The 72,089-nt window shown below is 39.0% G+C and overlaps 1 protein-coding gene and 1 long non-coding RNA gene across 3 annotated transcripts; one reads left to right on the top strand and one right to left on the bottom strand.

Annotated features, from left to right (window-relative positions):
• Positions 1–30,206: 30,206 nt before the first annotated feature.
• On the top strand, positions 30,207–47,875 carry LOC135365442 (uncharacterized). 2 transcript variants are annotated; one of them, XR_010413301.1, is made up of 4 exons: positions 30,207–30,502; positions 41,079–41,303; positions 41,470–41,609; positions 47,581–47,720. It is a non-coding gene; the product is annotated as an uncharacterized LOC135365442 (long non-coding RNA). The 2 variants fall into 2 exon arrangements; XR_010413302.1 differs by lacking the exon at positions 41,079–41,303 and having other exon boundaries at positions 47,581–47,875.
• LOC123835645 (small ribosomal subunit protein eS4, X isoform-like) lies at positions 47,647–56,746 on the bottom strand. Its single transcript, XM_045864822.3, is given in 2 exon segments — positions 47,647–47,730; positions 55,672–56,746. Coding segments are annotated over 2 exon segments (516 nt in total). The 5' UTR covers positions 56,140–56,746; the 3' UTR covers positions 47,647–47,682.
• Between the last annotated feature and the right edge of the window lie 15,343 nt (positions 56,747–72,089).

Here is a 72,089-nt window from a genome sequence, read left to right as displayed (position 1 = left end):
ACAAGAAATTAGCTTCATAGGTATTATTTGCAAGGCAATCTTTAATGTTGTGACATTATTTTTACAACAGAAAAAATAAAGGAATATTGCCACTCATTGGCATTTATTTATTGAGGCATCACTTCAAAGTATTCTGTGTCCTACACTACAGAAAAAAATTAAAAGATTAGTTAATTACTGAAGGAGCACTGCTCCTACACTCAACTATGTGACTGTATATATGTTAGGATGGTCTGATGTCACTCAGATTGTGAGTGAAGACAGAAGCTGTAGTAACCAGACATTATAGGGTTATGGCAAAATACCATTAAGAGTTCCCAAAACAATTCCAAGAGCGCTGACAACTTTACTGGAAAATATGTTTCCTTAAGATGGATAGTCATTAAGATAACCAGCCCCAGATTACTGCTGTTTGTTACAAAAATTAACATCTGCTTTCTCTTTATCTATGGCTTTCTTTCTATTTGCATGGAAGAGGGAAAATAGTATGTTTAGACTGCCTAAATAGTTTAGTTGATAGGTAAGTGTTGATGATTATATTAGTAACTGGAAACACTGCAATACATAAAATTATCCAAGTTCCATATCATATCCCTTTTCACTAACCATACTCCCAAGAGGCTTATGTAATTAAAAGTAGCTTCAAGCCAAGTCCTAATGTGTACAAACTCATAGAATAGTTGTCCAGGTCTCTTCCTCTTAAAGTTTTATTTTCTGATTTGGAACTATGACTTATCAAGCCAACTCCCAGAGGGTAGGTAATTTTATTGCACTATACGAATAGTAGTACATGGAATTTGCAGATATTTGTGGGCAAGCCCCAGCAACTATTTCATAGTTCACTGTACCAACTGTTTATTTCATGAGCCAAGTTTATATATCCCTCGACATCCAGGCTAGAGTTCCCCCCTAGGCTAGAGTTCTCCCCCCACCCCACACACCTAAACTTAAAACCCCAAAGCATGTTCAAATAGATTTCTCACAGCATGAAGTAGAAATTTACTTTGAGTAGATCAGAAACTAGCATAGTGCCTCCAATATTCTAAATTCAATCATAAAAATAAAACATCCCTATCAAAGCAATTTGATATATCATCTGTATACCTCACATTCATATTTAATTATTTACTAATTCATTCATTCAACCACCATTTATTGAGTGGTGACTATAGGTAAAATGCATTACTAAGCACTGGGGGCATATTGCAGAACCAAAAGAAGGTGGTTCCTATTCTCACCAAGGTAAATACAGACATAAAACACTCAATTACACAACTGGGTCATAAATGCATGGTGTGAAGAAGACCTGTGGGTGTTAATAGCATATAACAGAGAAACTTTTGAAAGCCTCCTCTGGGAAGGGGTGGAGGAAAACCACGTGTGCTGAAATATGGAGGACAAATAAACATTATTAGTAAAGTCAAATTGGAAATGAAGAGATGGAGAAAGGGGAACAAAAGACATTTCAGATAAGGGAACAGCATGTGCAAAGAATCTGGAGCAGAGACAGTAAACTGAAAGATGGTCAATGTTGCCAGAGTGGACAGAGGATGAGGATAGAATGTGAAATGAGGCTGATGGATGGGTAGAGGCAGATTCAGGCAGATTCATGTCTTATAGGTCATATCTAAGAGTAACACAAAGACACTTAAGTTTTGGGAGCAGAGGAATGGCATAAACAGATGTGTGTGTGTGTGTGTGTTTAATCACTGTAACAATAGATGAAAAATAGATTCAAAGGAATCACATATGGAGGCCAGGAGATCAGTTAGCCTTAAAAAGTTCAAGGGAGAAATGATGGTCGCTTTGACTAAAACAGTGGTTCTCAACTGAGGGCACTTTGATACCTCCCACCTCTAAGAGTACATTTGGCAATGTCTGGAGACATTTTTGGTTGTCACAAGTAGGGAGAGTTGTACTACAAGCATACAGTGGGTAGAGGGCAAGGATACTGTCCAATACCCTAAAATACTATGGCAGCACATCACAACAAAGAATAACCCAGTCCCCAAGTGTCAATAGCAACAAAATTAAGAATCCTGGACTAGTGTGATGGCAGCAAAAATGAAGAGTAAACATATATTTAGAAAGTACAAATGACAAAACTGTTATCATTGAATACAGGATGAGGATGACAAAATAAAAATATATACATCAAAAATAAACCCGTTTTCTAGCTTGTGAAACTGAGTGAATTGTCAGCCATTCACTGAAGACTCTAAGTTTGGAGGCAAAAGACCAACTTTGAATTCAGATGAATTGAGTTTGAGATGCCTTTAACACATCAAGTTACATAAGCAGTTATGCATATTGATTTGCATTTCAAAGAAGGAGCAAGCACAGAATGAGCTGACAAGTCAAATAAAATGAGAACTGTGCCATTTGGCAAAGTTGTTCGTTGGAGACAAGATCAGTAAAGACTGAGGTAGGACAATGGAAACAGTGGAAATCTGTCAATGAGGTTGAGCAAACGCTAGAGAAATACGATGTGGATTAAGTTTTTTTCAGAGTTCTTTTGTTTGTAAACTAAGAAAGTCCTGAGAATGTTTCAAAAGCTGATAAGGAAAGAGCCAAAAGAAAGTGAGCTGAAAAGACAACAGAAGAGGAAATAACAAAATGACAAGATCTACCTTCTCTAAAATCCAAATTTCTCTTGACATCCGTGTTTGGATGTCTCAAAAATATTTCAAATGTAATAAATTAAAAACTGAGTTAGGCTCCCTCCTCTGCAATGGTTTCTTTTCTCTAAAGACAGCACCATCCAACCATTTAGACAACCCAGTAACAGAGGAGAGGAGTCAGGCTTGATGCCTCTCTGTCAGCGACTCCTACACTGAATCCATCATAAGTACCTCTCAAATTATTTCATTTCTCTCCACAACCTCACAACACCCTAGTCAAAGCAATCACTCGCTCACCTACAACACATAACAGCCTCCTAACTGTTTTCCTGCCCGTTATGAGCTGTTCTTGCACTCTGTAGCCACAAAATCTGATTTTCTCCTCCCACAGCTTAAAACTCTCCAGTGATTATCCATTGTTTGAGGACAGACCCAAATCCTTAATATTGCCCTCAAAGCCATTTTTGTGTTTCAAGTCTCAGTGCACAACAGGTTGTTCTCACTCTTTCTGCAGTACCCTCACAGGTCTTCTTTCAGTCATATCTCCCTCTGTCCTCTGCACAACACTGTTCCCTCTGCTGGGACCTCTCTTCATGCCTCACTCCCTACTCATTCTGTAAACAGAAACTTGAAAGCCATTTCCTCAATGAACTATTACCAAACATGACAAGTCAACTTAGCTACAGAACCATATTTTTCTCCCTTGTGGAACCTTCCCCCAAAAATGATTCTACATGTATTATGTGTTTATCTGATTGTGTACCTGTCTCTCAAGCTCTTTGAGAGCACAGATCCTGCTTGATTTTATTCAGTCACAAGGCTAATGTTCAGCACAGTGCCTGACACTAGGAGGCGTTTAAAAACCACCTGTTAGAAGAATGAATTATCTTTATAACAACCCTATGAAATGAGTTTAGTTGGTTTTTTGTTGTTGCTGTTGTGCCTTTGGTTTCTTAATGATGACAAATCTAAGGCTTAAGGATTTCAGTAAGATTAACAGTTAATCTTGTGCAAGTTACTGGTGGACCAGTGTTTAGACTCATCTCTTCTCAACTCCTACCACAATGCTCCCTAAATTCAGTACATTTCCAATCAAATGTACAGATCAAATGAGTCTCTACGCTAATTCAAAGGTTGAGTATGCCCCTCTCATGATTGTGCCCACCTGGATTTTGTTTTACATCACTGACTTCAACTCATGGAAAGCTTCAAATGATGCCACAGGAGATGAAGTAGGTAATTTATACTAAAAAAAAAAGCTCATCCCTGAGAACTGTGGTTTTTCAGCCAGAACCTTCTAATAGTACTTACAGTGAAACATTTTACTATAACTTGATAAACTGTGCTCACTTAAAATCTTAATTATCAAGAGTACAGTATCAATTTGTAAAAGATTCAGAACTAGCTTGTTTTGAGAATTAATGGGTCTAAATTAGAGATCATCATTAGTAAAACTACTAATTCTCATTTACCATGTCATATTCAATCTGCTAAATTCTATACACTCTAAAGATAAATTGGTCTTAACCATAATTTCTGAGAAAGGAATTTAGAATACCTCTATGGATATGATAAATAAACTATGCCATTTGGCTGATTTAGCAACACAATGCACTCAAAGTACACTAAAACGACAAATATTCTAGTTCCACAATATTTGGCATATTCATTATTTACAAATCACCACTTTTCAAAGGTGGAAAATCCTATAAAATAACTGAACATTAAAGCTATAATAAATACCTTTCCTCTCCACATTGCCTCTACCAAAATGCTAGGTCATATCTCATTATAAACTGAGTATGGCATCACCAGTGATCTCTGCCTCATCAGGGTTTCCTCACTTTTACTGTCTGCACCAGGTATTAGACACTTAGGCAATTTCTACTGTCTATTATTCATAACCATATGTCATTTTGTTTAAATTTCCAACATTGCCTTGGTCTCGGACTTAGAGTCAAAGAAAAGGAAACCCCACTATTTAGTACCTATTCAATTGCAACCAATGTGTAGGAACTCCAAATATATCATTTTATTTAATCGTCACAAAAGCCCATGAGATCAATGTTTCCACATTACAGAAGAGGAAGAGTTGGAAACTTATTTGGTCAACAAGTATCCAAATTTACTAATTTCTAGTAAATTGAGGATTTGGGACTTTTCCAGTAATACTGCAGTAATGTCTGAACCCTGCAGATATCACCAATATGACTTCTTCTAGGTCATTTAAGATAATGTCCAGTTTTTGATCGATACTGATCCAAAGAGCATTTTGACCTTATCAGTTTTATATTGTTTCTACAAAGACTCTCTTTCTGAGGGATTTGAGAAAGGTAAATATGAATACCATAACTCATTTAGGAAAATAGTATCACAAGACAAATTTTAGTCTTGGAAAGAAGTCTCCAGTATCTGTCATAGTAAAATCATCAACAAATGTCTATTTGCAAGGAAAAATGTCCAGTGGCTATCTGACTTTTGAGTATTCTTTAGGAACATGATTTTAAAACACAGTAAACTGACAGATCAACACTCGCCTGTCTCTTGTTAACCTTTACATAATAAAATCAACTAGGATTATTAACCCAACCTATGCAGGCCTTGTCCATGACTTGAGACATGAACATGTTATTAGTCCAGTTCAGCTCAGAAAATTGGCAATTTTATTTGGTAATGCAAATCCTCTGGTTGTATTTGCTTGTGTGCTTGTTGGCTTGTTTGCTTTAAGTCTATGATTCATTTTATAATGACAACCTAAGTATGTGATTTAGCTAAGGCCTATAGTGAATTAATAGACTAAATTCACAGAGCGCCGTTGTGTCTGGAATTAGGAAATGATTTGCCTTTGCTATTCTTGAAAGAGAGGAAGTAGTTTTGTTTTAAGATTAAGGTGCAGTGTTTTCTCAAAGAGGGCAAGCTGAAACTGATGCTTAACCTAGAGAGGCTTCTGTGAATTGCTATGTAGTTTCATTGGGATTTTGGAAAGACTGTATTTCCTGATTTAATAATACATATGACTGAGATGGGAAGGGCAGTATTTATATATTACGCTGAATCTAAATCTAACACACAATTCTAGAAAAAGAAGGAAGAAAGGAAGGAAGAGAGAGATGGTGAGGGAGAGAGAGGAAGGAAGAAAGGGAAGGATGAAGGAAAGATGGCTATATTATTCAAATTTACTATTATAATTCCGTATGGACATAATGTTAATGACTTTAAAGTAGCTGTCGAACAGAATTATGTACCCTGTAGGCCCTTATTCTTAGATACCAATGATGCAATAATACTCCTGGTCACTATCATTCATTAAACTCTAGTTAGGGGTTAAGTGTTGTGATAGGCATAATTCAGCATTGTGTCATCTGATACCTACCACACTCCAAGAAGTGGGTATGATTATCATACACCTTGTATAGAGGAGAAACCTGCAGCTCGCACAGAGTAGTAGGATTTGAGGAGGCGACAGAACTAGAACTGCAGAGCAAAAAGCCCTCCCAGATCTGACTCCAGAGTTCATGTCCATTACATGCTTTTATATTCATTTTATTTCTTTCACTTTTCATTTTATTTTATTGAGAGAATCTTTTAAGAAGAAAACCATCCTTTGTTTAAGCCCTAGCCTCCAGAGACAAATTTACCAGGGACCATGATTCATTCAAATCTGTTTAAAGCACACACACCACACACACACACACACACAAAGCATCTCTTCCTGCACATCCTCACAAATCAGATCAAACCCTGTAAGAGACGAGTCATGCTGCAATAAGACGACTCTGGATTTCATTTGTGCATTATTTTACTTATCTAACATGCCTGTGTCTCTCATATTGCTATGACATCTTAGGAAGTAAAGGAATGGATAATGGGAGGGAATATAAACCTGTTTCATCTAAGATATGGTCTTTTTACTCTTACCAAGTTTTATCATACTCTTTATAATAAACTATATTTGGTAAAATATCTTTTGATTGTCCTCAAAATGTTACTAATAAAATGAAATATAAAATTCAAAGTGATAATTTTTGCAAAACAAAATCCCAGTTCACAATTTCAAAAGACTAGCATCAAATTTCGAATCAGTCTTGAAGTATGCTAAACTGTAGAGAATAAACCACATTATACTAAGGCCAAATCACCATATTCCACAATTCTTTCTAGGACTTTCTGGCATGTAATTTCTAACAGATCCAAATTATTTCTTTTCAGCCATGTAATCGGCTTTACCCACAGTGAAATGTGATCATTTTTTCTACTTAAGTTATACATATATATTAGGCTTCATGTCTTATACCATGATAGGATGTGCTAACATGGATGCACCTGTCCACTTTAAACATAAAATTGGAAAAAGCACAACCCCTGTTGTAATGGTTTAATACAAAAAAGAAAGGAAATGCCCAAGGCCCAGAAAACAAAGGGCGGGGGCGGCATAAAAATAGAGGCATAGCTCTCCCCATGCCAGGGCAATACAGTGCCACTGAGGGAAGACTGCAGAGTAGATCCAGACATAAGCTAAGGCTATGGTATAGCCCCAGGCAGGGACAGGCCAGGATGCACTAGCAATGCTCCACCCATGGTCCTCTGGATTCTGTACCAATTTGTGCTCCCAAAATCCTGTGTACTTTTCAGTTAGCATCTTCATCTCTTTGTAGGGAGCTGGGCTCAGACTGCTAGAACCACTTTGAGAGCTCCTGCTACTCTGGCTCCCTTTTCTCTGTAAGGAGGGCTTTAAGGTGTGACCTACCAATCTTCACTTCAGACCCAAGCCAAAGCTTCCCAGATGGGATTTTACTTGATACCATGCCCTTGTTTGGCCAAATTCCTTTTCCAGTCCCATTTCTCCAAACCCCTATTTTTCCTGGGATCACTTACTAATAAATTACTTTCACATGAATCCTCATCTCAGAGTATCCTTCTGGGGAAGTCAACCTGAGACACAAGATATTGATTTCTTACAAGGTAGTAACTGGAACAGAATATTCTGCCTCAAGCCAGGAGCCTAGAAGAATAGGCCTCTCAGTACAAGAAGCACCCCCAGCTTAGACAAACCATAAGGAAGCTCTTTGAATGGAAATAATAAAAAGAAGACTACCACAAGAAAGTGAGACATCCAAAACATGCACACGTGGAATCAGAATTTACATGATTTATGAGAAGCAAGAAGCCTCAAGCTAAGAAATTAACATAATGACTAGTCTGGAGCAGGTGAGATGCAGATGGAAATGCAAAACTATAGCAACATTTCTGCCATGAATGAGACAGACAACTCCCACAGGAGTGGAGATGGGGGGTGGGGGGTGTTGGATGATGAGAGAAGCTCACGGTTTAAAAAATTAGAGACCACACAAATAAATAGTTTCACCTTGATAACTCAAGTCTCACTTCAGCAAGTGGAGGACTCAACAATGTAAAAATGATAAAGTCAGTACATTTAAAATGAAAAAAACAATAAGGAATAAGAACGCTAATGAAATCACTATAAGAAATAGCAGACAGATTTGAAGAAGAATGTAATAGAATGGAGAGAGCAACAGGGGAGCCAACAGTGGCTGAATTTTGAGAGCTGGAAAGCAGGACAAGTATAAATGACTTAGGAGACCCGAGAAAGATGAATACAAAATTGACAGCCAGAAAAACTAATAACCAAGTCCACAGTACCACAGAATGCTAAAAGATTCTGGAACTGGAAACACTAGTAACTCTAGGACTGTGGGTGAAAGAGAGTTTCAGGAGCAGTTTGATTTCTACTAGCCCAGATTCCCTCTTCTTACCTTTCTTAGTCCACTGTCTGTAACAATTATTCCTGCTCTAGAAGTTTGGAGGGTTTTGTTCTGAAGAGGTAAACAAAGATGGTATGGACTAGTAAATACCAGTCAGAGTTGTGGGTCTTTATGGGACGTTTACCAAGAAGAGGTCAGTTTAGTGACCATGTAAATACCTAGTGCTGAATGGCTTGGCTCAGGGAATGCAGTCAGACATTTATTATCCAGTAAAACACTGTAACAGACTTCTCCTGAGTCTCCAAACACCCAGGAGGCAAAACTTAGATACCGTTCACCCTACAGTGATGTGCAAAGCCTCACTCAAGCGCTCGGATCTTCCAATCAGCTTTGAAATCTCCAGCTCTAAATCATGAATAATCAATCAAGAGACAGAGCCACACGCAAATTGTCTTGGAATAAACCAACATTATAAAGGGAGAAGAAAACTTTAAAAATGAATGAATAAATAAACCATCATTAATATTTCCAGAGAGAAAGTATTTTTGAATCCATGAAAAGGAATAGAGGCTATAAAAATAAAATGGACATTCAGATAACAAAAAAGGAACTTTTGGAAATTTCTTTTAAATTATGCTGAAAATGAAACACTTAATAGAAATGTTGGAAGATAAAGTTAAAGAAATCTTCCAGAAAAGAAAGCAAAAGGAAATGAAAAAAATAAGAGAAAAGAGAAGAAAATGAAAAGGGCATCCCATAAGGCATAAGATCAAAAAAAAATACAGAAAGAGAGAAAACATGAAAACTGAAGGGATGAAATCTTTAACAAAATATTGCCCCCAAATAAAGGATACATTTCCAGATTGAAAGAGGGCCAAGATTCTCACAAATATACATCACTGAGACAATTCAGAACACTGAAAAACAAAAAATAAAAAGTTCTACAAACATTTAAAGAAGAAAAGGTCACATACAGTGTTAATAAAGTGATCATATATGGCTGGCTCAGGTGGTAGAGCATGCAACTCTTGATCTCAGGGTTTGAGCCCCATGTGGGATGTAGAAATTACTTAAAAATAAAAAAATCTTAAGAAAAAAATAAAGTTAGGTAACTTGAAAAAATTTCTTGACTGACAAATTGGTTTACTTCTTGTCAGTATAAAACAGTTCCATTCAAAAGCTAGTTTCAACCGGTGATGGGTATTAAGGAGGGCACGTGATGTGATGAGCATTGGGTGTTACATGCAACTAATGAATCATTGAACACTACATCAAAAACTAATGATGTACTATATGTTGGCTAATTAAACATAATAAATTTTTAAAAAGCTAGTTTCAAAAATAGAGTTACTTCTAAGAAAAATAACATATGCCTGTTACATTAAAGCAAAAAAAAATCTTTATATGGATTTTCTGGACATTGAATAATAGGCAGAATGATTATTTTTGGCACTTACTCATTTACAATTAACCATTTTCTTAGCCATCGTTGACTCTAATAATGTGTCATTTATATTTTCCTAAAGAGTATCTCTTTTTATTTTAATATGGTTATAACTGTTTTCACATTGACTTCATTCAATCTTCTACATTTAATAGTTAATAAATGCAAAAATGTTGACATCTTTTGTTAGCTTTTCTCTATAGGCCATATGTTTCATTGAAAAACGACTTTCCCTGAAGATGATGAAGTATCTGGTAACTTCAGAGTGATTATAATTTTGCCCTACTGCATCATATTATTATCTCAGCCCATATATTTTCATTCAGAGTACTCACTTGACAAATACTTTTACAAAATAAAATTCATCAACTAAATTATCTCCATGACTAACTGAAGTTTAAATGCTAGAAAACTGAAATCCTTCTCAATATATCCCATTTCCAGTATAGAAATTATCCAAACAAAACTAGGAACTCCATTGAAAGATTCTTTCCATAAATCAAGATAACCCAAATTGAAATTATAGATTTTAAAAATTAAAACAGCATCTGAGCTCTCATCATCTATTTTGTTCAGTGTTTGACTTGTGTTTGTAGAATACATATCACTGCCTTCCTATTTTCAAGCTTTATTTTAATTAATTGCAATTGATTAAACAATTCCAAAGCTAAGTTTTTGTGCTCTATTAATTGAATGCCTTGATTAAAATTTTCCAAGAGGGTTTGAATGAATACAAGCACAAGTTAAAGGATTTACTTTCCCCAAAAGCTCATAGAGTTGCAGAACATTTAGGATGTTTTACAAATACCTCAAATGCTCAAATTCTTCTAAAATGGAATTAATGAAGAGCAGCAAGGAAAGAGACAGGTGTGCCCATACTAATGTTTTCTGAAAAACAATGTTTTCCATTCTAACGTTCCATGTACAAAGTCACAAACAAATATGAGGGTAGAATCAAAATTATAGGATCTCAGATAACTTTTCGCATGTATCCATTCTCTAAAGCTATTAGAGGATGTGTTCTAACAGAAAGAGACAGAGAAAAAGAGGGGGAAGGAGAGAGAGAGAGTCAAGAAAGAGGGAGACATGTTACACTAGGATGAAAAATGCCCCTCCCTGCAAAAGGATATTCACTTCCTATCCCCTGGAACCTGTAAATATTACTTTCTATGGAAAAGCATACTTGCAGATGTGATTAAGGATCTTGAGGTGCTTTATCCTGGATTACCCAGGTGAACCCTAAATATAATCATTTCTACCATATGTATCCTTCTAAGACGGAGGCAGATTTGACACACATGGAGGAGCAAGCAATGTGATATGGAGCAGGGAGAAACTTAAAGCTGCTAGCCTTGAAAGTTGGAGTAATGTGGCCACAAGCCAAGGAATGCTGACAGCCAGCAAAAGGTAGAAAGGCAAGGAACAGATTCTCCCCTATCATCTCCATAGAGAACATGGCCCTGTCAATATCTTGATTTCAGGTCAATTAAACTGATTTTACACTCTGACTTGCAGAACCATAAAAGAATATTTTTAACTTATTTTTTTTTTATTATGTTAGTCACCATACAGTACATCATTAGTTTTTGATGTAGTGTTCCATGATTCGTTGTTTGTGTATAACATCCAGTGCTTTTGTTTTATTAAGCCACCAAGGCTGTGGTAACTTGTTACTGCAACCACAAGAAACTAATACTAGTGACACACAAAGAGTAGGAATAGGAAATCCAAAAAGGGAGAAGTGATGAGAACCAAAGAAGGACAGACAATAATGATCTCAGAATGATAGCTGTGGAAAAGATAGGTAAATACACCAGTTTGTATTGGAACAGAAGGATTCAAAAAGCAGATACCTACTGCCATCATACTATCTTTTTACCCTGAAGAAGAATGCTTAGATGGGCTTGTCTTCATCTCTTAGTTCTATCTGGCATGTCTTGATCATACTCTAATGAAAGTCCTCTCCTCTCCATGCCCAGCTATTTGGGTCAGTTGAGGATAGCCATTTCACCTCGCAGAATTATTCTGTTTTTATTTACTGCTGAGCAGTCAAGGTAAGCCATGTGAATTTAAAGACAGAAAATACAAAACATCCTATCCCTTTGATAATACCCCTATTAGAAGTTTAGTACCTGGGCCTCGATATAGCCCTGCCAGAGGCTCTATGCTTCCTAAGATCTAACCAAGACTTCTACTAGCTGACAGATCTGAACCCCTTCAATGAAGAGGCAGCTGGGTCCCCTTAAGGAAGGATCCTAGTACACTGCCCAAAATTTACACTCTTAATCCTTCTTCCAATTCTTTCCTAATGAGACCTATGGGTTTTTACCAGGGTGACTGTACAGTGGCAAAAAGGAAATAATAAGACCTTTGGGGACTATTGGACACTGGCTCTGAACTACACTGATTCCAGGAGGCCCAAAACATGACAGGTTTTTTGTCAGAGGAGGGGCTTATGAAGGTCAGGTGATCAGTGGAGTTTTTTAACTCAAGTCCATTTCACACTGGGCCCAGTGGGTCCCTGAACACCTCATGTGGGTTTTTTTCCCCAATTCTAGAATGCATGATTGGAATTGACATATTCAGCAACTGGCAAAATTCCTACATTGGTTCTCTGATCTATAGACCACGAGCTATTCTGGTGGGAAAGGCCAAGTGGAAGCCAGTAGAACTGGCTCTGTGTAGGAAAATAATAAATTAAAAGCAATACCATATTCCTGAAGGGACTGCAGAGATTAGTGCCACCATCAAAGACTTGAAATATACAGGAGTGGTAATTCCCACTATATCTCCTTTTGACTCACTTCTTTGGCCTATGCAAAAGAAAGATGGATTTTGGAGAATGACAGTGGATAATTGTAAGCCTAACCAGGTAGTGACTCCAATTTCACCCACAATACCAGGTGTGGTTTCATTGCTTGAGCAAGTTAACACAGCCTTGTTATGCAGCTAATAAAATGACAAATGCTTTTTTTCTCAATTCCTATTAATAAAGACTACCAGACAGAAGCAGTTTGCTTTCAGCTGACAAGACCAACAATATACCTTCCCTGCCCTACTTCAGGGGTATATCCAAATCTTCAGCCCTATGTCATAATTTAGTTCACAGAAATCTTGATTATGTTTCCCTTCCACAAGTATCACACTGGTCCATTACATTGATAACATTATGTTGATTGGACCCAGTGAGCAAAAAGTAGCAACTATTCTAGACTTATTGGTAAGACATTTGCATGACAGAGAATGGAAAATAAATCTGATAAAAATTCAAGGGCCTTACATCTCAGTAAAATTTCTAGGAGTCCAATGATGTAGGACATATTTAGATATTCTAAGATGAAAGGTAAGTTGTTGCATCTGGCTCTTCCTACAACCAAAAAGAAAGAGAAAGAAGGAGGGAGGGAAAGAGGAGAGAAGTATAATGTTTAGTGGGTCTCTTTGGATTTTGGAAGAAATATGTTCTTCATTTGGCTGTGCTACTTTGGCCCATTACCGAGTAACCCCAAAGTTGCTAGTTCTGAATGGGGCCCAAAACAACAGTAGGCTTGGCAACAGATCCAGGCTACTGTGCAAGTTGCTCTGCCACTTGGACCATATGATCCAATAGATCCAAAGTGCAGTGTCAGTGGCAGATAGGGGTGCTAGATGGAACCTGTGGCAGGCCCGTTCAGGAGAATCTCATTACAGATCCCTAGAACTTTAGAGAAAAGACCTGCCATCCTCTGGGATAACTACTCTCCTTTTAAGAAACAGTTCTTGGCCTGCTTCTAGGCCTTAGCAGAGACTGAAGGCCTGACCATGGGCCACCAAGTTACCATACAACCTGAGCTGTCCATCACGAACTGGGTATAATCTGACTCACCAGCCCATAAAGTTGAGTGTGCACAGTAGCACTCTATCATCAAATGGAAGTGGTATATGTGAGACGAAGCCCAAACAGTTCCTGAAGGCACAAGTAAATTATATGAAGTGGCCCAAATGCCCATGGTCCCTACTCCAGCTATACTACTTTGTCTCACCCAGGCTTCACCTATGGCCTCAGTGGGACTGCCCTACAATTAGTTGACAGAGGAAGAGAAGACTTAGGCCTGCTTTGTAGATAGTTGTTCTCTACAATATGCAGGCACCACCTGTAAGTGGAGAGCCATAGCACTACAGCCCCTCTCTAAGACATCTCTGAAGGACAGTGATGAAGGAAAATCCTCCCAGTGGGCAGAACTTCAAGCACTGCATCTGGTTATTCATTTTACTTAGGTGAAATGGCCAGATGTGGGTTTATTTACCATTCATGGGTTGTGGCCAATGGTATGTCTAGTCAGGGGTTGTGGCCAATGGTATGGCTAGTCAGGGACTTGGAAAGAACATGACTGGAAAGTTGGTGACAAGGAAGTCTGGGAAAGAGGTATGTGAATATACCTCCATGAATGGGCAAAAAGGGGAAGATATTTTATGGATTTGCCTTCCATGCATGCAATGTTTTTGCCAAAACTGCTATCCATGGACTTAAAGAATGCTTTATCCACTGACATGGTATTCCATACACTGTTGTTTCTGATCAAGGAGCTCATTTCACAGCAAACGAATTATAGCAATAGGCCCAATTTCATGGAATTGAGTGGACTTACCATGTTCCCCACCATCCTGCAGCAGCTGGCTTGACTGAATGGTAGAAGGGCCTTTTAAAGACTCAGTTACAAATGCCAGCTAGGTGAAAATTCCTTTCAGGGGCAGGGCAAGGCTCTTCAGGAGAGCATGTATATGCTCTGAATCAACATCCAATATATGGTTCTATTTCTCCCATAGCCAGGATTCACGGTTCCAGCAATCAGGGAATAGAAATGGGAGGGGCATTACTCACTATTACCCCTAGTGACCCAATAATAAGATTTTTGCTTCCTGTCCCTCCACAACTTTATGTTCTGCTGGCCTGGAAGTCTTAGCTCCAAAGGGAGAACTGATCCATTGAACTGGAAGTTAAGACTACCACCTGACCACTTTGGACTCCTCATGCCTCTAAATCAATAGGCAAAGAAGAGAATTTCTGTGCTCTTTGGAATGATTGATTCTGACTATCAGAAAAACATTTGCTTGCTCCTATACAGTGGAGATAAGGCAGAATATGTCTGGAATACAGGAGATCCCTTAGGGTACTGCTTAGTATTACCAGGTGCTGGATAAAAGTCAGTGGAAAGGAGCGCCTGGGTGGCTCAGTTGTTGTGTGTCTGCCTTTGGCTCAGGTCATGTTCCCAGGGTCCTGGAATCAAGCCCCACATCGGGCTCCTTGCTCTGCGGGGAGTCTGCTTCTTCCTCTCCCTCTGCCTGCTCCTCTGCCTGCTTGTGCTCTCTCTCTCTGTCAAATAAATGGATAAAATCTTTAAAAAAAAAAAAAAAAAGTCAATGGAAAACTACAACTCAATCCAGGCAGGACTACTAATGGGCCATACCCTTCAAGAATGAAGGTTAAGGTCATCCCATCAGGTTAAGAACTATCACCAGCTGAGGTGTTTGCTGAGAGCAATGGGAATATGGAATGGGTAGTAAAAGAAGTTAGTTCTAAATAGTAGCTACAACCACATGACCAGTTAAGAATTAGGACTGTAACTGTAATGAGCATTTCTTCCTTATTTTATTATAAATAGAGTTAATCCTTGGACAACATGGGTTTGACCTATGCAAGTCCAATCCAGATGTGGATTTTTTTCAATAAATATATAGTATTTTGTAAGCATCATGTAAGAAAATATTGACGCAAGTACTAACAGACAATTCATCTTGCAAACAGATGACATAAGCTTATGGTATCAATAAATACAGTACTGTAAATGTATTTTCCTTATGATTTTCTTAATAACTTTTTCTTTTCTCTAGCAGAGTTTATTGTAAGAATACAGAATGTAATACATATAACATACAAAATATGTGTTAATCGTTGGTTTATATTATTGATAAGGCTTCTAGTCAACAATAGGCTATTAGTGGTTAAGTTTTGGGGCAATCAAAAGTTATACACAATATTTAAGGAATACAGTGTCAAGGAAAAGAGTAAACACCACCCAAGAATATTGCATCCTCTTCTGGGGAAAGGGTTAGTGCATTTGCAGTTGTGTGCAAGATAGTTGTATCATGTTAAGTGTAATTATAACCTTGTTGCTGTCTTTATTTGGAGATTAGGTATGGTTTAAGGAGCTGTGTATGGACGCCAAGTTGACAAGGGATGGACTTTTAATTCTGAATTTTATGTGACCACTTGGTGGGGCTACAATGTCCAGATATTTGGTCAAACGTTACTCTGAGAATGTTTCTGTGCGGGTATTTTTGGATGAGATTAACTTCTGAATCAGTGGACTTTAAGTAAAGCAGATTGCCCTCCATAATGCAGGTGGGTCTCATCCAATCAGTTGAAGGCCTGAATAGAACAAAAGACTGACTTCTGAGCAAGAGGGAATTCTTCCAGCAGACTCCCTTTGGACCTGAACTGCTACTTTTCCCTGGGTCTCCAGCCTGACTGCCTTCAGGCCTGAACTGCAACACTGGTTATTCCTTGGGTCTCTGTCCTACTGACCTATGTTACAGATTTTGGATTTGTCAATCTCCATAATCATACAAGCCAAATTTTTAATATACATAAACACATGCACATTCTAATAGCTCTGTTTCTCTGGAGAACTCTAATACAAATAGTTAACAAAAAGTCAGGACAATGGCTACCTAGCAGTTGGTGGTATGACTGGAGAGAAGTACACAGGAGAATTCTAAGCCATTAGTCATATTCTACTTTATTACCTAAGTGGAAAGTACATGCATTTTATATTACTACTATAAATGTTTGACACCCTTCTCTGCGTGAATAATGCATATCACACACAAACACACACACAAAAAAATTTAACTCAGGACAGGTAATATATCAGACTACCCACTGAAGACAGAAATAGCAAACTAGAAAATACATGAAAAAAGTTATTAAACATACCAGAAGAAGACAGAGATGTAAAATATGAGAGATTAGCAAATAGGAACAAGAGAATGAGAAAGTCAAGCTCAAGAAAGAACTCTAAAAGAACAGCATCTAGATTATGGTGAAGGAAAAATATTCAAAGAGATCATGAATGACAAATTTTCATATAAAAGAAGCAAAATTCGGGGCACCTAGGTGGCTCAGTCGGTTAAGCATCTAACTTCAGCTCAGGTCATGATCCTGGGGTCCTAGGATTGCATTAGGCACCCTGCTCAGCAGGGAGTCTGCTTCTCCCTCTCCCTCTGACACTCCCCTCTACTCATGCTCTTGCTCACTCTCTGTCTCTCTCAAATGAATAAAAATTTTTAAAAATTTTTAAAAAGGAAGCAAAATTAATCAAATAAATATAAATACAAATGCATAAAATATGAATTACTAAAAATATAGAGCAAAAGAAATCTTAAAGGAAACAAAAAGAAAAGGGAAACAACAATGATATGTATAAGAGATTTCATATCAACAAGAAGTCAAAGAGGTAATTACAGAATGAAGTGTACTAAGAAAAAAATGTCTGTCTACGTCAAAGTCTATCCCCAGCTAAACAATCATTTAAAAGCTGAAAAACAAAAACATACTGATACCAAAAAAATGAGCTTTCTCTTTCAGACTCTGGCTAAAAGAATTAGTGGAAGAACACTTCTGCATAAAGGAAACCGAACCTCTAATAAAGAAGTAAACAGCTAGAAACAACACTGAGCAAATAAAATCAGAATTTGAAAAATAAAATTAGAAAGTTTTAATAAAACCTGTTGGTACAAATGATTAATTTGAGAGAAGAGGGTTAAGAAAATCAAGCTGGAAATAAACTGCTAGAATAAGTATGAAAAAAATTACAGGAGAGGAGAAAGACATTATTATTCTAAAATCTTTGTATTATTTTGGAGAAGGGTAAAGATGTTGATTAAGTTCAAACTTTGGTTAAGTATGTATACTAAAAATTTAAGAGAATTACTGCAGTAGTAGACTGTGAAATTTCGCCAAGTATGGAGGATGAAAAAAGAAATAAGAAACAAGGGATAAAGCAACAAAAAAAGGATGATCATAAGGAAAAATAATGATGGTAGGAATATATCCAAGCATTATCAGTAAGCACAGTACAGAGTACATGCAAACAGTTTTCACTGACAAACCCACAAACCTACTGGTATATTCTTACATTAAGCACTCAAAAAGTTAAAATTGCATAATATCTGAACATTACTCTTTAGAAATTTGATAGAATGAATATATATGATCCACTTTACAGGTGCATACAATATTGTAATCAATAATTAGAGATTAAGAATTCTTTTCAAGGGGCGCCTGGGTGGCTCAGTCATTAAGCGTCTGCCTTCGGCTCAGGTCGTGATCCCAGGGTCCTGGGATTGAGTCCCGCATCGGGCTCCCTGCTCGGCGGGAAGCCTGCTTCTCCCTCTCCCACTCACCCTGCTTTGTTCCCTCTCTCGCTGTGTCTCTCTCTGTCAAATAAATAAATAAATAAATCTTTAAAAAAAAAAAAGAATTCTTTTCAAGCACACAGAGAACACTTATAAAACTTAGCCACCTACACAGATAATTCTGGAAAAGTATGGGAGACACTGTCTCTTGCTCACCCAACACAATGTCCAGTCCACTTCCCTATGAACAAAACCTGCTCCTGTGTTCAGGTGGTAATAAAGAACTCCCTTGGTCTGTAGCTCCAGAGAGTAAATAATGATCAACTCAAACCAATTGTTTTATAACTGCACATTGTTGGTGTACAGTTATGCAAATTATTTTATTTTAATCCAGCAAGTATATTTTTAAAGATACTCTTGAGTTTTCTGAGTGGACAATCATATGGAAGTGGAGAGGTTTTCAGGATATCTACTCTGTGGTGTTCCCAGACAGCAAACTGCATTATCAAGAGATCTGTACTCTAGCTGTAGCTGTCCCTACACAGCTGTGGAATTATAAGCAAGTCAGTTTTCTTCTCTTCAAAATTATAAAGCTGAAGAAAGTGAGCTGGCGCAACCCTAAGTTTCTTTAACATGTGATCATATGAGTTCTATTCATTTTCAGCTGAGAGATCACTCTGCTGTGTCATACTGAATGTCTTTTTTTCTGTTTTCCAAGGTTTTATTAAATGCTAAAAATATTTATCCACCCTCTTTTCGGGTCTAGAGTTGCCTGCACATTTGGGGAGTCAGGAAATAGGCTGTTCCTAAAGCTATGCCAGACTATGTGAACTTTACCAAGTTGCTTAAAACCCCATTTACCTTTACTTCCTTCCCACCATTGTGGAAATTACTGCTTTAAAAAATGCATGAAAACAGCACTAGACCAAAACTTGGGAACCTACTCTGTTTGTGAACAGGAAGTCAGGGCCTTAAAAGAAGAGGGAATATGTAGAAAACAGGTGTTCCTGTCTTCCTACTGTAGCTGGTGGCCCCTTCTATCAATTCCTCTAGTTGACTTTTAGATATTAAGTAAAGAAGGAAAGAAAAAACCTAGTATTTTAGCTCCATCATTGACTCTGAGTCATGTATGAGCAGGGAATATCATCAGGATTCCAATGATACAAGGAACAACGTTAGCAATTCTGAGTACAGTACAAAACATTGCTGATGAGGTGGGTTCCAAGAGGATCAACTTGAAAACTGGTTCACTGTATCAGGCTTAGGAAGGCTGAGGTAGAAGCAGAACAGACAGGGAGCTTCCTTTCACTCTTGCTCAGAAAAGCGTTACCATAAAAAAAAAAAAAAGGAATGTTGCCATTATTGTTCCAGGACCATCCCATTCTAAATGAGGTCCCTAACATCTGCCCTCCGCTCTCCAGTTGCTCCTTTTCACTTCTAAACAAGGATGAGCTCTCACTGGGAGTCTAGCTTCAGCTTGATCCCACAGGGAGCGTGGGAACCTGAGCCACTCAGTTATTCCACCCCCAGGCAAGGGGACTGGCTTTAAGAAAACCTGGGTTGGTCTATCAGCATTGGCTGAGGACTGCGCCTTGGGGCTTTCACCTCTTAGGATGTGGATCCCGTTTGATTGAGAGCTCTTCTGCAGAAGCAGGTTTGCCGCAAGCCTTAGCTGCAGCACTTACAGAACTCAGGGCAGGAGTGGAGGAGTGCTCCAGCTGGTGATGGAGGTCTAGAGGGGGCACCCATAAAATTCACTACAGTTTCCAAGACTTCATGTTCCTATAGCAAAGTCTGCTTGCAGGGTGAATGTGGCCCAATGAGTGGTATATTAAAAGGAACAGTTAGGCTTTCCCATCCTCCTAACATTTTTTTTTTTTTTTTTTGGAAGCTGCCCTGCATAGAGTTTGCCATTACCTTTTCAATAGTCAATACCTTTTCTACAGTTTGGAAATGCTATATTTAGTCTTGAGTGAGTGAATAGAGAAGAAAGAACAATATTCCAAAAAACTCCTTTCACAACCACTCTTTCACCATGGTATTTTGCTACTTTATTTCAGGGACTAGTTTTTGAAAATAGCAGAGCTAATTTCAGGCTTCCCATATCTTGCAAAGGGCAGAATATTCTTTATAAGGAAAATATATTTGCATTTAATTTAATTTAATTAAGCACAGCAAATCCTTTATCATCTGGACCTAACCATATTGAACTGTCATATAAATTCAATATACAAGGTAATGTTTGGCACAAATACTAGAGCCATAAAATATGTCTCACAGTCCTATAGCCTAGATGTTAAGACAAGTGTTAGATATGATCTTAGAAAAATTACAGTACACATATTTACATCAAAGTGGCACCATCTCCGTTCCTTTTGAAAACAATAATAATTCTTCATATTGGTATAGATGAAAAGTCCAGATTCAAAAACACTTTTAAAAGAAATTGGGAAAAAATGTCTGCTTCTGCTTGTAGATGCATCAATTTTCTTGTAGGATATTCAAAAAACTGGTAACATTGGTTACCTAGCTGAGAAAGGTGATTAATATACAAAGACTTTCAGCTTGGGTGCCTGGGTGGCTCAGTTGGTTAAGCGACTGCCTTCGGCTCAGGTCATGATCCCGGAGTCCCGGGATCGAGTCCCGCATCGGGCTCCCTGCTCGGCAGGGAGTCTGCTTCTCCCTCTGACCCTCCCCCCTCTCATGCTCTCTGTCTCTCATTCTCTCTCTAAAATAAAATAAGGGGCGCCTGGGTGGCTCAGTTGGTTAAGCGACTGCCTTCGGCTCAGGTCATGATCCTGGAGTCCCGGGATCGAGTCCCGCATCGGGCTCCCTGCTCGGCGGGGGGTCTGCTTCTCCCTCTGACCCTCACCCCTCTCATGTGCTCTCTCTCTCTCATTCTCTCTCTCAAATAAATAAATCTTAAAAAAAAAATAAATAAAATAAAATAAAATAAAATAAAATAAAAAAGGCTTTCAGCTTTTTTTTTTCTTTTTTGAATTCTGAACCATGAGACTATATTTCAAAAGTTATTAAGAACACTTTATCCTTCTGAGATTCCTCCAAATATATGCATTTTTATTTTTAGGAGTATGCTTAAAATGATTTTATATTGATACACGTGAGGGAGATAGACTTTCATTGAGAAGTAGTTATAAAGATGTTAAAATTCATTAATTGCCTATTATTAAATGTTAGCTACTTTGCTAAGAGATTTATGTGCTTTCCTATTTAATCCTCATCACAAAACTTGGGGTAGGTGATATTTTCCCCATTGTACAAATGAGGGGATTAAGACATAATGGATAGGCAGCTTATCTGAGATCTCATAGCTAGTAAGTAGCTAGTATAACCTGTCGCTATAAAATCCAGGCAGTCTAATTATAGGGACTTTTAGTTAAAAACAAGTTAGTAGACATTTCCCAATCTGGGTCCTTTTTTGGTTTTTAATTCATTTATAAACTCTAGTTAATTCTTCTATAATCATTCATTCCCCTTCATGTTAGCACTGGAAAAATTGGTGTCAGTGATTGTGGTCCTGCTGGGACATCTCTATATTAGTCCTGAAAGATATAGGCCTCTGGAGGTACTCCCCGGGTTAACCTTAGAGACCAGAGGATGGCCTGACCATGATAAGATCACTTTCTCCCCAGTTTCATGTTCTATCTAACATTAATTATTTGATCTATGAACCTGAAACCCACTTAAGGAATGGACATTTAAGTTTCTAATAGGCTATGGGGATTGGTGAGACACGTGGTACAAAACAATCCTCGCCTGATCTGGTTTATCTCATTACTGTACATTTTTCAGAAACTCACCTAATGACCCTACTTTCATAAAAATATGAATATATAGTCTGTGCTAACACATAAAAATTGGAAGAGGAAAAAGAGATTTCCCAGACAGCACTGACTTGTGTGCTACATTGTTCTAATTTCGGAACTGGGAGTTATTCCAGCAGACCCCCACTATGGCTGAAAACATTCTGGCCTCTTGTCTCAGTTACCGCAGGTGAGAGGATCAGATCTGCTAAGCCCCATCTGTGGATTCAGACACAGACCCTAGCCAAGACCTAATCCTGGAAAAAGAGTGTGTTTGTGTTGTTTCCTCACAAAATCAGTTAGGAATGCCAATAAGGAAACTTTTAGAATAATCCTGGCAAAAGACAATAGAACGTGATGTAGAATAATGGCAACAGGGATGGACAGACAAGGAGATGAGCCGTGCAAGTTCAGAAGGTGACATTTGTTGGCCCTGAGTCATCATAAGATGTGAAGATTGAGGCAAAAAAAAAGTCATAAACCCTGCCCGGTTTCTTAGTTGAATAACAGTAGGTGATTGATGCCATCCATGGAGACTCAGGAAGAAGCTGAGGTTTGGGGCAGTTATTTTTGCCTTTCATTTGGTTTCACTTGTGCTTGTTTGCTTTTAATTTTGGTGAGTTAGAAGGTGGTTAGAGTGAGATGATTACTTGATTTCATTTCAACGACAAGCTCTAACTAACGGGCTTCTTGTTTCCCTTTGGTTTCGACCCAAGTCTTTGTAGTTTTTAAAGAGACACAAAGAGACCCCAAAGCACCCAGGAGACAGAAATCCTGCAATACTTGTAGCCAAAAAGTTTTCTGAGGCTAGATATCACAAACCGGTACCCATCAAACTGACTCCAGCCCTCAAGGCATTCTATACCTTGGAAATTAGTTGCCAAGGTTTAAAAATGAAGATGGTTTCATTTAAAAAGATAGATGCTTGTTTCTATATTTGCAAAATCTGGGGTCCAGATTCCCATACGACACTACCAGTTAAAGCTGACCCTTCAAATGGGCATTTGTTCTTCAGTACATCACTGTCTCCTCCATCCCCGCTTCAGTTTATACATCACCTGCTGGCTTCCCTAGGTATTCTATTTTAAGTCCCCTGCCTCAGGCCAAAACCTCTGACTAGCTCTGAAATCCCTTCCCTTCTGTAAATTATTCCCCACCCCTACCCCAGATTTGTGATAACTGCCCCTAAGTCCCAACTAAAGGAAGAAAAACATTTTCTTCTTAATTATAGGTTGGATATTATTCTACATCTATTCACTGGATTCTGGGTCATTACCAAACTGTTTTGTACTTCCATGGTACCCCAAATCCTCCTTCCGCTTTTAGCCAACATTAGGCCTTAATTAACAGTGCCCACCCCAAGAGACGTGGTTGAGAAAGATGTAGAACAAGAACTATCCAGTTGTTAAGTGCCTGGAGACCTGGATTTGGACCAGCCCTCACTCTGATAGGACCTCTTATTACCTGCTCTTTCCTACCCTACGCTAATTTTCTAGACACCTAGAGCTAACCTGCCAGATTAAATATCTGAATCTATCCATACATTCCAAACACTTGATTCCAGTCTCAGGATGTGCTCTTTGTACCTACTATCTCTCAATGCCCTCTTTCCCCACTCAAAACACCAGATATCGAACCATTTGTCTCAGTGAGTCTAAAAAAAAAAAAAAGATGGGGTATTAGGGTTATAGCAGATTTATATAGTTGACAGAGGAGTCCCAATGAAAACCTGTTATAATTAGCTGTTCTTACTGCTGGAAATCTGTCTAATCCCTTGGGTGTGTTGGGATAGAAAAGTATTCAGAACGCCTAGCACACATGGTTGCCTTAGGTGACTCCGCCCTCTCCCTATGACCATTCATATTATCTAGAAACCAAATCCACCCTTCATGAATTTCCCATCATGCCACTGCTATATGGTTCTTATGTCCAAGAATCACTTCTTTCTCACCAATAGCCCTAGAAAGCTGGCCAATATATTATCTTCTACTCATTCTGACTTTCAGTGTATAAGGACACAAAGCCAGCGGGACATCTGAGAAACCTCCATTTAGATTTAAACAACTAATTTTGTCATGGGTAACTTTGCTTTTTCATTTATTCAACGTGAATGAAGCATCCAATATGTGCCAGGTGATAGGAGTGTAGAAATGAGTAAGACATGGTGACTAACCTAGAAGAACAGGCAAAAAGATATTAACTGTTCTAACAGAACCATGATCACAGTTTTATGGGTCACAAATGAGGAGCATCTAACTTCTAGAATAGTGTTTCTCAAACTTTATCGTGCTTCCAAATCACCAGAAATCTTGTTAAAATGAAAATGCTGGGTCAGCATGTCTTGAGTGGGACTGAGAATACTGAGAATCCTCAGAATTTCTAACAAGCCCCCAAGTAATGGCAATGATACTGGTCTGTGGACTAGACTTTAAGTAACAAAGTCCTACAGAACCATGAAATACTTCCAAGAAGAGATGGTGTTAAAGAATGAGAATAGGACTTACCCAGTAAAATAAAACAAAGGTGGTCTAGGCAAAGAAACAACATAGTTTGAAAATCAGAAAGGGGTTTTCTAGTGACTTGATAATTAGCATACACAATGTTAGAACTAGGCTCTCTGTTAAAATTAATGGTATTCAAAACATGTGGATTGGCTTGAATGTTTTAGATATAGTCTCCACCACTGCCTGAATGGAATACAAGAACCCACGGAAGCCTACACCCCAAGTTCTTTAGGGACAGCATTGGTGCCCTACTCACTAATCAGTGTCTAGCTAATAGTTCAGGAGGGCACAGAATCCAACTCTAAAAGTTGCCGTGTGTGCTTCAAGTGAATCTTTCTTACGAAGTGTGGTTAAGGGACCTCAAAGAAGAGTGCACTAGTGCTTCATCAAACTTACAGACACATTTTGTGCCTCTCTAGTAAATGTCTAGCAAGTGTCCATATATGTCACAGACTAGCATCTGAAACATGCTCTCCTTACTCCTAGGCATGCACCTACGGAGGAGTAGCTAACCACCCCTCACCTTCCCAAAAGCTTTGATTGTTCTTCTTATCAACCAAAACCTTAAGAGTTGTTGGCTTAGTTAGGTAGTTTGATAACACATCTATAAAATGAAGGTAACAATATTTGTCCTGCCCTCCTTTAGGAACAAACTAGGATAGATGTACTCAGAAAGATGAAAATATGATGAAGGTGTTAGCTGTAATTTAAAGAGCCAAGAGGCTTCCTACAGTAGCCACCAATGTAGATTGGTACTAAATTTGCATGATCAGGAGAATAATCTAAGGTTCTCTCTTTTTTTAAATTTTATTTTAATTCTAGTATAGTTAACATACAGTGTTATATTAGTTTCAGGTGTACAAAATAGTGATTCAACATTTCATACTTCACCAGGTGCTCATCATGACAAGTGCACTCCTTAATCCCCATCACCTATTTCACCCATCCCCCCACCCACCTCCCCTCTGGTAATGATCAATTTGTTCTCTGTAGTTAAGAGTCTGTTTCTTGGTCATCTCTCTCTCTTTCTAAATCTCTTTTCTCATTTGTTTTGTTTCTTAAATTCCATAAGTGAGCGAAATCATATGCTATTTGTCTTTCTCTGACTTATACTCTCTAGCGCCATCCATGTCATTGCAAATGGCAAGATTTCATTCTTTTTTATAGCTGAATAATATACCATTGCATAAATGTACCACATCTTCTTTATCCACTCATCTATCTATGGACACGTGGGCTACTTTCATAATTTGGCTATTGTAAATAGAGAAAATTCAACAAAACAAAAAGCTGGGTCTTTCAGAAGATTAATAAAATGGTTAAGTCTTTAGCCAATCTAACTAAAAAAAAATAAATAAAAAGAGGACACAAACTATTAGTATCAGAAATGAAAGAGGAGCATCACTACAGATCCCATGGAAATTAAAAGGATAATAAACTTCATGCCCACAAATTTAATAACCTAGATAAAGGGACTAATTCCTTGAAAGATACAATCTGCTAAAACTCACACAAAAAGAAACAGTCTACCTGAATAGGCCTATATCCATTAAAGAGTAAATAGCATTCCCAAACAGAAAGCAACAAACCCAGATGGGTTCACTGGTGAATTCTATGAAACATTTAAAGAAGAAATTATATAAATCCTCCACAATCTCCTTCAGAGGCCAGAAGCAGAGAGAATACTTCCTAACTGATTCTATGAGGCCAGAATTAGACTAATACTAAAAACAGACAGGCATTAGAGAAAAGGAAAACTATAGACTAATATCTCTGATGAACATAGATGCAAAAATCCTCAACAAAATATTAGCAAATAGAATCCTTAATCATTGTGTATAATTCTTTTTATAATCTAAGGTTCTTGTTAAAAATACATATTCCTAGATCCTATCAGTGGAAATTCTAATTCAGTCTTCTGGGGGAGGCCTACATATGTAATAAGTACCTCACATGATCCTTGTAATTATGTCAATTTTGGAAAGTGTGCAATGGAATATGGGGCACACAACACAGAATACTCAAACTCTACCTCCCATCACCAATTCCACCATATACAAGAGCACGTCTGTACCATTACCGTTACCAGGAATGACTCACAGCAAATACTTCCCCATCGGGTAGCTCTCTCCCTCCTGGCAATTTGTGTATAACATGAGACTGAATTGATACTATATGCAATACAGCCTACAAAAATATTTGAGAAGCAAAGATTTGAGGCTTCCAATACAACGAATTATTTTTCTTCATCATTTTACAATCAACAAATTTCCCCTACTTGAGCAAAAAATTATCTCACATAGAGATAATTCGAGAACCAGAACTTTGATGCTAAATTTTCTTGGAAAGCTCCTCTGGGACCTCTTCTGGCGGTGTGCTTATTATGTATAGGTGTTAGCATCTACGAGTATTTCACAACCATTCATAAGAAACGCTCTGGCTAGGAGGAAAGCTGTGATGTGCACTGTACCTATCCTTTAAAAAAGGGACAATAGACCAGCTCCTGATTTAGGTCTTAGGTGCCTTTCATCTAAAATTTTTAGTTCACAGCATTCATTTTGGAGTAAAATAGGCATGATTGCTTCATGCAAGTACTCTGCAAAAAAAAAGTGAGCAAATAGAATGAGTCACTTAAAGACATAATCTGGTAACTATATCTTTATAGAGCTGCGCTAATACTAGAGTCCTGGAAGGTGTGGCTACGGGAAGAACATTGGACAGAACAGGTATCTGATACTATGCTTGTTATGTTTACATAAAGTAGCATGACAAAACAACCTTAGCAGGCCATCTATGTACCTAATTATAAGTGCCACATAAAAACTCACTGGTGTAATGTATGGGGATTAACATAAGAATAAAAAAAATAAAATAAAATGGTTTGCGAAATTGTAAAACAATGCCGCTCTTCTCACCAATTTCATTTTGTTTTGGAAAATATAGTTATTGTTCATTTGAAAAATGTAGTTATTATGTAAAGGTTTATTATCTTAAAAATAAATATATATATAAATTTCAAAAAAAAAAAACAACAAAAAAAACTGGTGGTGGGCACAATTATACACACAGTGGATTACATCAGTAAATTTCTCCCCAGGAGTCACAACCAGCTGGATGGGTCCTCTTGTACTTCCCTCACAGAACCAGACTCACAAGCTCTGTCACCAGATTAGATTCAGACTGAATTGCTTAGAGAATCCAATCAAATAAACCTTTCAATTCAATTATAAATTACTGCTTTAGTTTGAGGGTGGTAAACTTCCAGATTTTATTATCCCTACAGGTGCTGAAAACACCAGTTGATTTAAAATAAACCTGTGCTGATTAAGGACATCTGGGATACAGCCTTTACCTTGAAGTAGACTGAAGGAGGATGACCCATGGTGAATGTCAGAGGTCAACTGGGCAGACTGTGTTCAAGCCAGGGAGCATGTGCTAAGGATTTGTTGCTATTTGTTCTTGTCTTTATTTTTCCAATGTGGTTGAACCTCTGTACATGTAACCCTATAAACATCTCCCCAACTACTAATAACCAGAGCAGAAAATATGTTTGTAACAAAATGTACAATGTAGAGATCACACCATTTTACAAAAGCTTCAAAAATATTAATATTTTCTTAGCAAACAATGACATGCACTTCAAATACTTGAACACAATATTGTCCATTTTGCTCTTGCTTGATTACAGATTAATTTCAGTGATCTTCTTTCCAACTTATCTGCTTCAACAAGAAACTATGAGGGTTATTTATCATCTGTAAAATATTCTAAAAATTGACTAATAAGTAATGGTAACTATTTTATTAATAAAAGAAATATATTTTCAAGTAAGTGACTATGGTTGCCAGACACCAAAGGGTTAAAAAGACATTAATAGAGCCAGAGGAGAAATTCACAAAGCAGTTAAATTGCAGAGTACTTGCATGAAGCAATCATGCCTATTTTACTCCAAAATGAATGCTGTGAACTAAAAATTTTAGATGAAAGGCACCTAAGACCTAAATCAGGAGCTGGTCTATTGTCCCTTTTTTAAAGGATAGGTACAGTGCACATCACAGCTTTCCTCCTAGCCAGAGCGTTTTCTTATGAATGGTTGTGAAATACTCGTAGATGCTAACACCTATACATAATAAGCACACCGCCAGAAGAGGTCCCAGAGGAGCTTTCCAAGAAAATTTAGCATCAAAGTTCTGGTTCTCGAATTATCTCTATGTGAACCAGGAAGTCACTAAGTATCTCATGCCTCAGCGTCCTCACCTAATTATGGGAAGAATGTCTGTAATGTGTCATGGAGGATTACCATGGAGATGAATGAGATAATGTACAGAGACAGCACAATTTCAAATAATATTTCCTTTACCATAACTTTTCAGCCCTTGTATCAATTTACTCTGTTTCTCCTCTCCTAAAACCCTTAGTAAGGTGCTGACCTCAGTGTGCTGACCTTCCTGCTTTGTGATTATATAGGGTTCCCATTATTTTTATTTTCTATTTCCCCTACATAACCACCAAGCAGCCCATATAATCACCAGCCCTTACTCTGGTACAGTAGTCTATTCCTTTATTTTTTTTTTAAATTTTTAATTAAATAAACTCTATGCCCAATGTGCAGCTCGAACTCACGACCCCATCAAGAGTCTCATGCACTACTGATTGAGCCAGCCAGGTGCACCCAGTACCGCATTCTTGAAGCTACCTCAACCCTGGGTAACAGCACTTTTATGCACTCTGATTAAGTACAGTAGGGCAGCATAACACAGTCAGAGAACTTCACACTTACCCAAGGAATCAGAGCAAAGATGTTTTCCCAGATAAGTGGCTAAACTCTGGTTACCAGAGCCAAAAGAATTATTATCTTCTAATCATTAGAGAGGCATCAGGCACTTAGAAGCATCTTAAAGCAAAGGTATCCATGAGCAATAATCATAGACAAGCCTCACCTATGGAGCATTCCCTCAATCTGCTTCAGTGATTATATGGCACTGATCTCCCCCCACTGACCCTTTTCAGATTTAAGAAATAGCTTAAAATTAAAAACAAACCACAAATTACATATGCTTAAAGTATATGCCCTTCAACTAGAAAACATTGTAACACATCTCTAGGACAGTGAGGTTGACAACGATGGGTGTCATGTCAGCCCGCTGTGTTACCCACACCAGGCCTGTCATCCTGCTTCTACACCAGGCAACCATTGCCTGACGAGAATCAAGGTTCTTAATTTGGACAATGCCACTCTTTCTCATTTAAATCCTCCTGTAAAACATAAAATGCACATTTCACTCTCACATAGTCTCAGTTTTTTCAAGTCTGGCATGACGAGAAGGCAGCTGCATAAAAAAAGGGGGGGGCAGTGAAGTAGAGTGCAAAGACTATTATGAAATTGTTGTTCATTCCTGCTTTTTTTTCTTTGCCCTCCTCTGAAAGTAACTACTGAATTACTTCATCTTTCCATCTGTCTACACACAAGCTGTTTGTGTTATTAAGATATATAGTTAACCACTGGTTACTTCACACTTAACACTAAATCACAACAGAAAGGGAAAAAAAGGTTTCCTGTCTTCTCCCAAAGAAGTATGGAGAAACTATTTTCCATTATTAAAAGCATAAGAAAAAAAAAGAAACTGATCCAAGAGTCAAGAGACTATTTTTATATGTGAAAAAAATGTATTTTAGCCCGGCGTTTTAACATCAGTAATTCCCTTTGGAAACCAAATTTCCACTCTGTAATCGTGCCTCTGATGATTTAGAACTGAGTCAGTTGAACGTGATGCCTCTGGAATGCCAACTGGCTATGGAAGTGTGAAGAAGCCTGTGCTGACACTTGAGCAGCACCCACAGTCCTAAAGAAGGACCATCCCGAGAACCTCCTGGGTGCTGCGTGATGTCACAGCGAGGTAGAGCACGGCCACTACTCTAAAAGGAAAAGAATCTGGCTCCACCTTCCCAGGAAGAGGAATCCGAGCAGCTTCCTACAGGCAATTCTTTCAAGGTGAGTCACCCATACTCCCTCAGTACAGGTAAAGTTTACAGGAAGGACCATTTCGCCCTCCAGGCCAGCAAGAGCCACACAATCAGCTTCTGAATCCCAGTGTTCAACTCATCTCCAAACACATTTTTATTTAAATTTCTAAAGCCAAAGAATATACCTAATCATTGCCCCAGCCTTCTCTTCTTTTATAGGATCATTAATTTCATAGATATTTAGGTGCCTATTATGTGCAAGATATACTAGGCCCTGGACAGAGAATGGTTAACAGGAAAATAATAATAATAAAAGCCTACATTTTTTAGTCAAGTGGGAAAAACAGAGAAAAAGAACTGAGAAAGCTCTAAGAAGGAAGCAAACAGGCGGCTATAACAGAGACCCACACACAGCGGGGTCTTGCTCAAGGAAGTCTCACCTTCTAACTTTCACGTGCATTATGGTTAAAATTCAGGTTCCAGTTTAATGGGTCAGGGGTGGGACCTGGATTTATGCATTTCTTACAGACCCCAAGGTCTGCTGCTGGTTCACAAACAATATTTTTTAGTAACAAAGGCACTAGAGTTTCTCTAGGCACTGGTTTTCAAAGTGTGGTCACCAGACCAGCAGCTTCAGAATTACCTGCAAGCTTGTTGGGAAATGCAAATTCTCAGGCTCCACCCCAGACCTGCTGAATCAGAAGCTCTGGGAGTGTGGCCCAGCAATCTATGTTTTAACCAACTTTCAAAGTGATTCTGATGCCTACTCAACCCCAATTCAATAGCCCCTGGTCACATGTGCCTGCTGAGGACTCAAAATGTAGCTTATCTGAATTGAAATACACTGTAATCTGGTGAATCACACACCAGATTTCAAAGACTTGGACAAAGAGTGTAAAATGCCTTATTAATATTTTTTATATTGAATGTATTTTAAAATACTATTTTGGATATATTGGGCTAGATTAACTCTACTGTTAACATTAGTTTCACCTGTTTTATTTTGCTTATTTTAATGTAGCTACTAAAAAGTGTAAAATTACACATGGGGATAGCATGATAATTATACTGGGCAGTGCTGCAGTAAACTTTGAGAATTGTTCTGTAAAGCAATTGTTCTCAACTGGGACAGTTTTGCCTCCCAGGGAACATTTGGCAATATCTGGGGATATTTTTGGTTGTCATAAATGGGAGCAGAGGTTCTACGGAAATCTAGTAGATAAAGAACAGGGATGCTGATAAACATCCTACAATGAACAGGACAGCCTCATAACAAAGAATTATCCAGTTCAAAACGTCAATAGTGCTAAGGTTTGAGAAATCTGTTCTACCACAGTGATTCTGCCATGTTAGAATTACTCAGTAAGAGTTACAAGATTCTGATGCCTTTGCCCCTGGCCTATCCCTAGACTAATTAAATTGGACTCTCTGGTACAGGGGTCATGGTATTAGTTGTTCATTTTGTTTTCTTATTTTGAATTCCCCAGGGAGTCTAATGTACAGCCAGGGTTGAGAACATCTGTTCCAGAGGCATCACTCATTTATAAACACTCTGCGCTGCCAGTACCTACTACCCCTCAGCCCTAGACCTGAGCATTTACATTTTTATCAAGTTTCCAGGTGATGCCAAAGCTGCTGGTCCAGTGTGCTGTGGAGCGTTTACATACTGTTCAACATAGCACTAAGTACTTCTACTCTCCATATGGCCCAGCACCCAGAGAAGGCAGAGATTCCCAGGATTGGGCAATAGCTTCCCCTGTAGAAAAGGACAACCCCACTATCAAAGGTGGTGGGACCTGACTGGAAACTGAGGCTCTATCACAGTGACTTCCTCATTTTGCAGAGACAGATGCAACTCTTTCATAGAAGGAGAGGGGGTTAAAGAGGCCAAGTATTCACTTAAATCCTCGCTGGCCTATACTGCAAGCAGGGAACAAAAATTTCATTTGCTAGGTCATCTTCCTGAAACATCTTTCATTTGACTATTCAATTCCTGCCAATACACAGCTTAAACCACTTTAAAATAAGTTTTTATAGGGGTGCCTGGGTGGCTCAGTAGGTTAAGTGTCTGCCTTCAGCTCAGGTTGTGATCTCAGGGTCCCGGGATCGAGTCCCGCGTCAGGCTCCCTGCTCAGCAGGGAGTCTGCTTCTCCTTCTGCTGCTCTCCCTGTTTGTGCTCTCTCTCTTTGTCTCTCTCTCTCTCACTCACTCTCTCTCAAATAAATAAAAAATAAAATCTTTTAAAAAATAAGCTTTTATAGATTATAAAATTGTGCAAATTAAAATAACTTCTCCCTAAAATTAATTCTTAAGAAAGCAGGAGCCAGGGAACACTGGAGCTTTAAACAATGGTTCTCTACTCCATAATTAACTTTTGAAAAATGCATATATATACATATAAAATAGGTAGCCTCCATACAGACACCCAGACAGACAAACAGACACAAAGACACACACCCCATTACTTTGCGGAGCACATTGCTCAACTGCGCTGCTCCAGCCACACGGGCATGGTCACCTGCCTGTTCCCCACCCCATGCCAGGCAGCCTTAGGGCCTTTGCACCAAGACCCTTCCCCAACATCATCTGGATGAGTAACTTCCCACTTCCTCTTGGTCTTTGCTCAAATGTCATCTTCACTCTCCCATCTGGTCCTCTCTTTCTCAACTCCTTTTTCTCTGTTATACTGTTTTTCCCATAATACTTATTATATTTTATCAGTACTACATGATTTATTTATTCTCTTTATTGTTTATTGTCTCTCTTGTGCTGGAATTAAAGCTCCACAAGGGTAGAAATCTTAATTTTATTCATTGACATGACTCCAATGCCTAAAATGATGCCTGACACACAGTAGGTATGCAGTAGATACCTGCTGATTGAATAGATATTTTTAAAATCCAAAAACTGACAACTTTACTGCTTTTATTAAATTCTTTCCAAAATTTTTCTTTCGGGGGGGGTCTGTATCTTTGCTATATCTCAAGCAAAGAATTAGAAAGCTTATTTGACAAGCCATCGCAATGACACGGAGAATCCAAGCACCTTCTGAAACTGAAACACTGTCTCTGTGACAGTACCACAGCGAGTGAGACAAAATGATCACTGTCAAGGTCAAAGAGGTCCACAGAAGCCAGATTATTAAGGGTCTTGTGAATCAGGGTATGGAGTTTGAATTGTATTCCCAGGTAATCAGGAAACCATCGGAGGTTTTAGGCAGTATAAAGATACTGAGCATGGTAACATGTGGCTGATACGGCCCACTAGACTGCTGTGAGGGTGGCACTATCCGTATCTTTACTCAATAATCTATCTCCCTGGGCGCCTGGGTGGCTCAGTTGGTTAAGCGACTGCCTTCGGCTCAGGTCATGATCCTGGAGTCCCAGGATCGAGTCCCGCATCGGGCTCCCTGCTCGGCAGGGAGTCTGCTTCTCCCTCTGACCCTCCTCCCTCTCATGCTGTCTGTATCTCATTCTGTCTCAAATAAATAAATAAAATCTTTAAAAAAAATAATAATCTATCTCCCTGATCATCTGATGATGCAGAGCTTAGCAGGCATGGCCGTGCTGAGTAGCACTGTATTTACCAGAAGTGCAGAGTCAGTCTACCCTCAGAGTACTCAATTTAACATTTAGACCCTTGCTACTGAAAGGGTGGTCTGTGGACCAACACCAACAGCATCACCTGAGAGCTGGTAAGAAATACAGAATCCTAGGCCCCAACCTACAAAACCGCAATCTGCCTTTCAGCAAGATGCCCAGGTGCCTGGGCTGCACATTACAGCTGAAGCAGCGCTGCCCCACGGTACAGAATACTGGTGGACCTCTTTACTTCTAGCTCTGTGGGGACCACAGTGGGGAAGGGTGGCTGAGAGAGCCTTTCTCCCCATTCTCTAGATTATGCGTTCACTGGCTTTCTGTGGCAGTGACTTATATCCTTGACTAAAGAACCCAAAGAGACAACGAAACCTCCCTGCCTCACACTGAAGCAGAAGCGTTAGGAAGTTCTCCGTGTTCATGGTTTTTTCATGGTACATGGTTTTTTTCAAACTGTTTTCATGCAACTTTTCTCTTCACCTCATCAAAGCTTTAAAGGGTGGTCAGGGGACTCCTGGTGATTTCCAAGATCCCTTCGGGGGTTGCAAAGTCAAAGCTGTTTTCACACTAACACGATGACATTATGTGCTTTCTTTGTGCTCATTCACTCGGGAGGGTACAAAATACAAAAGGCCACACTGCAACTGACTCTTCAGAAACTACCACCTTGAGTGTAGTGTCAAGGAAGAATATCTGGTTACTTGAAAAGGCTAATAAAATGCTTCTCACTCTTCCAACTACGCATCTGTGGGAGGCTGATTTTCTTCGAATGTTTCAACTCAAATAACATACTACAACAGATGAAATGCAGATGCAGGTATGAGAACCCAGCTGTCTTTCATTAAGCCAACCATCAAAGAGATTTACAAAAATGTAAAATATTGCCAGTATTCTATGTTTTTCATTTTGGAAATAGTAATTTTTCGTGAAAATATGTTGTGTTAACATGCAAAAGAGTTATTATTTTAAACAAATTAAGTATTTTCCAAATTTTTAATTCCTAATACAGTATTATATTAATAAATATAGCTCATATAAACAACAGCTCTTTGAGTCCTCCACAATTTTTAAGAGTATAAAAGTGTCTGGAGATCAGGAGGTTTGGTAACTGCTTCATTTGAGCAAAGTAAAATGAAGACTGAAAACCCTCTTATGAGAAACAAACTCTTCAGGTAGAATGTTGGGTAAACAGGATGGAGCATACTCAAAAGAAAGAAGTCATCCTGCCTTTAAAATAAACAGAACCATGAGCAGGAATGGAAGTGTCTATATTAGGTTCTCAGTGTTCTCTTTATTATGGCTATTTACTCTGTCATAAATAACTGAATTGCTAAAATCAGGCACACATCCCACTTAGAACCCTGCTGTTCTCTCTGCCCCAGAAGGCTCTTGTATCAGCTGTCCATTTGACTCATTTTCTCACCTCCCTCAAGTCCATCAAAAATCACCATCCCAATGATGCCCACCCTGACCACCCAATTCAAAATCGCAACCCACCCCATTATTCACACACATTTCCAACTCTCTTCACCCCCTTTGCCTTTTCTTTTTTCATAGCACTTAGCACCTGCTAAAATACCATATAACTCATGTGTTTATTATATCTGTTGACACTACTTGCCCTTGCTAGAATGTAAGGTGCATTGAAGGAAGGCTTTTTGCCTGTTTTGTAATCTTATCCCAATCATCCCTTCTAGAGCAGTCCCCAGTACATGATGCCTTACAGTGAATACTGGTCAAATGAAGGAGAGTGAGTTTTGCAGATAGAGGCTGTGGAGCCTAGCAGATCAAGATTGGCTGTTAGACTTAAGCAGAACCTCAATTTGAACCTTATTCGGACAATTAGCAGGCTCGTGCTCTTGGGCAAGTTACTGAACTCTCTAGCCCTCAATTTTCTCTCATGTAAAATAGACCTCACAGGAGTGTGGTGAGAATAATAAGATAATATCTGAAAACTGCGTATCACCTAGAACTCAGTAAATGATCATTAAGCACACCACCATAGACTTCACATCATTATTAGCTACTTCATCTTTTATGCTCCCAGGAGGCAGTGTCTACAGTTTCCTGATTGGATTAAAGGCAATGGACAGCCCCAGGTTCACCTCTGCTACTTAAAGAGTAGCTCCATTTTCCATTGCTCAAGAAGATAATACCTTTCCAGACTCAGGGACATAAATAAAATAGCTTTAACTCATAGCATGTCTATGCTAGAAGTATTATGAAAGGTCATTTAATTAAACTTTTATGTTTTCTTAACAGGTAAGTAAATGGAAGTCTGAGGTGAAAAAGTTTTCTAAAAATCACATGGATTGTTCGCATAGACAGGAGAACCTAAAATCCCAGTTTCTGGAGTCCCAGGACAATATTCTTTCCACTCTAATCAGCATGGAAACTGTTTATTGGAACCCTTAAAAAGTCCCAAACTTGGGGCGCCTGGGTGGCTCAGTCGTTAAGCGTCTGCCTTCGGCTCAGGTCATGATCCCAGGGTCCTGGGATGGAGCCCCGCATCAGGCTCCTTGCTCGGCGGGAAGCCGGCTTCTCCCTCTCCCACTGCCCCTGTTTGTGTTCCCTCTCTCGCTGTGTCTCTCTCTGTCAAAGAAATAAATAAAAATCTTTAAAAAAAAAAAAAAAGTCCCAAACTTTTCATCTCATACAAGGTTAGCAAAAAGAAGTAGAAGATAATTGAGATCATGTCTGGAGTGGATACAAAATGCCTTTCTGTCACCCAAGCCTGTCATCTTTATAACTCATAATTAATGGTTTGCAGAACGGTGGACAAATAAATCCTACATATATACTGAAAGAACACTAAGTTCCTACATACAGCCGTCTAGAAGATTCTAATCAAGGAAAAGGAAAGGAAAGATAATTCAGTCAAGGAATTGCTGCTGTTTTTTCAACTTTAGATCTCCTAGACTGTATCTAGAAATTGCACATTTAATCAACTATTCATTAACCAATTTAGTAAACTATTGTGACTTTTTCCCTGAATACTGCTCAAAAGTGTCAAAAATAGTAAAATACATGGGATTTATTCTACTATTGTTAGAAGCACCTCCTAAATACATATTCAAAATTGGTCCACATGCTTACAGGTAGATAGTTATAAAGCTGGCTCTTCCACTTGTACAGACAAATGATCAAATGATATGCACTAAAAGAGAAATTGTGTAAAAATTTAAACATGCAAGATGTGACAGTCTGGTCCCTGATTAAGCCTCAAAAAAAAAAAAATTACTAAAAATAGACCAAGGAAGCAAACAAAAGAGTTGTTATGGAAACATATTTGAATCACTGAAAGCAAATTAAAGATTCCTCCTATTTGCCAAACATTACCACTCAGACACTACTGCACGATACAGGCCTGTGCAAATCAACATCATAAAACAGTACATGGAATGTAGCACTATGCTAGGCCTCCAAGACAGTGCAAAACACTGAATAATAAGAAATCCCCCACTGGTAGGTAATTATGAAGTTCTTTACCTAAAGAATTTAATCTTTAATCCATCTTAAATCATTCACTTATTTAACAAATATTTATTAAGCACCTGCCAAGTAGGGTTTGAAGCATCTGGAATTCAAAGATGAATGAAATCTTAATATATTACCAAGCTTAGAATTTCAGAAAGTCCAGACCAAGTCTGTTTTGAAAACAAGTGGTAGATAAGGAAAGGAGAATAAAAACATCCCTGTTTAGCTGGGGTAGATGTCACACAACCCTAACTACTGGGCAAAGGCTAAATGTATAATTATACAGAGTTGATTTAAGGAGAAAAACAAACAAACAGGAAATGTAGACACTGTTCTAACAGACTAATTTTAAGCTTCAGGGTCTGAAGAGGAAATGCAAGCAGTAATTTTATCATAGCTAAACAGGAAATATATGATCAAGGAAAGGCAAACACCTGTCCAGAACCAATGACAAGTATGCAAAATATGAGGGAAAGAATACATGGAGTCCTGATTCTGAAGAATACTGGGGCATCCACTGAGGAAAGTAGGCATGATATCATCAGAGATGACGCTCCCCTGCATAGGCATTAGGACATCTCAGTAATAAAGTATATTTGTCCCCACCCCATTTCTTACCTCAACAGACAATACCCAGCCAGAGCCAACACAGTATACACAAAGATTAGGTGGGACTTGGCAAAATGCCAAGTAATATGGAATAACAAAATGTCTTGGGTCATTCTAACCTTCTGAGAATCAAATAAATAAATGTTGCCTGTTTAGCTCTGGAAAACTAAAGGAATGGGGAGCATTCGGCAATTACTATCCCTAGCTGCAAATAAAAGCTTCTGGAAGGGTTCCTCAGCTTTTAGAGCCCTGAGCATCTTAAATAATTAACATTTCTTAACTAATCCCCTACAAAAACAATTTAGATCTACTCACATTTATTTGCTTGCATGTTTCCCCAGTTCTTCTCCCTAAGGAGACTGCATATATTGTAGTTAGGAGTATAACCTCTAACACTGGACAGCCTGGGTCAGAATCAGGCCCACCACTGTGGGCTATGTGATCTTAGAAGAGTTAATATTGCTTATCTTCAATTTCCTATCTGTAAAAGAGGAAAGACAGCAGAAACCTATGACTAGGGATTGTTGTGAGGCTTAACAAAGGCTACCATATGGTAAGATTTCAATAACTTTGGCCATGATGAGCATAGGGTGTTCACAGCGTAGGGAAATGTAGTGCCAGTGGCCATCACGGGCTTGAAGAGAGAGTGTGGTCAGCATAGTATAGTGTTTTTAATATTTTATTGTCCTTCTTACTAGGCTCCTGCTTAAATGAATTCAAGTATTGACATATATGTATATTTAGCTCATCTATTCCAGAATGCCCCATAGTGGTCCTATGGGGTCTCTCTGAACATCCCCTCTCACCTGTGGTGAAACATCTGGAAGGGTTATGCCTCTGTTTCCCTCATAAGTTAGGCTCTAAGTAAGTTAGTTCCCATTCTAGCACTTCTTTTGAAAAGCAGATTCCACACTGAGCCCTGACTTCCAACATCATCTAGCAGGAACATGGACAGTGTGTCTTCAGGGCCCTGCCCCATGCAGCCTGGCTGAGGGAGCAAGGTTCCCCAGTAAGTGGGGAAGATCACTTAAGTTAAGTGATCACTTACTTAAAGATCACTTGAAACCATTCCACTCTGAGAATGGGCCCCTGAGTCCTTGCTGGCCATGCAGACTTGATTTTCTTCTGTACTCATTAGTGCCTGGACAATAAACTAGCCCTGCCTGAATCTATAGGGCAGAATCCCTACAAGGTGCTTTAATGGTTCCTTGCTGTATGTTCAGAATGCACATATTATGTTCAATATACAAGAATTATTTAGATCTTGGGGCACCTGGGTGGCTCAGTCGTTAAGCATCTGCCTTCAGCTCAGGTCATGATCCCAGGGTCCTGGGATCAAGCCCCGCATCGGTCTCCCTGCTCGGCAGGAAGCCTGCTTCTCCCTCTCCCACTCCCCCTGCTTGTGTTCCCTCTCTTGCTGTGTCTGTCTCTGTCAAATAAATAAAATATTTTTTAAAAAAGAAGAATTATTTAGATCTTCAAACTATCAAGCCAAAGATAATGCTCCAAGTAAAAACAAACCTAAAAAAAAGTCATTTTAATTGAGAAAAAACATAACAGGAAGTAGAGTCATCTTTCCTGACTTCTTGGGTACCTTTTATCAGGATCTTTAATCAATACAGCTTAGAGCCCCAATACACCATGATCTTGAAACTTCATACCAGGTTGGATAAAGATCCCCAGAATATTGTAGCTTGAATTATTGGTACTTAGAATATAGAAATTAAAGCCATCAAATCTCAGGTTTCTCTAAACCAAGACTGTAGCATCACGAAAATATACAGTGTTGGTGGAAATGGTCCAACTGACCGCCACTCTGAGGCATTCTTTTTGGGCCCTCCTATGCAGAAAGCTGAAGGATCATTTGATGGCCTATGAATCTACCCTGTTTCTTCCACACCTCAACCTTTCCATTTTTAGCTCCAGCAATGCTAGAAAATATACAGAATATCATGCCCAAAAGAGAACTGACTTGAAGCAAACACTTTACAAATGGGCACCTTTTAAAAATCTGGCTCTCTTTTAAGAATTGTCACAGTTAAGAAATAAAATAAGGCACAGATTGTGGCTACCTAAATACCATAAAATACACTCCAATATTAGGAGTGTGTTTGCTATTATAATAAGACAAATGCCCAGTTATGAGGCAAAGACTAACTGAACTGATCCGGTTCCAAATGGAGATAGAGGTGTTTACTTTCAGCTATTTTTTTCCGAGAAGAAAAAATACATATTCCAAAGAGGTAGGTGCTCTTTCAGTAACAACACTATGCATCCAAATTCTCTGAAGGCTCTTGTCACATGCTGATAAGATTACTACTCTGCATGTTTTCTGTGGATAACCAAAGACCAAGGAGAACATATGCCTGCTTGGGTAAGACAACCAGCTAACGTGAAAAGTGAAGCTACTCCCCGAAGCAGCTAGAAACACTCACATTGAAAGAAGGCCAATCTCGTTATTCTGGTGGTCCTCAAAATTTTCAGGGCATAAAAATCACCTGGAATACTGTGAAAACTACATATTCCCAGAATTCTATCCCTCAAGCATCTCAGAGGATGCTTGAGGAGTAAGGCCCAAGAATTTGTATTTATAACAAATATTCCAGGAATATCATAGATGTATGATTAAAGGGTTGGAAATAGGGCCCACAGGCAAGGGCTAAAGAATGTGAGTTACTTAGAAAAACAGAGATAGGATTTCATTTTTTTTCCAAGTACTGTATATATAGATTATAGATAGAGATAATAAAGGAACAATTTTCTATTTTTACTAGACTGGACCACTTCAAATTCCAACAAAGACATATAGATAAGACAGGCTAACTGAACATTATGTTACTTGGCTAATTATAGTAAAGAACGGAAATTATAGATATTTCCTCTGGAAGGATTACAAGAATAAAGTATCAGGATTTCTTTCAGGGTTTTTTTAAAGAGCTGGACTTTCTAAAAACAGGGAAGACAAGGAGACTGCCCGGAAAGATTTATCATCTGATCCCATTGTGATCTTATGAGAGGAAAGAGCATCTTTTCCAAGAACTCTTGATGTCACTGGAGAACTGCTGTCACATGTTGGCCACATGACCCCAACACTGCTTCCATCTGTTTATCCTGTTCTTGCCAATCATTGTTTATGCCCTCACACAGGTAAACAAGCTACGAGAAAGTCAGTGCCAAATTAATTTGGAAGTAACTGGATTCCATTTAACTAGATGCTACCTGGAGGGGCAGGGGGGACTGGCTCTTAAATACACTCCTGCTATTCTTAAACTCAGCATAAGAGAAACCCTGAATCCCGTATCTTTTTTCCCAGGAAACATATGCAGCCCGTGCAGGTAAGAGGAGGAGGAGGAGGAGAAGGAAGAATAAGGAGGACTAGCAGAAGGAGGAGGAGGACAAGGAGGGGAAGATGAAATGGAGAAGAGGAGGGGGAAGAGGAGAAGGTCCTTCAGTGTGAGTGAACCACATTTTCACATATAATTGGCATGACCTGTTGTGCAAGAATGAATAATAACTTTGAGAGGGGGACATGAAAATATATTCATGTTCCTCTGATTGCCATATAGAAAATGTTGTAAAAATTACATTAGTTCCCCATGTGTTTTATTAGTACAGGGTTTCTCAACCTTGGCACTATTGACCTTTTGGGTCAGACAATTTTTTGTTGTGGAGGCTGCTCTGTGCATTGTAGGATATTTTGTAGCATCCCTGGTTCTACCCACTTGATGCCAGAAGCACTCCCCATCCCCATTTGGGACTATCAAAATATCTCCAGATACTGTCCCTGGGGGATAAAATCATCCATGGTGAAGAACCACAGTACTAGAGCAATAATCCAGCATGGTAATCTCAACCTGCTTCTAACTGCTGAAAGTAATTTTGCCTTAGTTAGCATCATTTCTGAGTCTTTTCCTCTGTCTTGTTGTTTAGACATAACAATACATAGGAAAGATGGGCAAGATTTCACCAGCACTAATGAATAGGAAACACACAACCAGGAGAAAATCACTGCAGATCATAACCCACCATGGGAACTCCCAAGAGAAAAAAAGCTGGGATAGAGCCAGAGTGCTCCCAGGTACCCATAACTCCCACAACTGAAAGTGGCCACAGAAGGGGACCAGAGTCATGGTTCTGCCAGTATCTTCTCCTTATTTGGACTGATCCTCCTCTGTACCTAGGCTTGAATGTACATAAAGATGTGATGTCAAGTAATGTTTGTTTTGGTTGTCACTTTGGTGACCTGGTATCTTAAAGTCATGGGTTTTGGAGTCATGCTAACAGAGTTCAGACCCTAATTCTGCCACTTACGAGCTGGTGATCTTCAACAAATGACTTTACCTATTCAAGTCTCAGTTCCCTCATCTATAAAATAAGAATAATATAATCAACTCTATGAGGTGTAGTGAGAATGAAATGAATTAATGTATGTAAAACAAAGGACCAATGTAAGCACTCAATGAATTCTAACTTTTTTTGTTGTCATTTCGTTGTTGCTTTTACTGCTACTGAAATCACTGACATCATCATCATCATACCAATGGATCCTAAAAGTTCTTAGACTCCAATGAGTTCAGGAATTCCAGGCCAAGGACCACTGCTTCAGCCCATTCCCCCTTTCCTCTTTGACATCTAAGAAATATCTATAATCTAACTTAACCCCACTGGGTGAATTCATAGTAAAGTGGTGTTGTCTTTGTCACTAACCCAACTATCATTACCAATTTTATGAATATCTTTACAAGGGTGCCCTCTATGTCTTAAATTGAAAACATAATCCTAACAATGAGAATTTCAGGCATTGCAACAAATTTGAGGCCAGATTTGGAGGGTTAGAAGGACCTATCAATTGATCTTCATTCACAGCATCTTATAAGAAGCCACCCAAGAATAAGCAGAATCAGCTTTTCCAGTGTCTCCACCTTCAGTCAGTGGTAGGAAGAGAGGGTGAAAGCTGGCACTGAAACAGAAAATGTGGCTAGTGACAATATGCGACTGTGAACTTTCAGTTTCAATATCCCTTTCATCCTTCACCCCTGACTACTTGCCAGAGAAACTGCATACTTCTCACAGCCTGCAAAAGTCATGGCCCTCTTCTCTCCCAAGAGAAATCTTAACCATGCTTCAAAGATCAATTCAAAAGTACTGCTCCATGAAACATTCTCTGACAGCCCAAAGTTGGAGGCAATCACTCATAGAACTGTAGAGCAAGAAGAAAGCTTTGCTAATTTTAGGGTCTGAATAAACTTCATGGTTTAAAGATACAATCAAAAGGCTTGTGGTAGAAAAAGAACCAATGAATTCCAACTATCCACACTCCACTTGAAATTATGAATTACTTTTTTTCAGTGTTTCAGTTGTTGGGGTTTTGTTCATCTGCACATATTTGTCTCAGGGTCTGCTTTTATAGGAATCCAAGCAAATCCAGTTCATAATATTTATGCCTGTGAGGGTGTAAGGAAGTAATCAGACCCACACAGTATGTGGTAGGAACATATATTTTCACAGACTTTGAAAGGTAATTGAACAGGCTGTCAAAAGTTTAAAAGGGCATACCCTTTGAACCAGGTATTCATCTTCTAAGACTCTCTCCCATAGTAATGCACACAGAAGCACAAAGATAAATATGAGGTGTTGTCTGTGGAATACTATATAATGGAGAAATACTGGAGATATCTGTTAATATATCAGTCAAAATATCTGTCATTAGAGGGGTGCCTGGGTGGCTCAGTTGGTTAAGCAACTGCCTTCGGCTTAGGTCATGATCCTGGAGTCCTGGGATCGGGTCCCGCATCGGGCTCCCCACTCAGTGGAGAGTCTGCTTCTCCCTCTGACCCTCCCCGCTCTTATGCTATCTCTCTCTCATTCTCTCTCTCAAATAAATAAAATCTTAAAAAAAAATCTGTCATTAGAATAATAATTAAGTTACAGTGTAAGCATTCTATAAAACACAACGAAACTATTAAGCATGAGTTTGGTCTATATTTACTGCTAAGGAAAGATGTTTATGATATACCAATAAGCAAAGAAAATCAAATTTAAAAGACATATGTATTGTGTTCTATATCTGTTATTTTTCTCTTTCTATCTGGAAATACACACACACACACACACACACACACACACACACACCCCCCTCAGACTATTAGCATGGTTACTACTGGGGAGGGAGATGACTTAGAGGTAAAAGTGGTGGTCAAGGTGGTACAGAAGGGAAATGCCTCTATATTTTTCTAATGACTGCACATTACCCTTAAAATTGAAAAAGAAATGCAATGCATTTGGAAATGAACATCTGAAACATTCTTCATCATTTTTTCTTAAACTCCACCATCAGTACTGGCTGCAAGAGAATTCAGAGGATTTTAGCTACATAATCTCTTATCTGACATACACTAGTATAAAAGATGGGTTGTAACCAGATTTAAGCTCACAAGTGATCTAAACAGTAATTAAGAAGAACAATTATCTGTTGACACTTTTGTCTTATATATGATTGCTTGCTCTTTTAAGATGAAAAATGTCGCATGGACAGAAAATATACTTCAAATACTCATTATGGTTTTCATAAGCAAACTAAAGAAAATCATAATTACAAGGATAAACAGGAAATTAAAATCAATGATAAACATATGCCTAAGCCTCCAGAATTTTGTTTTGTTTTGTTTTGTTTTGTTTCTTTATTCAGGAAATTAAATGATGTTAAATGACAAACATTTGAACTCTTTCAAGTGTTTGAGAGGAAAACTATGGCAAAAGACATTACTGGCAGTGGGACTGAAGAGATTTTTTTTTAATGCAGTGAAAAACTAACTACCAAGAAGAGCCAACCCATTGTGACCCGTGATTTTTGGCTGCAGAATTTGCTTTCCATAGGATTCTATGAGCGTGCGTGGGTTTGGGAGATTACCTGCAGGCTCGTTACAGTGAATCCCATAATGTAGTAAGAAAGAAAGGGGGTTGGTGGTGAAAAACATGGCCCTTGCTTGGGTGTGTTATTGTGAGCAAAGAATCCTAAGTTTTAACTTTCTGTAAACTGGGAATACTTATATTAAATGGCAAGGTTACTCCAAGGATTAAATGAGAACACATAGATAGATGTGTTAGATAGATAACGACTACTTACATGTTGATTTTTGTCATTATTCCATTTGTATTTTCTTAAACTTTTGTATTGGGATGCATAATAGCATGATGACTGGGGCAGCTGGGTGGCTCAGTTGGTTAAGCATCTGTCCAATTCTTGGTTTTGGCTCAGGTCATGCATGATCTCAGAGTCATGGTGACTGAGTGAGCCCTGCATTGGGCTCCACTTTCAGTGTCGAGTCTGCTTGAGATTATCTCCCCCACTCCCTCCCTCCCCGCCCCGCTCCTCCCTCAGCTCACACATGCTCTCTTTCTCTCTTAAGTAAATCTTAAAAAAATAATAGCATGATGACTAAAAGATGTAGAAGACTTGAATAATACATCACTTCCGTAAAATTATTCCTAATCACCGACAGCCTGATCAATGTGACTGGCAGGTATCTCTGGAAACTCAGGAGGAACAAATAAGCTGGCACTGACATGCAGCAGCAAATAATGTCTATTAAATCACTTGGTTAATGATACAGGGTCCATTCATTCAGCCAATACTTATTGAGTATGAACTGTGCTTCATGCACTGTGTTAGAGTCTGTGGACAGACTGTACTGAGCAAAACAGGGTTCCTACCCTAACAGCTTAGAAATTAGTGCAGATAAAAGGCATTAGGAAAAAAATTCATAATTCTAAGTATGCAGTAGTTAGAAGACAATGCCAGGAATCACTGTGAGAGAGTGGCGAAGTGAGATAAGGAAGGGAAGAGACCAATAAAGGATACACAGACTAGCCAGCTACCTGTATGGTAGAGTGGTGAACTGTCTGAGTTTATGTGGAATTAAGAAGGTTCACATGACACAGGACTTTTCTATGCTAAAATTGGGACAGTCCCCAAAAAATCTGGAATGAGTTGATCACCTTATTGTATGAGCAACTGGGTCTCAATCATTCAGGAGACCTTCACAGAGGATGCATAGAACACAACTTAGAATTATCTCAAAAAAAAAGGCAAGGGAGTATTTATCCCTCAATGGCTTAACCCTCAGTGGTTGAGGGAGGGTCACTCCAAGGCACTATCTTTCATTTACTCTCCATCTGACCTGTGCGTGCTCCTGTATCCAGGGAATGCCCTCCAAGAAAGACAGAGGAAAATGTTGGCATGTCTAAGAAGTGTTTGCAGGCAAACTCTGGGGTCACCCAAAGGGATATCAGCAGGGCACCAACACCATATGACACATGATTATTTTCCCCCATCTCATAGGCAAAAGGATGATTTCAATGTTATTTTCATTTGGATTCTCTAACTAGTGGAGAGTTTAGACCTAACTTCATATTTACATCCCTTCTTGTGCATTTAACAACAACTTTAGGGTAGGTTATTTTCTTGGCCTGGGACAACTGAGCTCCATAATAAAAAGCAAAAAAAATTTCATTCAATTTACCTAGAATATGTGCATGTGGGGGTGGGGGTAGTGATGGGAAGCAAGGTAAACTCTTTCGTGCGAACTGAAGGTGAGAATTGATCATTTAGTCATACTGTTCCCAGTGCCATAATCCTTGTTCTACTTCCCTTTACCTTTAAAGCAGAATTGAGATCCTTGAGTTTTGTCTGTCATATTTTTCAAGTTCCCACTGAGCTGAATTATGGGCATGATTCATATCTGTCTCTCCTCCAAGGCTCTTCTCACATACCCATTTCCTCTCAGGTGTATTTTCAGATCACTCCTCATTCTCCATAAGCTATAAACTGCTGTGGGTGTGCACTGCCTGCTTTCACTTCTGCTGGGACCACTGCTGTACACTTCTGTTTTCTTCAAGCCTCACTCACTGCAGCCTATTTTGAATGGGACTCTAGCTCACTCGGGGGGAATCAGGGATGTTTAATGAGCTGTCATTACTGAAATCTAACACACTCAAATCTCTCGTGTAACTGAAAACCCAGGATGTTGCTTAGCTTACAAGCTACAGGCTAGGGAACTCACTGTATCATAATAAGAACATGAGCTTTGTACCTTCAGAAGATAACTAAATTATAAATTTAAACTTTAGATCCTGTCACTTCATTGATTAAACCCTCAAATATTTCTGCGACTACCTAAGACCTGTTGTCATTAATTTTACCTAGTTTTATGCATTCCATTTCACCGTGTTTCTCAAAACATTTCTCAGCCCTTTACCAAAGCTATCCTCCAATCATGATTATAAACTGACAGTACCTTAGAATGATGATGTTTGATGATTTTACTACTGAGCAGCAAGTAATCTATATAGTTCCTGTCTCATAAACAAATTGCTTAGACTTTTTCAGCTAACCTTTTGTCTCAAAAATGTGTCCTTATTTCAGAGTGGACCAGCCTTCATTTAAAAATACAGCAACTGAATAACAAGACTGTAAGGGACCTACCTGAGGTCACACAACTCGTGGTCAAGGCTAGAAGTTCTCTTCCTATGCTGCTTCTCTTTCATCTATGTCATCCATCTTCTTCTTGCTTCTCTGGAAAGAAAAGAACATCGCAGACAGTCATCTTCCCATTCATCCACCTAACTCAGACCTCTGTGCTTCAGGATTTTCCTCTGCCACCACCATGCCCCACCCTTCAATCATTCCGTTTCAGAGACAATCGGACTGGCTTCTTTGCAGGACCTTGACAGCACTGACCTCCACAGGCATGGCATGAATTCCAGGAGCACTTGCAGCCTTTTCCAGACATTTGGTACTCTCAGTATCCTATCTGGATAGTTATTTACATCTTCATAAATAATGTATCTGTCTGCCTAACTGCAAAGTCAAGGCCCTTGAGGACACACTACCGATTTATATAATTTGTTGCATTCCCCACCATGCCTAAATGCCTATCACTATGCATATGATAGATGTTTCACAAATATTAGAGAGGATGCTCATGACAATTCCATATGTAATTATATGCATTACTTACATGTATATGTTATATATGTGATATATACGTACATATACACAAATAATTTTAATTGTTTATTCTTGAGAATAAAATTACATTTAGTACTGAAAAAATAGTAAGCGATACTGGCTCCCAAATACAGTGCTGCCTGTACAGAGACCTGAGCAGATTTCAACAAGTGTGTCTACGTGAAATAAAGCAGGGAAGTTATTTCTTGTATTTTGTTGTGATTTTTGTGTTTGTTAGAGCAATCACAGTATGGAACCAAAGAGATGAACCTGCATTTAGAGAGCTAACAATTTTTAGTAGACTCCTGATGTGAAATGTTTTTATTCAATTTACTTCCCCAGTGATGGCAAAGCTGAGGTCAAATTCTGCAACATTTGGAAAACCGATAAAACGTAAAGGCAATGTTTGTTGTAGAGTTCCAGGGCCAAAGGATTATGAGGCACAGAGCAACACTTCTATGGGTCAATGGACAACAGGGCCAGAGAAATGCAACTCATGTTTTTTATCTTGCCATGCCTTTAGCAAGGTTTTAGGAATGATATTCTGCCCAAATTTCTCCTTTAAGGTATATGTGGGGATCTCTAAGGTGAAAAAAGGGTTAAGATAGGACTTCAGGGGGCAAAATGTAAAAAAAGGAGAAGCTTTAGCTAAACAAAAAGAGTTGTTTGGGGGCGCCTGGGTGGCTCAGTCGTTAAGCGTCTGCCTTCGGCTCAGGTCATGATCCCAGGGTCCTGGGATGGAGTCCTACATCAGGCTCCTTGCTCAGCGGGGAGCCTGCTTCTCCCTCTCCCACTCCCCCTGCTTGTGTTCGTGCTCTCGCTATCTCTCTCTCTGTCAAATAAATAAATAAAATCTTGGGCGCCTGGGTGGCTCAGTCGTTAAGCATCTGCCTTCGGCTCAGGTCATGATCCCAGGGTCCTGGGATCGAGTCCCACATCGGGCTCCCTCCCCCGGGGGGAAGCCTGCTTCTCCCTCTCCCACTCCTGCTGCTTGTGTTCCCGCTCTCGCTATCTCTGTCTCTGTCAAATAAATAAATAAAATCTTTAAAAAAAAAAAAAAAAGAGTTGTTTGTTTTGACCATCAGGTATTTAAGGGTAAGCAACATTTACAGCTCTACCAGACTAAGACAGGCATGAACTGCCACATGGAAGCTGGGAATTTTGTAGGCAAAGGAGGAAACATGTTAGGAGAAGAGTATGTATTGCTACACAGGTGAGGTACACCTTAAATGCTCCAACAGGGATTTATGCAAAGCCAAAGCTTTGAAGCTGCCACGTGGTAGACAGGTACTATGTGAATACAAGTTCGCATGCCTGAATGTGCACAAAATTCCCAAAGTAGAAATTTTAGCTCGGAATTGTAACCCAAGTCTTCTACTGCCCTAAGGAAAGGGTAATAATAAGAGCCTAATGTTCCAGAGCCCAGGAGTGGGTGGCTTTTGGACAGGACACTTCTAGCAGGACACTGGTGTCAGCTTATTCAGCACACCTCTAGTCCCCAAAATGTGTCAATAAAGGGCTAGACATTTGGGCCTTTGGAGCTTAAAATGACCATTCTGAAAGTAGCCAACAAAAATTAATAAACTATGCCAACCTATAAAACATGAAACCACAGAAAGATATGGACACTCACATTGATACCCATTCTATCCGTTGAGTAGCAAAGAGCTAAAAGAACAAAAAAGCCAGGAACTGTCACAAGAATCATTGATCTTCACGGTTCTGTTGTGTTAGAAAGCAAAATAGAAAAGTTCGCATTTGTGAGACTGGAAACACGTGCACATACATATATAGTTAATGAGGTAGTATAAAGTGAGGAAATCTAGTTCCCCTACTTGGATAGAGTAGATGGGGTTTGGCACAATTCCATGGAAAAATAAAGTGACAAACATTTCAATATTCCTTATATAAGGTGGTATTAGAAAAAGAAATGGTCTGGTACATAACCTGCCTTTCTCTTCAAGGAAACTCTCAGGGCACCAGGGTCAACATGAGACTTTGAATGGATAAAACTCCTGTATTCTTCTTCAAATTTTTTTGGAAGTTGGTAGAGTAGAAAGCATAATTTTTTTATATACATAATACGGAGCTTAAAAGTTAAGCATGGCACAATGGCAAGGAAATGTATTTAATCTTATCTTCATATTTGGACTTAAAATAGAAAACAAACTATTCTGGCCAGTTGCCCTGCACCAAAATCATATTCCATATTCTTCCCTAAAACCAGACATCAAATTCTAAAAGCCAAAAAGCCATCACTGACCTTAGACCCCAAAAAGAGCCCAGTAGGATGAACATAAGCAGGCTGAACTATGTTTATATTCTTTTTTTTTTTTTTAAAGATTTTATTTATTTATTTGACAGAGAGAGACAGAGTGAGAGAGGGAATACAAGCAGGGGGAGGGGAGAGGGAGAAGCAGGCTTCCCGCGGAGCAGGGAGCTCCATGCGGGGCTCGATCCCAGGACACTGGGATCATGACCTGAGCCGAAGGCAGACGCTTAACGACTGAGCCACCCAGGTGCCCCCTATGTTTATATTCTTAGATCAAGTTTATTATGAGTATAACCCCTGCATTTTATAGTAAGTTATCTCATGCATTTTATTATGAGTTACTTGGTATGGCTACTGGTCAGATCTGCGACAGGCATTTCCATGAGCAAAAAAAAAAAAAAAAAAATAGTTGTTTTTCTTTAACCTTTCTGAACAACTCTGAGTCAAGACCAAGCCCAGGTTACCTGCTATGATTCAAGGAAACGCAGTTCTAAAATATGACAGAACAGTGAACAGTTCAAAGGCCAACCTTTGAACCTTGTGCTTTGGGTGTTCAGAAGTCACTGATAGAATGCAAACACCCTTGCTAGGTCTATATCATCTCAGGCCTTATCAGCCGACAGCAAAGCTGTCTTCTATCTATATTCAAATAGCCCTTTAATCAAGACCTAAAGCATAATTTATATGTTTTTTTATAATTTCCTTGTTGGTTTAAGTATTTTATATTTGAAAAAAAAGTTATCTGGGGTATTATCTAGAAAACTTGCTTAACCTTATAAAGTTGAATCAATATGGTCACTGAATTTTAGGAAGGATTAATGATCAAGCATATATAAAATACCAGATTTAAGTAAACCTCGTATTTCCCAATACCAGGATGTATCCTATAAATGTCATTATTTTGAATTAAGAATTAATGTTAACATTCCCGAATGTTTAAGTGTTTGATAGAATTTGCAAAAAAAAAAAAAAGTTTATTTTCAACGTTTCTTTAAACTTAAAATAAAGCTTACATTCATGGCCACCGACAGACAGCAAAACTCTTGTACAACTGCAGCCCAAGTTTAATACAGAGGTGGTGGTTTGGGATGGTGGCAAGTAGAGACGACAAGAAGCCAAAGAGAATCAAGAGAATCAGTATTTGTCTCTGAACAGTCAGCCTAACCCAAAGTTGAGACCTCACAAGTATAAATTCCAAAAACAAAAAAGAATAATCAAGAATATAATCAGGCTACCTGGAGAAAGACAGAGACATCAGGATCCTGGAAAAAAAAAAAAAAAGGTGGGAACGTATGGGAGCATCATAGTCACAAACAAAGGAAATCTGGCTCAGAAAAGAGATAAGGAAGCACCAAGATATAAAGTAACCAATGGACGGGCGCCTGGATGACTCAGTAGGTTAAGTGTCTGCCTTCCACTCAGGTCATGATCTCAGGGTCCTGGGATTGAGCCCCACATCGGGCTCCCTGCTCAGCGGGGAGTCTGCTCCCTCTCCCCCTGCCCCCTGTTCATGTGTGAGCTCTCTCTCTCTCTCTTGCTCTCACTCTCGCTCTCACTCTCAAATAAATAAATAAAATCTCTAAAATTAAAAATTAAAATTAAAAAATAAAGTAACCAATAGAAACAAGGGAAAATCACTGATTTGGATTGCATGTGCAAGAGATGCTGCCAGTACCCAGGCTACAGCTGTCACGTTCTTCTATGCCTTGACCCAAGCTTGTGGTTAATTACTTGATCAGCCAGCCTCCCTCTCCACAGGGTTTTGACAATCTCAGTGACTATCTGGTTTTGCTCTCATTGGCACCAGTATGGGCTAAATAAAGTACTTATGTCTGGTCTGTCATCTAGCACGTGCTCAAAAAACATTCATTGGTTTTTATATCCTCTTAACTACAAAACAACAACCAAGGATCAGATATGTTTTCCTATTAATAATTGAATGAATATATACATACTAAAATTCCAAAAAGTGTTTTTGAAGAGTAGAGTGTGAGGTTATATCTGAAAAGTTTTATAGATATCTTTGAGGGTTGAGCTCTTAAAACCACCTTGTCAACGAATCTTGGAGAACTAGAAGTGTGTATAAAACTCTTTATGATGCTAACAAGGTTCTGATTAGCCCCAAACCACTTACAGCCCAGGGGGAAAATTCTAGCTCTCCAGAGGCTTCTTCCCACATCCAAAGAACTTCAACTGTTCTTTGAGGTGACTTATGGTCACTGTTCTACTAGAAAGCTTCTTTTCAAATCTGTGCAGCATGCTACTATGTCAAACTCTGAAATGCTGCATGTGCTAAAGTAAGTCAGAGATGACTGGCCAGATTAGGGGAAAAAATATTGTGGGCAGGCAACCAGAGACAAATTTGGCAAGAAAGGATGTCAGTGGGGATTTCCAGAATCTCTACACTGAAGGATAGTGATACTGATTACAAATAATTTAGCAGTGAGTTAGTGAGGAGAATCCACCAGTGGCAGAAACTATAATACTTTTTAGGGAAAAAGGAGCTTAAGGACTATAAAAAACAAATGCCAAGAAGGTAACCTACAACCTACAACTATCAATTCTGCCATAGGGAAACAAGGGAAAGAAAATGTTTCATAGAAAACCGCTTCACAACAAACACCAAAACTACTCTCCTGACAAGGTCTTACCACAGATATTTTTCACAGATATAATTTCACAGATATCTAACTCTCCACTATACCACAAAATGCTTTTCTAAGATTTGTGCTATCTTTATAGTATCTGGCAATTATGGAACAGGCTTCACTTTTAGCTAAAAGAAGGACTCATCACTAGGACATGAATTACTTTTAGCCCAGACAAGCCACAAAATGTACAGCCTCAAATGAATGTTCAAGGCTCTCAAAACACACACACACACACACACACACCACCACCACCACCACCAATAACACAGATAGAAACCACAGACCAGTGTTCTTAATTTCCAGTTACGGCTTGTCATGAAGAGTCCCCTCTCTTATGTATCTCTGTGCCACAAAGAAAAGGAAAAGATGTGTATAATTCTAGTTTTAACACTAAGCGAGACCCTTTCCTTTCTCTCTGTGAACACTTCAGGGGTTTGTCACTGCCCCCAGAAAATGTACTATCAAGGCCCACAACCCTACCTATGTGACTTTTTACAGAACAAGGAAGTTGCCGCTGCCTGTCTTTTACAGCGGCCACATGCGCAGGCTTCTCAGTGCAAACCACAGCAGCTTGGGTTTGCTAAGAGTCCTACCACCAGAGCAAATGTGCAAAGAGGCTCTCAGTCATCAGCCACCAAAGGAGGAAACAAATACCTCACATGGCACATAGAGAAAGCAAATGCTCTGGCAGGGTGTTGCCTAGAGCTTCCAGAAAAGGAAGTAACAGGTAGCAAACCAGACCCAGGACAGAGTGAATTCTTTATCTGGTGAACCCACACAAGGCTGTAACCTTGCTGATCTCAAAGGTCAAAAAAATACAGCAGATGCATTGTTCCCATGGATAGGGAAATACAACTATTTGAAATGCCTTCCATCACCATAAAATTTTGGTGCATTTAAATAATACTTAGATCTTGTACATTTATCATATGCATTTTTCCATGTTACAGGCAACTAGATTTCCTCTCAAAACTCTGTAATACAAGCTAAGCAAATCCTCCAAAAATTGTATCTGTTGGAGAAATTACTGACATTGTTCACCCCCATATACAGTCATATACAGAAGACATCCTTTTGAACGGTTACATCCCTCTGATTTCCAATCTTTGGGTCAGAGAATTAGCCTAAATAAAGGCATCTTTAGAAAACCAGATCTAATTTCTTTATAGCAAAAAGGAACAGCACCCTAGCAATACAGTACACAAATGGAAGATGGCTGAGAGGAGAAAAACCAGGCTCTGAGCCGACATTATTTTTTTTTTAAAGATTTTATTTATTTATTTGACAGAGAGAAACACGGCGAGAGAGGGAACACAAGCAGGGGGAGTGGGAGAGGGAGAAGCAGGCTCCCTGCCGAGCAGAGAGCCCAACGCGGGGCTAGATCCCAGGACCGTGGGATCATGACCTGAGCCGAAGGCAGGCAGATGCTTAACGACTGAGCCACCCAGGCGCCCCGAGCTGACATTATTTTGGCCAATGTGTTCTTTAGCTACCTATTTCTATCCAGTGAGGGGCAGCACTGATTTTTCTTCCCAATAAAGAAAGACAAAAAGAAAGAAAAGAAAAAAGAAAAGAAGAGAAAAGAAAAGAAAAAAAAGAAATGGAGAGGAAGAAAGAGAGGGGGAGGGAGGAAGGGAGGGAGGGAGGGAGGGAAAAAGAGAAAGAGAGAGAGAAAGGGAGAAAGGGAGAGCGAGGGAGAGAAAGCAAAAGCAAAGGAGGAGAGAGAGAGGGAGAGAAGGAAAGAAAGAGAGAGAGGGGGAGAGGGAGGGAGGGGAGGAAATGAGCATATCTTCCAAACTATATTATGTAAGAAATCATTAAGTATATAGGAATGTAGTTTAGGACTTCCCTTCCAAGCAGCTGGGGTCCAGAGTGAGCCTGCAGACCTCCTAGCTCCTATTTTAGGTATTTTAGGAGGAGGGGGGGGACTGTTTTGGGACTGAATCACTTTCCAAAGAATGCATTCAGTGTCCATCGACCAATCCCTCATATCTCTGCCTCTCCTGGGCTGCTGAGCTGGTCTTCTCCTTTCCTAGACACCTGACAGTTCCAGAGCTTGGAAATAAGAGCTTGAAAGACAGCTGAAAAAAGATCATGTGTTAGGAGGATGCAGCGGGGGGGTGGGGGGGTGGGGGGGGTGCTGTTGTACTTAACTGGAATTATTAAAGTTAAAAACCAAACTAGAAGCAGCCTATGGCAGATCAAAAAAGGCCAAAACTTCTTTGATACTCTTTCCTTCAAGAGATGGGGTCTCTTGGGGTCTGGTCTGTTGGGCCACCAGTCTCTTGTCTCTCTCTTCAGCAATGGTGAGATGGATACCCTTTCCACAGGGAGGAGAAATCCATGGTTTCTTGCCTTTGCCAATAACAAAAATGTTGTGGAGAGCTGGGTGGCAAAGCTGTTGCCATTGGCATCTTTCACGTGAATTACATCAAAAGAACCAGGGTGTCTCTCTCTGTTGATGATCACACCAATTCTTCCCAGGTTAGCACCTCTGGTCACCATATAGAACTTACCAGTATCAAACTTGATGAAATCAGTAATCTTTCCAGTCTCCAAATCAATCTGAATGGTGTCACTCACCTGGATGAGGGGATCAGGACAGCGGATGGTGCAAGCATCATGGATCACCAGATGAGGGATTCCTTTTGTCTCCACAAAGATCTTTCTCACTTTCCACAACTTACACTTGGCCTTCTCAGGTGTAATCCGATGAACAGCAAAGTGACCCTTGGTGTCATAGATCAGATGGAAATTCTCCCCAATCTTGTCAGTGCTGATGACATCCATAAAACCAGCAGGGTAGGTTATATCAGTTCTGACCTTGCCATCAATCTTAATAAAACACTGCAAACAGATCTTTACTTCATCCCCTGTTAGGGCATACTTAAGCCTGTTCCTTAGGAAAATGATGAGATGGAGTCACTATCTCAGCTTATGGGGACCAGTAGATGGGTGAGGGGCAAACACACAGGTCAATTTATCCAGCATCCACTGCTTTGGAACTGAATCACTTTCCCACTTCAGATGCTTCTTGGGACCATGAACCATGGCTGCGCTAAGCACAAAAAGAGGACCACCCCCTTCTGGTCATGAGCTATAATGCTTATTTGAAATTACCAGGTTTATGGTAGTTTGCATACAGCAATAGATAACCAGTACACAGCGTCTGAGAAGAGTACATAATTTTAAAAACAAAATCTCCAATTACAGAAAACTCAATATATTCCAAATTTTAAAAACCAGTTAAAAAGTTTTACTATAATCTAAGTGTAAATGTTCCATAATATGTATAAGGGAAGAGGAAAGCTAGGGAGCAAAAGTATGCACCTCTTGCCTGGTTGGTAAGTCTTCCCAAAACAGATATCATGTAATAGGTATGTTTCTGAAAGTTGTCTATAAGTTACATCATTGTAAATCTTTGCAACAAATATCAACTGAGTAACGGCTACATGTCAGTCACTGTGTTAACCACCAGGGTTGTAATAATGATCAAAATAGCATTTCTGCCCTTGAGAATCTTGCTCTCTAGTGGACAACTGACTAGTTAATACGTAAATTTTAAAATGGATTTAAATCAAGAGTTAGCAAACCTTTTCTATAAAGGACCACATAGTAAATATTTCAGGCTTTGCAAGCCAATTTTGCCAAAATAGAGCAAAAGCAGCTTTAAACAATACGTAAATGAATGAGAGCAACTGAGTTCCAATAAAACTTCATTTTTGGACACTAAAATTTGGATGTCATATAACTTTCATGTATCTTAAAATATTATTCTTCTTTTGATTTTTTCAACCGTTTGGAAATGTAAAAACAATTCTGTACAATAGGCAGTAAACTGGAGTTGACCCTCGGGCCATAGTCTGCCAAACGCTAGTTTTGATTTTGATTGGATTGACCTAAAGCAGGTGGAACTTGCAAAATAAATAAATAAATAAAAGTTTAGTACTATCAGATGGGTTTACTGTTTTGGATTGCCATGGATACAAATAATAATCTTCTTTCTATTTCTGATTTCTTTCATGCATAGGGGCATGAGTCTGCAAGGCTTAGATGATTTACCAAGGAGGAGCTCTGGGGAGCATCAAGGACTCAGAAGAAGGGCAAAGTCACCCTATGAGGGAAGGAAACATAGAGATGGAGCTGGAGGACACATGAGCAAAGGAAGCCTGAGGTTGTGTGACTGTTAAGCAAAAAGTAGTCAAATAGCAGAAGTGGGACTTTAGGGGAAAGGACAGAGTGCCAGTATTTAAGAAAAATCTCCCTGCTTTGTAAACACTGAGTGCCCTTAGGTAAAGCTCCTCTTGGAACATACTTAAGACACCTAGAGCCAGGCAAATTGGAAGAACTGAGATAAATAAAGAGAATTTAAGAAGACATTCCTCCTGCTGAATGGCTATTTCTGGTTATTTTCATCAGGTTGCCACTCCTCCTTTAAACTTTGCCATTTTACTTTGCGCTCAAATAAGCTCATTTTGACAAGAGACTCGCTAAAAGTTCAATGCTTTGCATACTAAAGTTTTGTTTCTGTTTTGTTTTTATACAAAGAACCTTCAAAAACGATTGAAAAATCTATGCAGTTCTCCAGAGGAAGTCTGTTGACAACCTCCCCACCACCAGCACCCCCTCCACCCAATGCCCCCCCCATCCAGTGCAGGAGATGAGAGGTACCTCTACTGGGAGAAAAAAGAGTCAAAGACACAAAAATGTCTACCTTTTGTAGTCAACAGTAATGTATCTCCTGATGTATATCCTTCCGGCCTCCTTCCCAGGCTCTTGGTGGCAAGAAGGCGCACCCTCTGTGCCCAGGGTGGCAGATATGACCTATATTTTTATGTTCTGATGCTTTTTGTGGCTTCCTCTTCACCACATGGGGCCCATGATGCCTCAGTTCAAAGCACTCTTTCCAATAGCTTCGGCTTTGTGTCAGGCAAGTCCCCAACTATTTCGATCTTCCTGTCCATGCAGACACCCAAACAACAGGAATTAGGTAAGCACATAAACTGACCTAAGGCAAGTCTAGTCTGCTTTGGAGAACAAATGGAAAGTCCTGTAACTATATACAGGCGGCATTTTGCGTGATTTAAATAATATCAACTAGATGACTAATGACTTGTGGTCTTCTTTTCACTCAGGAGGTCATGTGATTCTTCTCTTGGGTCCAAATATACGACTTCCACTTTGCTTAACTTATAAAACAAAGACCTCCAACATTCAACTGTATAATTTTTTTTAAGTAGATTCTGTATTACCTCCCCCACTCTGCAAATCATGCTCTTTTTCACTTAATGCTTTAGCTCTTAATTGGTAGGATAAAGTTTAAAAATGTGACTGAAATTTTGCTCTTATTAATTAGTGATGTTTTCTATTAGAATGAACCCAATTCTGACCCTACGGACACACAACCTGTTTAGATAATAGCAGTGCTTATGTAATAATACCTTCCCAAAACACATCAACAGCACAAATTCGAAAACTGAAAGGAAGGGAGGGAGGGAAGGGGAAAGGTAGGTAGGCTCAGTTTCAATCAAAGACATATGTGGCTCATGTTTCTACCTCTTTTACCTAGGATTCCAATTCTGTAAGTGTTCCTCCCTACCTGTCCTATGCCTGAGCTGGTGAGGGACTTGGTTTTTCCTTCTACAAGAGAAAAATCCTTAGTACCTTCTTTCTCTAAAACCATTAGAAACAACTCAATGAAGTCAGTGCATAGAAGGTGAGGCATTCTCAGTCAACAAGAATCTGTCAGCATTTCCAGGTATGACTGTCTCTCCATCTTCATTCTGCCAACCAGCTCACACTCCCTCCACCAGCCTCTGCCAGAATCTGCAACTGCCAAGAACAGGAGCAGGAGGCTTTCCTTCCAAGTGATCCAGCCAGTCCTGGATGACTGAACCCTACATCCTGGAATACATCCCTTCTCCCTAATCGCCTTACTCTTTAGGAAGCTGTGGTAGGAAGAATCAAGATCTCTGCAAAATATCCATGTCCATGTCCATGCCCAACTCCCTAGAGCCTATGAATATGTTAGGTTACATGGCAAAGGGGAATTTAAGGTTGCAGATGGAATTAGAGTTGCTAATGAGCTGGCCTTAAAAAAGGAAGATCACTTTCCATTATCTGAGTGGGCCCAGCATAACCATAAAGGCTCTTAGAAGTGGAAGAAGGATATAGGAGAGGAAATCAGAGTGATAAAATGCAAAAACAACTCAACCTGCCATTGCTGGCTTTGAAAATGGAGAAAGAGAGTCCCAAGCCAAGGTACACAGGCAGCCTCTACAAGCTGGAAAAAGCAAGGAAGAGGATTCTCCCCTAGAACCTCCAAAAAGGAACACAGCACTGCTGACACTTTGATTTTAAGTCAGTGAGATCTGCATCAGACTTCCAATGCAAAGAGCTGTAAGATTATAGATTGGTGTTGTTTCAAGCCACTAAGTTGTGGTAACTCGTTACAGCAGCAACAGAAAACTAATAAAGAAACCACTGGTACAAAGCAAGTCCACCCTACTTGGGCAGCCATCCTCCACTCATCCTAGACTCTCAGGCTGAAGCCCAGGCACATAGATCATCCCACTCAGGCATGGGGTCCCAGTCTTCCCAGTGTACCCTCCCTGGAGGTTGACATGGGACCACATCTGCACATCTACTCTCTCTAGACTTAACTCACTTCTAAAATTCCCTCCATAATTCCAAGGATAGTTATGCAAATTGTTGGATTGATCCGCCTACAGAACATCCTTGTAGATGTGCAAAATGAGCCCAACTTTTCATTCATTAATTAGAGAAATACTTACTGTTGAGCCAAATGATCCCTAAATTTCCTGTCTACTCTAGACTCTAAGAGAAGTAAAGCACTCATACAAGCAAAAAGATTATAGTTATTCTGAGAGCAAATGTTCAAGAAAATTTAACTACTTAAGTAAATGCCTTTGCTATTACTTTTATTTTTTCTCTCATGTTGGCCTTCTCTAGAAATTTTAGGAACTGTAGGTCAAAAAGCTCGAAGTGGCATGCAGTTCTTTGCTTTGTCTTTGTAGGTACTTAATATAAAAAACCCCTAGTCTGGTTGAAAGGTAAATGAATTGCCCAGAGAACCGGCCCTTTGTTGGTGGCATAGTGCAGTGGTGGAGGCCCAGATCCCAAGTTCGACTGCTCAGGGTCTGAACAAGCCTGGCTCTGTTTCTCACAAGGGAATGAGTTACTTAACTTCTCACTGCCTCTGTTTCCCCATTTGTAAAATGAGCAAATAGCAATACTTTACAGGATACTTGTAAAGCTAACTACATTAATACATATAAGAAGCTCAGAGCACTGCCTGGCACAGTGCCATTGATCACTGTCACACTTGGTTACTCCTTTGGTTCTTTTATCATCAGGGTTTTGGATATCCTGATAACTTCTGGTCTTGCCAAAAGCCAGACTTTCCAATACATGGCTTTCCAAAAGGAAATACAATGATTTACTTATTCCCAATAGCCATACAAATATGAAATCCATGTTTGGAAAACTTTGCAATGCTTCTTTTAAGCTGCTAAACTCCCCTTAATTAAGGTTCAAAGTAAGTTCCTGCAATGGTCTTAAAACATACCACTCAAAATTACCTCCCCTAAGCTATTTTATAAAGTTCCCAAGAGGAGAAATCCTCAAAGTATACAAGGCAGTCCATCCGTCTTTAACAAACTGGGATGTTTGTTAAAATGTAAATTCTCAGTCCTTACTTAAGATTTAATAAATTGGTATGGAGGCCCAAAAATCTGAATATTAATAAACATATTATAAATAGTATATTATTCTTATGCATAAAAAGTTTAAGAAACATTGCCTTAACAATCTTTAATTTAGAGTCTACCCTCATTTTATTATGTTAGATAATTCTGCAGGTAAAGGCAACTATGAAAAAAGGTGAGGCTTAACCAATTTATATATCATTCTCTTGTAAGACATATTTTAAATAAATCACCCATCTGCTTTCTCAAGAAAGAAAAATAGAAAGACCTAGCATACTGAGGAAAGTGTCTCATTAACAGAGAAAAGTATTATTATCTCATAGCTCAGACACCACAGGATGGATGAATCTTACAATGCAGTCTAAGGAACACAATTACACATGGTTTTCACAGTAGACACTCCATTACGAGCATCTAGATTCTAATATTAGTTTTTGAAATGTACTCCTATGTGATAATAATACTGAAAATGCAAGTTGTAGCTGAATGCATTCCTTATTAATTTTCCTTCAATGTGTGATATAATTAACTGACAATCATCAGCTCTTAAAAGAAAAGGAACATTGCCTCAGCATGTTTGTTGTGAAATAAAAGGGTTACGTGTCAAAAATGTGCTAGGAATAGAAGAGTTGACATCATCTACAGCTTGGTGATGAGCTTTCCTTACATACCTCCAAAAAAGGAAAAGAAAAACCATGTTTTGGTAAACAATGCCAATTTTTTAATACTTTTCATTTTTATTTATTTATTTTTTCACTGTGATACTTAATGTTCAACCTCAAATATTTAAGGAAAATATTTCTGGGCACATGTTTTCATGTGGCTAACTTTTCACTTTTGTAAAGTATGAACCGTAGCCCACCTGCAACAGAATCCTTTGTTTTCCTCCTTTCAAAGATGTCCAGGCTCCACCTCTAGCCTCTGAGGTTAAGGCCTAGAAAACTGCATTTTTAACTATCTTCTCAGGTGATTCCTGCACACATTAAATTTGAGAACCACTTCTTTGAGAAGATACAATGGAATTTAAACTTAATGATGTTTTCCTTCTTTTTGAAATGTTGTAAAATTACTGTAATAGTAAACTTAACAAATAGAAATTCAGAAAATTAACATGAGATATCCCACTTTACAAGAAATCAAGTCTAAGACTGTAGTAAGAATCAATAAATATCTGGGGTGCCTGGGTGGCTCAGTCGTTAAGCATCTGCCTTCGGCTCAAGTCATGATCCCAGGGTTCTGGGATCGAGCCCTGCATCAGGCTCCTGCTTGGCGGGAAGCCTGCTTCTCCCTCTCCCACTCCCTCTGCTTGTGTTCCCTCTCTCGCTGTGTCTCTCTCTGCCAAATAAAGAAATAAAATCTTTTTTAAAAAATCAATAAATATCTGCCAAATAAATGACCAGAATTAACTAATAGCATGAGGAAATAAAATTGAGACAATGAGTTATGAATTCTTTGACTTTACTAGTATCAAAAAGATAAATCATTAAGCTGTATCATCTCTATTAAATTTGTATTCACAGTCCAAAGTAACCTACAATAACCTTTAAACTTATGTATCTCAATAATATTTTCATTTTCTCCTTACTTGTTGGGGGAGGGGAGGATTATTATGTATTCACCAGAAACAAAATGTAAATCATACCAAAAAATTTTTGCAATTTGTTTTTGTTGTTACATATTTGTTTTGACTTTTTAGACTTTTCTTGATGTAAGTAATATTAGCATCCATCTACTTGAGTTCTTCTTGGAGGGGGCTGTTGGTCTGTGGTCAGGGTTACTCACTGGCCCCATAACTCATGAGTTCTGACCACTGGTAATGCAGGTAGGAATCCCCTGGCTAGCTACTTCTCCACAAACCGGTTTGTCCTAGTCTGTTTGAGAAATGACACTTGCCTCCACCTAATGCCAACAGCAGTGTTGTAAGCATCACAGCCTCTTTCTAGCACCCAAGATGAAATGGGATATCTACCAAGTCACCCAAATGTATGGATTATCTCCATACATTATCACTTTCCTATTTAAAATTATACAGCAATATTTTTAAATTATAGAAAATTTACAACATGGAAAAAATTAAATCATTCTGACATTACTCCATGTGCTTATTAGACACATATGAATCTATTTGTAATTGTTAATTTCTTTTCTCACTTAACAATAAGTCATATTTTTCATATTTATAATTATTTTAATAATTGTATAATGTTCTCTCAAATGGGCAAACCATACTTTATCTAAACTATCCCTATTGTTAGGCACTTATGTTATTTCCAAAGTCTTACTATCATAAATCATGTTTTGATAAATATTTGTGGTGTTTTCTATATTGAATTATTACCTTGGAACAGATTCCCAGTTCTGGGATTAATAAAGCAAAAGTATAATATTTTTATTGATTTTTGGAAAAGGTGTAACAGTTTAAAGGGCCCCAACAAAGGTATTATTAGTTTACTTTTTCACAGTATCCTTGTCGAAATTGGATGTACTTCTTTGTTTTTGCTAATTAAATAAAAAGCACTCCCTTTACTGACACTGCACCCTACAGTCCTTTGTTGTTTTTTCTCCAACTATATTTACGGTAAAACTCCTTGAGAATTAGAACTAGGAAAGCTACAAATGTGCAGAATCTCAATAAAAGAATGGATACCCAAAACAATTACAACCAGCCCAGTGAAGAAGGCTGGGAACATACCAGCATAATCTCAGGAGAAAGATGCTGACTGGAAACAGAATGAATTCGGTGTTCTGGAGTTCTACAGTGGCCAGGTGGGGCTGGAAAGGAAGGAAGAGAACTAACAGTTGTTGAGTTAACATATGAACTAACATATGTGCCAGCAACCATGCTAGATAATTTGTAGACAATATATTATTTAATCCAGGCAAAAGTGCTATACACTAGTGTGCTGGGTTAAATAGCATCCCTCAAAAATTTCTTATCCCACCCAGAAATTCAGAATGTGACCTTTTTGGAAATAGTGTCTTTGCAGATGTAATTAGTGAAAATCAGGCCATACTGGATTAGAGTGAACCCCAAGTCCAATGACTGAGGTCTTAGCAAGGCCATGTGAAGACACAGAGACTGACACACATTGGGAAGACCATGTGCCAACAAAGGCAGAGACAACAGTGATGCTGCTGTATGCCTAGGAAACTCAAGCACTGCCAGCAACCACCAGAAGCTACAAGGAAGCATGGAAGGATCTTTCCCTAGAGCCTTCAGAGGCAGCATAGTCCCAAAGACACCTTGATTTTGGACTTCTGGCTCCCAGAATTGTGAGACAATAAATTTCTTTCGTTTTAAGGCATCAAGTTTATGATAATTTGTTATAGCAGCCCTAGATATTTTATTCTGGTTTTACAGATGAAAATGAAGTTCAGAGAGATTCAAAGCCCTCTAAATACCTATTAAGTGGCAGAACCAAGATTCAAACTAAAGCAGCCTGACTCCAACCTGTGTTCTTTCTTCTACATTTTGCTGCTTCACAGGAACCTTTGTTTCTAAGCCTAGTTGTGCCACCAGTTAGGTGTGTGGCCTTGAGAAATTCACATAATCTCTTTCGGCCTTAGTTCACTGTGTGGAAAACAAAGTTACTGGGGTGGTGGATTTCTGAGGTCCTTCCTCCTCTACAGCATTCTGCAAGGTAACTGCCCACCTATGGCTCCAATCCTACTAGCACTTCCAGTGAGTGAGGATCAAGGACCCAGGGGAACAGTTGCCTCTGGCTCCACTAAAGGCATTTCCTATACTCAATCCAGGTCCACAACAGGTTTATACAAAGAAACCTACAAGAAAGAAAGAAGACTTGAGATCCTTAACACTAGGGACTTTGAGTCATGAACATGTTGGTATTAGAGGCCAAGTTGTATCTTTAACAGCTTAAGAAAAAAAAAAGAAGAAGAAGAAAAAGAAACAGCTTAAGATAAAATTCACCACGCCCACAGCAAAACACTCGTAACCAGCTCAATTTTTTTCATATCCCTGACTTCAGTGACAGGTTTTGCCAATACAATGCCATTTCTGTATTAGGCTTCGTAGCACATTCCCATGCTCTGGCATTATAAACACTTTATATTAGACTTACTACCTGTCTCCAAACTGTAAGTAAAGGCCATCATGAATGATTTCAAATCCTCTGAATCACACTATATAGTATATCTCTCCCTTTTCAATGAGAAATAAAGATAATAGCAATAACAACTTTGAATTACAGGGTGTCTGCTGTATACCAGTCAATGAATGAGCTCTGCATACCCAGCATCTCATTCAACCTTCAGAACTCCAGACACTATAATATTCCATTTTTTCTAGGGTGGATCTAAGGGCCAAGAGGTTCAAGGCTATTTATTCATTTAACATACACATGTTAAACTTCTCTATATACCAGGCACTAGGGATAAAAAGAACCAGGACATGGACATATTTAAGTAATAACAATTTTGATTAAATATATACACATGAAAGAAAAGATCTGGAAAGATGAGTCACAAAATGTTCAGGGCTATAGTATTTACATAAAGGGTGACTTTTATTTTCTACTTTGTTCTTCCATCTTTCTACCATGAATATCGATTATATTTATAATCATAAAAACATTTTTTAAAGACAGAATCTCTACCTTCAAGGGATTTATAGTGAGGGGAAGCAGACAATATCAACAGCTTGCTCAGACTAACTGCAGCTCATAAGTGATAAAGCAAATTCTAACCTAGGGCTGCCAGAATTCCAGATTCCATTTTATCTTTCCTACCCATACTACTTCTAGTGACATATTCATTTGCCTGGAGGTTTATTTATATTTATTTTGCTCTACTGAAATTAAGTTAGAGACTTCATAGGGCAGTGCCAACAATACCATCTGAAAGATGTGCCTTTGTGGCCTCACCCAAAGTTGCAGCTGGCCCTCCCTCCTTTGCTTCTCCACCCACAGATCTTTGTACCAAAGGAAATGCGGAGGTGGTGCCTGTGAGCATTTTATCTGATATCCTGGCCCCCTAAAGAGGTATTTCAAATGCAATTAAGTGCTTCTAAAATATTCATCACACAAATTATATTTTACCAGCCCTATCACTTAAATCTGAAATACACAATATATTCCTTAATGATAACTATGCCATCCTAAGACTAGTTGGTGAAAGAAAAGTTCAAAAGAGCTCCGAATTCTTTCTCCTTATCTAATTTATTCATCTGCAAAAAAGTTTTCAGTGAGAGCCTCTCAAAATCTGTCCTACTCAAATACCCACTGAGTCATGGGATTTGAGTTTTGATATATGTCTGCCTACGACTGATTTAATTTGTAGTCCTACAGCAATAGTCTCCTGGGGATAATTAGAATTATTTTGATTTTTCTAACTTTATTAATGTTTTTGTCTCCGTTCTTATAATTAGGTTAGGGATCATGGCCAAAATGGCCACATTCCTGACAGTTGTTGTGTACTAAGCACAGAGTGAGTAATGAATAAACATTGACCAACAGATTATTATTGCAATTAGGCTTAAGGGATTTTTAAAATCTCAAAACCAGTAAAAAATAATTATTTTCCTACTATAAACCATACAATGATTAACTCTTAATCTTATAGTTATTCAGCAACAAATTCTCTCAAATTCCCTGCTTTATCTTTCTGATATTTTTCCTGCCCTCCATCTCCTTCCTCTGCTTGATCCAGAATGAAATTCTTAACTGGTTAGTTGAAAAAGCAATAGAGATTGCTTTTTCATGTTGCAGAGACCATTTTGGACAATTTTGTATCCCTTATCGTCCTTTATTCAGTGCAGTTTCTGTGTAAAATATTGTCATTGAAAATCTGTGTCAAATAGGGTCACTCCCCTCTAAAATGAGAAACAATGCAAGAGTGTAACAACAGCATGTATGATTTAGAACAAGTGTCACAGAGCGAAGTGAGCTCACATCATGATACCACAGCATGGCTCCCCCTGCATGGTAAGAGCCTTCTTATTGTTTTTCTTCTCTTAATCACAAAAACTGTTCCCAAAGGGAAAGGAGATGAAAAACAGTAAGAAACGGGGGGAATGGGAAACAGAACGGGCTAGCAAGAGAGAGACAATCACCTGTGACAATCACCTGATTCATGATTTGATTGAACTCACCACAGAAATATCTCACTATGAAAAGTAAACTCACTATGGAAAGATCTCTATCACCATGCACTGGGCTCGGGTCTAAGCACACAAGGCAGAGAGCTGAATTTCATTGTTGAAGGTGTGAGAATGATATGTGAGGACTCAAAAAATTCAAGATAAAGGTTGTCCCATACACCTTCAAGGCTCAACTCCTGAGTCCTCCTCAATTCCTGGCTTGTGTCATAGTGGCTGGTGTGCTGGCCATGGCCCCTGCAGGCATCCAGACCATACATTGCTCCCACCTCCCAGTGTAACGGTTGAGGGCAGTGATGACCAGGGTCCCTCAGGTGATGAGGATGCCCAGGGCATCATCTGAGGCATTCAGCTCCTTCCCATTCAGGTGCCAAGTGGTGCCCATCCATGGGGGTTATACCACATGGCCCAGGAGGCAGGCTTCTGGAGGAACCAACTCTTTCTGCAGTCAGGCACCAAAAAGAGAGAGAGAGAGAAAAAAGAAGAGTAAAGGGAAAGAGAAATATAAGAACGAAAACAGGATATTGAATTCATTCACAAAATGGAGCTTTTTTTCCCTGATCCATGATTAAAGGGTTAAGAGACTTACAAATGGTGAAGAGATTTGGTTTTTTGATCTAAGTATGCCATCAGAGGGGCAGTACGCCCCTGGGAATATCTAGCTGGAACCCATGAAAAAAGTTTCATCTCTTTCAAAGAGGGATGTTTTTAGGATTATTGTTTCTATTTATAAATTAAATTATTTGAAATCTTAGCCTCTCAGGAAAAAGATTATATGTTATTGGTTAAGACCAATGATAAATACAAGCTGAAATCTATTCTAAAGCAGCTATTTAAATCACTGGCATTTTCAAAGGCAAGCAGTACACTGAGGGACATACATATGGTTACAAAACAAGTATTTTCATTTTTATAGAACAAGTGTGTTTAGCAAATTTGACACAAAACAAAATATTGTAGGACAATTCTATTTTCCCAGGGACTTCTATATTTAAATCTCACATTAACATTTTCACATTTTAAAATGTCCTTTAGTGAACTCAGTTGAAAATGATGGTAAAAAAAAGACATTGAGATGATAGAATATAAAAATCTAAGTTCAGGAACATCCCCACTGGCAGCCATACCTTCTCCCACACATCCCCAACCTGTTTATTTCATTTGCAGGTTTTCTCTGATTCAGCTCCTGTGTCTTTGCCTCACAGAAACCCTCCTCTTTCCCTACAAATCCCTTCCTACCACCCTCCATTCATAAAACCTGCCCCAGACTTGGAAGACTCTCAACAATGAGTCTTGTCTAGGGCACCCTATGTAATATAGATTATATTTATATGTTATAGATAATATATTGTATTTATATACAACATCATATTTATATGTAATTATATATGATATATAATGTCACCCCAATAGTGGGCGCTAACTCCCAAAACACCATATTCTGGATTCCATTTGAGGTTCCAAATTATATAAAATAAGCTATCTGATTTATCATATATGAAAAGTGAAAATTCTCCATGGTTGGAATTTCTTTAGCAGAAACAAAAATAGCTAGCTTTCACTGAGTATTTAAGATATGTCAGGAACGATTCCTATGTATTATCTCATTTAATGCTCACACAACCCCGCAAGGGGAATACTCGTGCTATGCCTCACTTGCAGTTATTCAGAGGCCCCCTGCAGTGAAGTATCTAATTAGTAATGGCAGAGATGAGTTTCCAGCCCAGTCAGCCATCTCCTGGGCCCTTCATCCGACTCACTGCACTATACACTCAGATGTCTGATACAGAACTGCATAACAGACAAACTGCAGATACCACTACAAAGTCTGACCACAGAAAGCAGCTATATAGCAAACAGATCAATAAGAATAATTATTTTCTTGGCATTTTAATTATACCTCTCTTTTTTCCCCTATCAGTTATGAACATATATGAATATACAGTTAATATTCTACTTCGCAACTGCCCTATTGTTCCTTTTCAAGCCCCAGTCAAAAGTAAATATTACAAAGTTGCAGTTCTGGAATCCTGGGGTTTTTACAGCTTTAAGCTAGTATCCAAAATCTATAAAGGACTTATCAAACTCAACACCCAAAGAACAAATAATCCAATCAAGAAATGGGCAGAAGACATGAACAGACATTTTTCCAAAGAAGACATCCAAATGGCCAACGGACACATGAAAAAGTACTCAACATCGCTCGGCATCAGGGAAATCCAAATCAAAATGTCAATGAGATACCACCTCACACCAGTCAGAATGGCTAAAATTAACAAGTCAGAAAACGACAGATGTTGGCGGGGATGCCGAGAAAGGGGAACCCTCCTACACTGTTAGTGGGAATGCAAGCTGGTGCAGCCACTCTGGAAAACAGTATGGAGGAAAACTCTATTTTCCTCAAAGAGTTGAAAATAGAGATACCCTACCACCCAGCAATTGCACTACTGGGTATTTACCCCAAAGATACAAATGGAGGGATCCGAAGGGGTACGTGCACCCCTATGTTTATAGCAGCAATGTCCACAATAGCCAAACTGTGGAAAGAGCCAAGATGTCCATCGACAGATGAATGGATAAAGAAGATGTGGTATATATATATATACAATGGAATATTATGCAGCCATCAAAAGGAATGAAATTGTGCCATTTGCAACGACGTGGATAGAACTGGAGGGTATTATGCTGAGCAAAATAAGTCAATCAGAGAAGACATGTATCATATGATCTCACTGATATGAGGAGTTCTTAATCTCAGGAAACAAACTGAGGGTTGCTGGAGTGGTAGGGGGTGGGAGGGATGGGGAGGCTGGGTAATAGACATTGAGGAGGGTATGTGCTATGGTGAGCGCTGTGAATTGTGTAAGACTACTGAATCACAGACCTGTACCTCTGAAACAAATAATACATTATATGTTTAAAAAAAAAGAAGAGGGCGCCTGGGTGGCTCAGTTGGTTAAGCGACTGCCTTCGGCTCAGGTCATGATCCCAGGGTCCCTGGATCGAGTCCCGCATCAGGCTCCCTGCTCGGCAGGGAGTCTGCTTCTCCCTCTGACCCTCCCCCCTCTCATGTGCTCTCTCTCATTCTCTCTCTCACAAATAAATAAATAAAATCTTTAAAAAAAAATAAAAAATAAAAAAAAAAGAAGAGGATAGTAGGAAGGGTAAAATGAAGAGGGGGAAATCGGAGGGTGAGACAAACCTTGAGAGACTATGGACTCTGAGAAACAAACTGAGGGTTCTAGAGGGGAGAGGGTGGGGGGAATGGGTTATCCTGGTGATGGGCATTAAGGAGGGCACGTACTGAATGGAGCACTGGGTGTTATACGCAAACAATGAATCATGGAACACTACATCAAAAACTAATGATGTAATGTATGGTGATTAACATAACATAATAAAATTTACTTAAAAAAAAGAAAAGTATCATGAGACCATTCAATCACCATTTTGAGAATAAAATGATTTTCTGCTAGAACTGACACACAGCCAGTAAAATATACAAGAGATGAAGCACCCGAGTGAGAGTTTAAAGCCATAAATCAGATGCTATCACTTGTGTGTGTGCCAGCTTCACAGTGTATCTCTCCAGCAGAGATCAAAGTCCCCCAAGATCTAGCCCCCTCTGCCCCTCTCTGCTCTCCTTCCCTCCACACTCCCTCCCTCCCCCAGGGTTCTGGCAGGTTGCCTCTTGCACTTCATTCAGGTTTCTAACTTACTCACTTTCCTCCTATCTCTCACCTGACCTGAAGTTATACTTCATGCTCATGTTTGCTGGTTTGTTTCCCTCTGGTTTTCTCTCCTACTCCAGGTCTGGCATTTGATCCTGTTTACTACAGTAACCCTAGCACCTAATAAATACCTACTGAATGAACAAATGAATGAATGAATGAACCAATTGTTCCAGACCAAGAAATGTATAGGATACTTCTTAGCTGATCGCCTAGAGACAAAATTCACTTTGCCTCTAATCCCCTCGCCCATCTCCATACATCAATGATCCTCTACATTTTAATTCAATGCGTAAGGGTTGGAAGGTAGAAATCAAACTCTTTCCTCTCACTTACTTTGCTCCTTTCCCTTTCTGCTGGTGTCAGCACTTAAAAGAAAGTGGTTTTCTCTGTTCAGAACCAGCCAAATGGTAATAACTTCATATTGCTGCCATTTTTCACAGCAAACCCACTACTTACCTGAAACACTGGAGAGCTACACTACAGTTACACAGCTTACCCAGAGACACACACATGCTTACAAACACAGTGAAAACCTGCTAAAAACACCCACTCAGGGCACTACAGGGTTAAGTAAAAGGAGACACAAGATATATACCACAATTGCACACATTGTTTTACAACTGAAAAACAAGGACTACCAGCAATTCTGCAACAAATAAAATGAAAATGTCACTGTCACTAGAGAAATAATTATTTCCCAGCTACCCATATCTGTCTTCAAATCCAGTCCAACTCCAGAAATTGCCACAGATGCAATCAATAGAACTATTCATGACCAGACTGGCGGGTAAAAGCAACATGGTAGTTTCAGAAATTGACACACCCAAACCCTGAACATGTTACAACAGCCCCTGATAACTGCACATAATAAACCCTGCTTTTATCTTCAAAGAAACTTGTATCAATCACATAAATTGACGTGGATTATAAATTGTGCATAGTTGTAAAGATAAAATTTTTAAAGTTTTGAGATCTTAGTGTCCAGTTTCCCAGACATTGTGGGCTTTTCCCAGAAAACTTTGTGCCTCTCTCTGAGTGGCCCCTAGTACAGATTAAATGACTAGCAGCTCACCAGGGTGATGTATCTGCCTCCCGGGGGCAGTGGGGTCTTGACCCTTTTGTTACTGCTAACCAGTGGCTCCAGCTCTGGCTGCCAAGAAAATGCCAACAGATGAAGGATGAGAGGCAAAACCAGGCCACACACAGAGCTTCAGAGATATTTAATCACTGCCTTGTACTTGGATTTTCCTCAAACAAAAGTTTCTTGTCCCATTACCCTAAGCAACTCATCTTCCTTTTTGAGACAAAAACCCAAAAGGCACTTAGGAAGTGACTTGTCAGGTGACATCAATAACTGAAAATAAAGCAGAATGAGGAAAATGGAATGTTTACTCAGTTTATGTCAGTGATATGACTATCTCAAAG

Source organism: Mirounga angustirostris, unplaced genomic scaffold (genome assembly GCF_029215605.1).
Source record: "Mirounga angustirostris isolate CCGP_5_RB_7025 unplaced genomic scaffold, mMirAng1.0.hap1 SCAF_7, whole genome shotgun sequence".
NCBI lineage: Eukaryota > Metazoa > Chordata > Mammalia > Carnivora > Phocidae > Mirounga > Mirounga angustirostris.
This window is presented reverse-complemented; position numbering and strand designations above follow the sequence as displayed.